Source organism: Anastrepha ludens, chromosome 2 (genome assembly GCF_028408465.1).
Source record: "Anastrepha ludens isolate Willacy chromosome 2, idAnaLude1.1, whole genome shotgun sequence".
NCBI classification, from domain to species: Eukaryota; Metazoa; Arthropoda; class Insecta; order Diptera; family Tephritidae; genus Anastrepha; species Anastrepha ludens.
The window spans coordinates 149,622,249-149,694,337 of NC_071498.1; the positions used below are offsets into that span (position 1 = coordinate 149,622,249).

The window sequence follows — 72,089 nt, forward strand, 5'->3', positions numbered from 1 at the left end:
GCCTCTGCGGCTCACAACGGACCCATTTTGTGGTTAAGTGGCATCGCTGGTCCTATGTACGCCGCGACTGCCTAACCTACCTACCTACATAAGTTTTCGTATTTCTGCAACTATCAGTAAGTCATTATGTGCACGAATTTTTGCGTGATCTGTAGCTTTCATTTTGCACCAAGCTTTCTGCTGGCTTTCAAGTTCAATTCTCAATAAGTTTTACATCGCTATCAAGAATTACGGATTCATACCTCATATTGTACCTTTCTTACCAACAAGTAATATAGCATTATTTACTGTTACATCTTCAACTTCAGAATAGAACTGCTCATCCTAATTTCCATATGCCTTCTCGTTGAAGTGAACCTCACTGTCAGATAGCAACTCGCCAACCTCACCAAAAGCTTTCATCCATATTGTCTTCCACATCGTCATCACTAAATATGAGTGCTTCAGAAATTTCTTAGATTGGCATTCTACTTCATTTATATCTACATTTAGCTGCAATTTCCAAATACTTCTATGCGCATACTTAATAGACTATCAAGTACACAAATTACTAGTCAATGGTCATATAAAGGGTCCGCCATATAACTTTACGGAATTAGAAATGCTATAAAAAAGAAACTACTCAATATTTTTCCGAACTGCTTTTCTTATTTTGAAGTACAATCCTTCCAGTTAATGATGGAACACAATGGCTGCCTCGGCTAGCCATACACCATCCCATACGATCGGTCCAATTTTTCAACACATTTTCGATTGTATGCGGCTGTATTTCAGCTTTGACATCGCGTATGTTGGTCTTCAGTGCATCAATTGTTGCTGGTTTGTTAGCATAACACTGGTCTTTGACGGCACCCCAAATACAATACTCTAACGGCGTCAAATCGCAGTTCCGAGGCGGACAAACGATATCAGAATTTCGGCTGATAATGCGATCTTCGAAGACAGTGCGCAAAAGATTGACCGTAGCATTCGCTGTGTGGCAAGTAGCGCCATCTTGTTGGAACCAAATGCCACCAATATCTTCCTCTTCAATTTCTCGGAACAAAAATTCGTTCAACATGGCCCGGTAACGCTCTCCATTGACGGTTACGGCCACTCCTCGCCCATTTTCGAAGAAAAATGGACCAATGATGCCTCTCGACCAAAATCCGCTCCAAACAGTGACTCGTTGTGAATGCATCGGCTTTTCCTCGAGTGCGTGCGGGTTTTCTGAGCCCCAAATTGATGATTTTTGGGTAAAAGTCTTCATCTTCTTCAAGTCGATCCCAAGCCCATGAAGCGAAGCGAAAACGCATTGGGTGGTCGGTCCTTTGAGCGTATACACAACCATTTTCGTTCAGCGGAAGAATAAAACTAATTTTCTGTCAAATCAGATGACAGCTAAATGTTACCATTTTTCAAATAATACCTAGTTCAAATCCGTAACGATAGATGGCGGGCCCTGTATTTATGAAAATTTTCTAGTTCAACGCTTTAATTTCTTATTCAAAACCTCGAAGTTTTCATTTATTCACGCAATTTCAAAGTGCATACCTTTTCTTAAAATCACGAAAGAATATTCATATTTTTCGGAGGGTAAAGACAATCTTTGTGGAATCGACGACACCCACTTCTAAACAAACCCAGACCCAGACCCAGACCAAAACGCCACATAATCAAAGTGCCATTTTTTGTTCGGAATATCTACTTAATAGTTTCAATGTTTTTTATTTATTTTAAGGTTATATTAAGCTTAAGAATTACAGGCACTCCCAGAAGAAAATAACCGGTTTTTTCTTGTAACTTCAAGATATATTTCGTTCTGCTGTTTGCTGCGTAATAATCTAACTCAAGGGCTATGATGCCAGTGCTAACTCAGGTTAGTGTCGTTCGAAACTTTCCCGTAAACGCAACCGAACAAATCTGAGTGAGAAGTATGCAAAGCGTTTCGAGGCGGAAAGGGCCGAAATTATCTTACGCCGCGGCTGCAAAAGTGATTAAAAAATCTAAAAGTTTATTGTGATGTGAAATCTGCGGTATAAGGTGTATAAAAATGCTGATGACTTTTCCGAGCGCGGCTTGAAGCGAGTGATGACAAAAAAGGAGGATAAAGTGAGCGTCCCACTTTTTAAGCGGAACCCTTCTTTGTGACTACGCCAAGCACGACTAGTTCTTGCTAAAAAGAGAGTAGATGTGAGTATCAACACCATCGAACGACGACTGAAGGAGGCGAACATTTCCTACCGTCCCACATCGTCAAAACCACTGCTCTCAGAAAAACACATTGAGAAACAACGAAATAAGAAAATGGCGTCACAGTAATGCACCTTTCCAATCCCCAGACGCCAACCCCATTGAAAATGTGAGTGGAACTATGAAAAGACATCTTGCCGCAAGGCCAGTCCATGATTTAAAGCAACTCGTGCGTCGAATTCGCAAAATCTGGTCATCTTTGTGGATGAGCTACGCAGAAAGGCTGGTTCAAGGCATGACCAGAAAATGCCAGGCTATACTCGACAACGATGGAGACTACACAGCTTATTGAGTAATTGCGACTCGTATTTTTAAATATATCTTTCTTCCTCATGAATAATCGCGGTCTCTTTTTTTCTGACACAGACTGTAAATTACTCATTTTCATTTTTATTTATTATTTTTTGGTTCATAGCCGCTGACAAAATTAAATAAAAAAGTAACACTAATCAAATTGAACTTCACAAATTAGTTCTGAATGTATATTTTATACCTGCGACTAAAATAAAAACTTCGATTTATGAGTTTTAAACTTTATTTTGCACATGAGGCGCAGTGATCAATTGTTTGCTCTCCAGACCAGCTTTTTTGCACATTTGGCTCATGCAGATTTATTCATTTACCGATTGGGTGCCGAAACTCCACATATAGTCTTATAGGGTAGGGAGCGGAAAGCACTGGAGAATGCGAAGAAAACCTCGAAGATTGTTCAAGAATGTAAAGAGAAGAACAGGCTTGTACATACTTATATGGGTTCTACGACACTCCGGTGTTCAAGGAAATGAAATTTCCGACGAATTGGCGAACTGTGGATCAGCGGTTCCCCCACAAGGGCCAGAGCCAATTATCGGAATCAGTTCTACAGGAATCATGAATTGGATCAACGATTATGTAGGCAATCTACACAAAGAGCGATGGTCCGGTCTAGAACGCTGCAGAACTGCAAAGTGTTTTGTGACAAGACCGAACAGAAAATTGTCAAATTTTCTACTAAAACTTGGAAGGAAAAACGTTCGGTTGATGGTCGGTATTACAGGACGCAAACCATGGTTGTCAGTACATGACCACCATTATCACCAAGAGAAGCCGGACAGCACTCTGTGAGTGTCCTGCCTTTGCTAGAGTAAGGCCACGACATGAGTAATATTCGTTTTCAAAAACTGGAGAATATTTACAGATTTGCTAAAGAATATGGAAAATTCTCACAAGACTAACTATCTTTGTCTCTGTCTCTATTCTTTCCTATCTCTTTCTCTAATACTTTTCCCCTTTCCTCCTTGACTATCTGCCCTCTTTCCAGAGCTCTATATAGAATGGGGTTTTAGCCTGAGTGTTTTAAGAGCCACCAAATCTCTTGGTGCTCTTTGGCTCGACCAAATCAAATTTCATATACGGTCTAGGTATGTAGTTACAACGACATTTCTGAATAAAAATTTCTCATATCTTCCATATTATAAGCTGTATGCAAGTTAACAGCAGTCGGCAGTAACGGCAACCTAAACAAAATCACAATTAACATAAGCAAACATGAATAATTAACCATTGCCGAACAGCAAACAAATCGTTGTAAAATAAAATAAAAAGGGCAGCTCAAGTAACGCAGACGTAACAACGGAAGAGCGTACAAGCAATGCCAAATACAAGCAGTCCAAAATCGTGAGAACTGCTGATCGTGTGAGTCACACGGCATCCAACGGAGGTGTTGGCAGTTAATGAATCAGGTATTCAGGTGCAGGCAGCGATCCAATAGGTTGTGTTTTATCGCTCAGCATTATAGGCTGGTCTTGCTTAGCAAGGGAAATAAAAATAATATGAATATAAAACCGTGTTTGATTTACTTACATATTTTTGTATCAACAAATCGCAAACAGAATAGAAATTGGAATAAGATTTGGGTCATTGTAGAAACATATTTAGGTCAAGAGTGGGACGGATCAAGTAACTTTGAACATATGAGGTGATGATCCCTCAGAACAGCTGTTGAGACTAACATACAAATCAAAGTTTCCTTGTTCTCAGTATTTGTTTCTTTTATTTGATCTTCATCAGAGGAATTAATACGCGAGTGTTGGTTGATTTCGACCTTGCGGCCACTGAAAAACTTTTCCAATTATACCCTTCGTTGTGAAAAGTTTGAAAACTTGCAGCAGGTCCTAAAGTCCAAAGCAGCTCTACTCGATTTCGCTAATAATCATATGTTCTGGTATGATGAATGCAATCCATCATTTGTACCAATGAACGTAATCTCGATGGCCCTGACGACTGTCAGAAGTATTTAAAAGATATTTTCTATCCACGATAAAGGCGTCACTCCAGGTGGCTCTCTTCCACGGTAACTCTTTTATCACCTGGAGTGCTTTTAGCTACTCTGGCAAGACCCCAATTAGTTCTATTTCACGTAGGATAAATGTAGAAATTTACGTAGAGGTCTTGGAAAAAGTTCGCGGTGAGTCTTGGACGTATCAACAAGGCTATGCTCCAATGCACAGCGTACAAAGGAGTAATATACATATATATACAGGGCCGTCGAGGTAAATCCGGAATGTTGAAGTTAAAAACAAAACTATTGGATATTTACTAAAAAATAATTTTATTTGCACATAACTTTGTATAATGTGAGTACACATATCATATTTGAAAATTATTCAATGTAACCTCCATCTCGTGCAATTACCTGCTCCAGCCGGGACCTGAAGCACCCACATGCGCAAGCTACCTCCTCTTTTTCCATTGTGGTCATCACTTCCTCGATGGTTGTCTTCAGAACGTCTTTAGTGTTATGAGGCTTCGCGTTAACTTTTGATTAAACTGTGCCCCACACATAATAGTCAAGAGGATTGCAGTCTGGGCTTAAAGGTGGCCAAAAATCGGGTGACCAGTGGTAGGGTAGGTTGTTCTGGAGCCAAGCCTGAGTCTTCTTTGCCTTGTGAGCAGGTTCGGAGTCTTGCTGAAACACATATTCTCTTCCAGGAGCCACGCGATCATCCAGGGTTGCGTTTTTTGGTAGCCAAACCACTCAATTGTCTCTTTAGGGCTTTTTCCCGCGCGAAGAGACTCTAGTATCGCAGCTCTTCTGTCCTGCTCTCGACTCATGTTTCACTAGCACTTACTCCGGGACTCCAATGTCAATCAGGAAACAATACACTAAAAATATGTCCCTTTATCAGCGGTTTTAGACTTAACGCTACTACTCCAGAGCTTTTCCGGATTTACCTCGACGGTCCTGTATATATCCAATGGCACACCTCTGAAGCAATCTTAGCTGGTAAGTTTATAACGGCGGCAACCAGTTTATCAAACTATTGCACCATAAAAAAGCTAACCAAGAGAAATGGGCAAAAATTGATTTTGGCTTTTATTCATCCGCAAATTTGATGCTACGACGACTAGTATCAGTTACGCAAAATAACGCAGGTCATACAAACTGCTAATTCTTATTTTTATATTGTCTTCTTAATAAAATTATTAAATACACCCTCTCCCATAAAATAACTGAATAATTTTAACTGAAATAAATCCTTTATCACATTTTATTCTTACGTTTGTTTTCTTCCCTTATGCCGAAAGGTAAAAATATTTAACCTCTGCTTATTTTACAAAAAAAAAATTAAAACATGAACTTTTATTTTGAACTTTTATGAAAACTTGAATGAAACTTAAGCAATTTTTTCCTTTCTCCACTAAATAATTATACGAGTATATAACTCGAAGATCATTCAATAAAATTCTTATTTGCTGCAATAACCGATTCGTGTCCAGAAACGATTGCATGCCCGAATCAAATGTTCCTCATTCATATTAACCATAACGGTATTAATTGCGCCTTGCGAGAAGAAATGGTGTTAAGCGGATGTTTATTAGTTTCACGCTCAGCTACGCTCCATACGAAGAAATACAGAAGATTAAGGTCTGGGAAATAAGCGTCAATAAGTTCGGTGTGATGTTACAGCCACTCAATCTTGTGTCGCCATCGCTTAGTGTGAAGGAGTAGTGTGGAGCGAGTGTTGCTGAAAGATGTATGGGCTGTCACCGCGTACAATATCAACTCAAGGCTTTGTTACTCTATAACCACGTTATAGGCAGCAATATTAACTCGAAATCCTTGAGTAAAGAAGTGTGGAGGTATAGCAATTTCTTTGTTGCACCTAAAACCATAACAGTACCTTGCAATTTCGTGTGCATTACTACTAGGAGTGGAACATAGTCATTTGTCATGCTGGTAATTTCTGCAGTTGGTCTTGTGGTCTTACTAAAAAAAAGTGTGATCAGAAAAAAAAAACCGTAAAATTTGAGGCGCTGCAGGGTGTTTGATTTTGTTTAAAAGGCAGATTGATCGGATAACTCGCTGTTCTCTTTGAAATAAAATGTTTTCTCCGTCATAAACTAACTCCATGGACAACTCGAGCGATAAGATCCTCAGAAACACAAGGCATCTACGCAAGAGCCATCATTGGGTTCTCCCTTCCCTTCCCTTCCCTTCCCTTCCCTTCCCTTCCCTTCCCTTCCCTTCCCTTCCCTTCCCTTCCCTTCCCTTCCCTTCCCTTCCCTTCCCTTCCCTTCCCTTCCCTTCCCTTCCCTTAACTTCCCTTCCCTTCCCTTCCCTTCCCTTCCCTTCCCTTCCCTTCCCTTCCCTTCCCTTCCCTTCCCTTCCCTTCCCTTCCCTTCCCTTCCCTTCCCTTCCCTTAACTTCCCTTCCCTTCCCTTCCCTTCCCTACCCCTCCCTTCCCTTCCCTTCCCTTCCCTTTCCTTCGCTTCTCATTCATTGTTTCATTTATTTTGTCTTATGTCTCTTTCTTTTCGATTATTTTAATTTCCTTTTTCAAATATCGACTTTTTTCGTACCACCCTAGCAGAAGCCCTGAGTTGCAGTTAAAGCTTTCAAATATATCATAACAACCAACAAACTGTAACGGAAGCAACAACGGAAACCTTAATGAAACTATTAATTGCGAATGGAAATAAATAAATCAGATTCAAGAGTCTATCATAAAATTTCACAGTTCATTTACTTGAATCGGCAACAGCAGACTACGGGCGACACGCCTTTTCATAAACTATAAAAAACAATAACAACTAAATAAGTAAATAAATTCCAACGATTACTTTTTTTAAGCAATAAATTTATACACCTTTTTTTTTGTTTGCATAAGAAATTAATTTGTAAGCCATAAAAAAGGGCAAGCACGCCAATGAAAATCAAATTACAAAAAAATAGACACCGATTGAAATACGAAGCGAAAAGCGGCAACCATAAAAAAAGGTATCCAAACAAATGGGTGGCACTGCGGCGAGGCAGATAAACAGGAAAAACTGTAACGGCGAAAGATAAACACTTAGCACACGAGTATGAATGTATGTATGTAGATGCAAATGAGTGTGTGTGTGTGTGCGTTAACTTTGCAGTAATTCTGTGTCATAGCCGACTTGCTGGGCACAGTTCTGCCGGTAAAAATTACATGCCACATACTAAATTATTTTTATATTATATAATACAGCTCAGCGTTAGTGTGTATGTATGTATATGTGAATGTATCTGTGTGTGTATGTATGTATGAATGTATATCTGTATGCACGTATGTATGTTGTATACTGAATTATGTATCTATGGCATGTTTGTGTGCATCTAATTGTTGCTGTACTGGCTTTGGAAAGGTAATTGCTTGTCTGGCTGCTTGCCTGGCCGGCTAGATGACTGAATGAGTGGCTGGCATGTTGTGCGACATTCATCAGCAACATTAAACTACACTTTTTTCTACGTGCATGAATGCATGTATGTATAGGTATAACAGTTTGCGTAACGGTACTATGTACATGTATTTGCTACTGCTGATTACTGATTCGGGCCGCTTCGAACGCTTGCCAACTAGGCACTCGAACAGACATTTGCTCAGTTCCTTTTGCTCGATTGTCGCGTGTAGCTTTGACATGTGGACATATGAAAAGTGTAGCGGAAAAAATAATAATTGTTTGCGGAGAAATAAAAAATAGAAATAAAAAAAAAAGAAAGCAAAAAAAAACGTTAAAAAAGTAAATTAATCAAGAAATACAAATTACGGTAGTAAGTGCGCAATTAAATTGTAGAAAAACCGGCTAATTTGTTGTCTGCACTAATTGCCACCATCCAAACATATTGCAAGTCATAGAAAAAGTAAGAAAAAATAAGAAAAAAATGGAAAAAGTGAGTAGTAAATTTGTATTATATTTTTTTCTGTGATTTATTTCATTGTTTCAGTATAACATAAAATTTCTCTTTTATCTGCCACCAAAGAAGTAATTTTTTCACCGCTAATTGCCGGAAAACGTGGGAATATTCACAGCTTTTATATTTATTTATTAGGCAAAAAATATTTTGCGCATCAATTGTGCTAAAAAAATGGCTGACCTTGCACACTAATTTTTTTGCCGCACACCCAACAAGCCTAAGCAAACAGCCGCACGTGCAAAAAAAAAAAACAAAAACAAGAAAAAATTGGTAATAAAAACAACGTCAAAAACACACTAGCTCAGTGATGACAGCATCAATAAAAATCCGCCAGGGCGTGTTGCCGTAGTAGCGCGTGAATACTAGCGAACCCTTACCAAATACTGGCTTGTGCCTTTGAAAGTAACCCAAAAAACGAGAGCGAAAAAACTACAAACAAGCCCAAAAAAAAGCAACAAAAAAAAAACGTTGTGCAACTTGAAGAGGCAAAAAAGCACAACCGATATTTCTACCGAGCATATCTAACTACGAATATTTGTTTTTGTTTTTTTTTCATCAATATAACTACGCGTATCACCATGTGAGTGTGTGCGTGACTACGCGCACGCATGTTAACTGTGGCATTGTCTAATATTTGCTACACTAATTCTTACTGTATCTCTGTGTTTGTCATAATCTCTCTCCCCGCCCCTCACACACGCACACGCACGCTTTGGCGTTGTCAACACAAATCATACCTTAATTTCTTATGTTACTCATACGTAATGTTGTATCAGCATCGGCGTATATTCTTTCTCAGCATGTATGTATGTATGTATGTATGTGCGTGTGTGATTTTTGTTTCCTTTCCACTGACTTTGTTGACTTCGCAATTGTTGTCCTTTGCATTCATGCGCATATCCCTGCATATCCCGTTTTATTGTTTGCTTGTTTGCCATATGCCACCTCTCCAGCCCACTGCTGCTCTTACTCGCTGCTGATTTGTGCCTAACTTGCAATTTATGGTAAATCGATGTTGTCGCCAAAAACGTGACCTATTTGCTTTATTTGATGGCGCATATTTCAGTGTCCCATGCATGTGTATGTGTGTGTTTGTATGTAGCCATGTCTGCATTATGCCATATAGAGTTTATCCCGTGAGGTGATCTCCGTACTCTGCTATCGTCAGCAGAATCATTATTGTCAGTGCCTCGCTGTCGATGACGTGTGAAATTGTTGGCTGTTGCCTGTTTCGCTTCGCTGGACAGTTTGCATTCATTCAACTTCATCATAATTCACTTTGTTGCATAGCAGTTTATTTATTGTACTTAATTTCGTGTGTGTGTTTCTTTCTTTTCTTTTCTTTGTTTAGCTTTGTGCCCTTCAATTCCTTTTATCTCTTACTTTGTTTACCACCATTCCCCAGTTCGTTAGCTTTGTCGCATCGAATTGGTGTCTGATTGTTTACCAATGGTTTATCATTTATTGCTTGCCAAACATAAACTCACCAGCCTTTGCTATCTGTGCATATTTTTCAGAGTGGCGCCTTTCCCTATTGTCGACGACTTATACACGAATCAATTTTGTTGTTTTTTTTTTTTTGTTTTTTTTTTCTGCCATACCACGTTAGTGAATCAGAATACTCTACCCCGACCTTGGGCGAATGTCTATTACTTCTATTTATTTATTTATTTGAGTCAAGTGAACATAAATTCTTGACTGACTATGAAAAAATATTGCTGAAAGCCTGCTTTTGGAGGTCTCAAAGAGGTGTTTAATCTCGTTCTTTTTATTTGGAGGAAAAAAAATTAGTTGAGATTTGCCAAATTATTGCTGTATTTGCAAATATGTTTGAAAGGTACAGATTCCGAGTTCTATTTTGCTTGATTTTTCTGGAAACAAGAAACTGTTTTCTAAATTATTAAATTCAATTTTATTTTAGTACTTTCCGTACTTATTTCTAAGTTATTGTTTTAGTCAGTAAGAACCTTTGTAGTTTATTGATTTTTTTAAAATAAATAATGAAGTAAACCAGGCACAGTCTACCTGCAGTCAAATTAAGACTAGAGCCTTAACAGAAATTAAGTATATGAGTAAATCCGTTCACTAGTCTTATGCGGTATGCTGAATTCCAGCTGCAATGCAACTAGTTTGTGTATAATTCCAGCCTCAGGAGACTTTAAGGGGTACCGGTGGTCTACAATCGAAACATTTTTTTTTATATAAACAAAAATGAGAAGAAAAAAATTTGTATTTAAAAAATAAAATTTTTATTATAAAAAAAAATGTTTATTATAAACACAAGCAAATTTTTTTTATTAAACAAAGAAAATTAAAAAGCATTAAAACAATTTTTTTTTACTTAATTTTAATAATTTAAAGAACAGCGCTGAAGTTGACCGTCCCGAAATATTGGACCTGGACTATGTTATCCATTTTGGCTCTTCTAAAAGGTGGTAAAGTTTTAAGGGCAGGCGTTGATTTTGAATTAAATACAATTTTTTTAAGAAATTATTGTCATTTCTCTTTATAGTGATAATACTGACTAAGCTCAATTTCGTATGGAACAAAACATCGGCCAACTTGCAGCGGCCTCGGCGGCACACCTCCATTCGATGGTTCAAATTTTCGATGACGCTGAGGCATAATTGAGGCTCTATGCTGTTAATGTGCCGAATTATCTCATCCTTTAGCTCTTAAATTGTTGCTGGCTTATCGACGTGCACCTTTTCTTTCAAATAACCCCACATAAAAAAGTCCAACGGTGTCAAATCACATGGCCGCCGAGGCCCAATTGACATCGCCGCGACGTGAGATTATTCGGCCATCAAATTTTTCGCACGAAAGAGCCATTGTTTCGTTAGCTGTGTGACAAGAGGCACCGTCCTGTTGAAACCACATATCGTTCACAGCCATATCTTCCAATTCGGGCCATAAAAAGTTCGTTATCATCTCACGATAGTGAACACTATTCACAGTAACTGCCTGACCGGCCTCATTTTGGAAAAAATACGGTCCAATGATGCCGCCGGCACATAAACCGCACCAAACAATCACACAAGAACAAAGAATTCTGTGATCAAAATTTGTAAGCCTTGACCCACCAAAAACAATAAGTTGAGACGTGCTGGACTATAATTTTGTTCTACAAGGGAGATTTGGTTGGAAGAGAGATGGTAGGTGAACTAGAACATAAAGCTGAACAGGTCCGATGTTCCATTCAGGACAGAAGGAATTGGTGATCTTGATGATGATGAAAATGTGGCGCAAAAATAAAGGCACCATTGGAAGAGTTATAATTTTATTTTATTTTCTTCAATTTTTCCCAATGGCGTCATACGTCAATCATCATTTCTGAGCAAGACAGCTGCAGTACACAAACAGACTTGTAACGGAGATAGTAATGGTCAAAGCCAGATTTCCAGTACTCAAAATCATTGCGATAATTTTGTAAGAAATTTATCCAAAAATCAAATTAGGTGACTATTTTTTCGTCACAAAAAATGTCAACTCTAGACACGCCTTAGGAAATATCCGGTCTTATTGCTGTTCCAATCAAAAGAAAAATTAAAATTTGTTTTGTGTTTAAAATTATAAAATTTGTGGATTGTAAAAAAAATGTTTACGCTAAAATTTTTCAAACGGCATTACTGTCTGTATGAATTAATCCTGCAGGGATATATACACTGAAGAGCAAAACTGTAACAAAATGTAATACTTTCTATTTCAACACATTTTTTTTTAGACATGTTTTAACAAATCAAATATTTTTTTTGCATAACTTTATTGGCATGTATGTACTCTCTCTCTCAAACCGGTTTGGTGTCAATACAACAACAACAACACTAGTAGCAAGCAATAATGCAAATAAAGACAAATGTTACAGTTTTGCACTCAACCCATTTTTTATTTTTTACAATAAATAAAATAAATATTAATAAGTTGTCCAATATCCTTTGGATTTTTCAGCTCGTGGATACGATTGGGCATACTTCGTGTATACCTCAAGACAAAGTCAGTCGGAATAGCATCCCATACATCGCGTGTTCGCTCCCACAGCTCATTAACTCCACTGGGCGGACTTGAATATTCGGCAAGCTTCGATTTTACATGACTCCATAAATTTTCGATTGGGTTCATGTCCGGTGGTTGTGGAGGCCACTTCAAGTTACGAAATTTTTGGCGTTGCAACCAATTTCGTACAACATGTGCGGTGTGCTTAGGGTCATTGTCTTGCTGAAAAATTACTTTTTCAGCAGCAAGACCCATACTTTCTACTACACCCGGCAGATTTTGTTGCAATATGGCCAGGTATTCCTCTTTCCGAATTATACCGTCTATTCGTACTAAAGGACCCACACCATTTTTGGAAATGCAGCCCCACACCATAATGGAGCCACCACCATGTTTTACTGTCTGCTTGATGTGATGTGGCTGGACTGCATTTGGGTCTTTAACCCAATACCAGGCCCGACCATCTGACTGAAATCGATTGATTTTGGTTTCATCAGACCAAATAACCTGCAATCGTTTTAAAATTTTATGAAAAAAGGTCTTTTATAATCCATTTATAAAGACGTACCTGATCCCAATCTTCAACTGTCCAGCTTTGGTGAGCCGCAACAAAATCGCGCCTCAACCGCACATGTCTTTTTGTCAGCATTGGCTTGGTTTTCTTCTCCGCTGCCTTTAGCCCCAGTTTTGACAGGCTGCGCCTGGCTGTCCACTGACTGGCATCAATATCCAGCATCTTTAGTGCTTCTTTGGGAGTGACCGCCTTGCTGCTTGTTACCAAATTTGCCAGATGGCTTATCTTCCTTGGCCGGCTTATCTTCCTTGGCCGGCCTCCTTTGTTACTGGGAACAGCGTCTGGTACATTTTTCCGCAGCCTTTGCACAGCCATGTGGCTCACTTCGAATTTTTTAGCTATTTTTCTTATAGACTCGCCCTTCTTCAATCAATCAATCAATCAATTATTTGGCGTTGTACTTCCCGATTTAACATTTTGTCTTATTCACGGTCACGTTTATAATAATTAAAAATCCACCAAATATATAATTACGAGAGAAATAACGGAAAATTTGAAAATTAAGAGTGAGTGCAAAACTGTAACATTTGTCTTTATTTGCATTATTGCTTGCTACTAGTGTTGTTGTTGTTGCATTGACACCAAACCGGTTTGAGAGAGAGAGTACATACATGCCAATAAAGTTATGCAAAAAAAATATTTGATTTGTTAAAACATGTCTAAAAAAAAATGTGTTGAAATAGAAAGTATTACATTTTGTTACAGTTTTGCTCTTCAGTGTATCTGTAAATACATATATGTATGCAAGTGTATGTATGTCTATACCTGTACGTAGCTGTATTTAATTAAAAATATATATAAAAGTTTAATTACATTAAAACAGTCGGCTTTTAATTCCAGGAGAGGCGAGTGCTGAGAAGGCCACCCCCTCTCATCACTCGCCACTTTTCGAATTGAATGCATTCGAAGGTCCTTGACCTGTATTCACTGCGTGTCTTTTATGAAATTGATTAGGTAGTTCCTCGCCATCAGCACGTGGGCTATGTAATGTCACATCGATTAAGTTGCTTCGGTGCTTATATGCATACATAGTTGTGTATACTAACGTGCATATATACATCACTTACTCATTCTATGGGCTGCTACTATTAAATATTTCATGCATTAAATGGAATACCTGCAAGAAATATTTAAAGTAAAATGAGAAACTGATTAGTAGTTAGTTATTTTCTAAAAAAATGAATAACTAATTAAATGAATTAATATTAACTAAAATTAAATGTTTTCATAAAAGTCTATTTTTATATCCTTATGCCCGAGGGTACCAAAATTTTGTTTATTTAAATTACAAAATGAAAAATATTGTAAGTCCCAAAAAAAACAAATATTTTTAATTCCAAAAACACAAAATATATTTTAATTAGAAAAATTATGTTTAATAAAAGAAATATTAATTATAAATGGCATAAATAATTTCAAATTCCTAACAATACTTTAATTCCAAAAAAAAAAATTTTTTAGATTAAAAAAATTTTAATTCCAAAGCAAAAAATTAAAGAAAATTTAAAGTACAAAAATAGGACGAAAGTCCAAAACAAAAAGTATTTTAAAAATATTAATAAATATAAATAATAAATAATATTTATTTAAAATTCCTAAAAATATTTTAGTCCAAAAAAAAACTCCTAAAAATTAAAAAGAAATTAATTCCAAAACAAAAAATATTCTAAATTAAAAAAAAATTAAAATTGCAAAACAAATGTTTTTTAAATTCCAAATAAAACGCATATTTTGAATCGGAAAACAAATATTTAAAAATTAAAAGAAAAATTAAATAGAAATGATCTAAATAACTTAAAACTCCCAAAAATATTTTAAATCCAAAAAAAAGCAGTAGTTTAATTAGAAGTGACCTAAATTATTTTAGATTTCTCAAAATTTATTTTAAATTCCAAACTAAAAATTTAAATAAAAAAATTTAATTCCAAAACAAAAAATATTTTAAATAAAAAAAAATAATAAAATAAAAAAGCGCAAAAATTAACATATTTTAAATTCCAAAACAAAAGATTAAAGTACAGCGCACGCTCGATAACGTGAACTAATTCAAACCAAGGCAGTGCACGTTAAGGGGGTAGTATGATTAATTCGGTGTAAAACAAGCATATTTTTGGAAATTTTTTTTGTCGACACAGTTGATTTATTCAAAATTTTAAAATTACTTCATTATAAAGTCATATTTAAAGAATATGGTGTGAAATTTTCATTGATTTTTATGAAGAAATGAGTTGGTGGCAGCGAATCTTCGCGGACGTCTCATAAAAAAGTTTTATTGCGGTGTCCCTCAGAACTCATTACTGGATCAACTAAAATCAAAAAACCAAATTGATTTCATCAGCTAATAAAGTTTCGCAGGTAACAACGTCGAATTTTTTTTTTTTTTTTTTTTTTTTAATTTTTTAAAGCGCTTTGAAGTCAAAACACCGATTTTTCATAAAAAAAACTTGAAAACTTTGTTGTTTTAAAATATGACAAAATTTAAAAAAAAAAAAACTCTACGTCATTACCTCGTGAATAAAGTAAAGAAACAAAAAAACCAAATTTGAAAAGAATCGGTGCAGTAGATATGAATCTACAGTGGACACCGACCGTAAAAAAGGCAAGTGTGAGAAAAACGCGTTTAAAGATTTTCGGCAGCGTGAAATCCGGTTGGAGAGGTAGATACTTAATCCTTTGTGTCTTTGTCAATTTAACTCTAATGCACTTCAAACTTTCACACAATAATCTTAAGATGTTATAGAATAATTAAAAAAAAAAAAAAAAAAAAAATGAAAAAAAAAAAAAATACCATACTACCCCCTTAACAAAAGTGTTCACGTTTTGGAATGCCCAAAAACACTAAGTCAATATATTTTTTCACATTTAAATTCACATTTTATTTTTGTTTTCGTTACATATTAATTAAAAATTAAGTCATACGCTGGTTTTATTTAAAAAAATTAGTCATCCTTTTTTTTATCTTCTGTTTTTCTTAAACTTCAAGCACAGTTTCTCCCTTAACCGTCTTAGCACACTCTTATCATTTTGATCGACATCTTCATGACCAGCCCATATTAACGCCTTGTTGAAAATTTCAACTGCTTCAGTCGGCTTAATTTTCTCCAGTTGCTCTGATACGATGTTATCATCGGTTTCGTCCTGTTATTGATGGTCGACATCTGCATTGCCCTCCTCGATATCTTCGTTCCATTCATAAATGGCTGGTAACGTGAATTCAATCTGAAATTTCTAATAAAAAAAAGTTTTTTCAATAACCTACACAAATATCTTTGAGCATATCTGCGATCACGAACGAACCTCAGGATTTAAACTACTAATGAGATCGACGCTGTTGCTCCTCAAGGTGCGAAGTTCAGCTTCCCATTTTTTTTTAAAACCGCCAACGGAACATTATCTTCGGGATCATCATTGTTTACCGCAAAATTAAATACTGTTCCAGCACTTAGCTAATGTTGCTTCACCAACACGAAACCAAGCCGCATCCAAAAGATTTATAGCTGTTTTTAAGTTAATTTTTTTCAACAACTCGAGCAAATCAGATTTTGTCGCTGCTAGAAGGCTGTTTCTGTAATGCAACTTAGTGATTTTTATTGCCTTCTGATCCATCGGTTGAATGAGGAGAGTAACGTTTGGTGCCATAAACATTGCCGAAATTTGCCCATTCTCCGTTGTCAGTTCAGCTTCATTTGGGTGAGAAGGAGCGTTGTCGATTAGGAGGAGAGCTTCAATTGGTAAGGCTTTCTCCTTTTAAAACGATGTAAACTTAAAAAACAACCAGTTCACCTTCAAAATTAAAAGGAATATTCACCTGTGGAACAAATGAATCGTTTGCTTCGACCATTGCTTGAAAATAGCCGACGTCATCGATGCGGATTTCGTTCTCTTATAGTTTTATAGGTGGGACACTGAAAGTTTTTAAAGCAGCGTGGATTCTTTGCCTTTCCAATTACCAAAAGCTTAAGTTCGTGGCATCCAGTGGCGTTTGAACAGCATAAAAACGTGATTCGCTGCTTCTCGGACTTTACTCCTGGGGCTCTCTCTTCTCCAAACTTGACGCTTACGTTTTCTCTGGCCAAATTCTCCGGAATAACCCCCACTCATCAGCATTATATAACTAATCGTTGCACAACTCCAATTTGGTAATTTTAGCTTTAAGTTTTTCTTTAAACGGATACACTAGCTACGGTGGCGAAGACAGTTTTTCACGTGATATTTTAAGAAGACGAATACCGTACCTCCTTTCGAATCCTTGGAGCCATCCATCACTAGCGAAGAAGTTTGTTTCATTTTCCTTAAATTTTGCATGCAATGTTTTTGCCTTTTCTTTCGACATTAGAGCTCTTACTGGCCAGTTTTTATCTCGTATTCAGATAAACCAACGATAAAGAGCTCTCTTCATTTTGGGCACCTCTGAAGAACGCAGTGTTTTTCTATTTCCAGGTCCACAACACGTGTTGTTTACGCACTTTAAAATCACTTCCTTTTTCGTTTTAATGTTACAAATTGTTGATTTAGCAACATTATATTTCTTTGCTAAAATCGTGACAGATGAGCCTTTTTTTTAAAAAGCCGAGAATTTTAGCCTTTTGTTTTAATGTCAAGCACACGGGTTTTTCAGAACTCATTTTCACCAGAAAACATAAGACGAATCACTCTTTGCAAAACCAAAACCGCGACTGAAATATTTTACTCCTTACATGCAATTGCGAATAAAATTCTTATTTTATAATAAGGGGATTCCCCAATTCAGAATTACTTGAGATCAATGTAAACTACATTCAAATTGTAACGTTTATTGTTCATGTTATAGAGTTTTTTGGGTTTGTTCACGTTTTAGAGTAGTCAATGCACAAAAATGTCTGTTCACGTTTTGGGGTGTTCACGCTTTAGAGCGTTCACGTTATGGAGCGTGCACTGTATCTACCATTATTTTGGACAAATATTTTGAATTACAAAAAAAATATTTAAAATTAAAAAAAAAAGATTAATTAGAAATGATCTAAATAACTTAAAATTCCTAAAAATATTTTAATTAAAACAAAAAAAATTTTAAATAAAAAAAAATTAAAAAAATATAAATTGGAAAACAAACATATTTTAAATTCCAAATAAAACTAATATTTTGAATTACCAAAAAGTTAAAAAAAAATAAAAAATTAAATAGAAAGGACCTAAATAATTTTAGATTCCTAAAAATAAAAATTAATTCCAAAATAAATATTAAAATAAAAACAATTTAAATTAGGAAACCAAAAATATTTTGAATTAAAAAAAAATAACTTTAATTGCAAAAGAAACATATTTTAAATACAAAAAAAATAATTAGAAATGCTCTAAATAACTTAAATTTCCTAAAAATATTTTAATAAAAAAAAATAATATAGTTTAAATAAAAAAATATTTTATATTACCTCGTTTCGTAGACCATATATAGCGCAACAGTTTTTGTGAATGCATTAAGTCGTTGTGAAGAGCTCAAAGTGTGAAGTGCTAATTTCAGATAAATAAATAGTAATAAGTGAAGTGACCATTCCAAATCAAAAAGTTTACAATGAATCCACCATCCTCTACACCGCAAGATGAAGCAACTATGTACATCAACAACTATCGAAAACCCAATGGGTCGTATACCCAAGCATGATGTTACTGTTTTTGGTGTGTCTACTGATTTAACTGATCTTAATTTACCAACCCATCTGGATATCTTGAGATATTATTTTTACTTAAGCGAACGTGCTAAAACAGAACAAAAAAAGTTTTCCCATAAATCATTTACTATTCAAGTACAAGATAAGTTGATTGGAATTTAGGAAAAACTTGGTGTGGAAATAATGCTGAAAAAAAGTGTATTTAATAAATTGAATGAATTGCTTGAAAAGTATCAAGGGCAAATCAAGAGAAGAAACAACACCCAACAATCTACAGAGTATGTAAAATCTCTGGAAACAATTTTTTACATTGGAATATGTAAATGCAATTTTAAAGCAGCTCCATGTGCATGCGGCTGGGTCCTCAAAGAGTTCATGCACGATCAACATAGTCAGAGATGACTAACAATGGATGCATTTGTGATGGAAACTGAAAAGCAAGGAGCAACGGCTATGTCATCAATGCCAATATACCAAGATCCCAATGATGCAACATACGCACCGCCACCGGTTTAAGAAGATATGGATAGAAGCACAAGTTCACAATACACAGAGAGATACGATTGATTTAACTTTGCCTTTGTATGTGACAGATTTGGTGTGCCTGACAGAGTAGCATCAGCATTGGGAACCGCTCTTTTGCAAGATTTTAAAATTAAAGATAAGCATGGGAAACCTCTCATTATGGATAAATCGAAAGTTCGCAGAGAAAAAGAGAAATGCAGACAAGAAGTGCTTCGCAAACGGTTAGATGATACCAATTTGTTAGCGTTTTCATTCGATGGCAGAAAAGATGATACTTTAACGATAGATAAAATTGATGAAAAGTATCATACTAAGATGGTAAAAGAACCTCATCTTGTTATTTTGAGAGAACCCAATTCTGAATTGATTGGTTACGTAAGACTAGAACATGAAACCCCTGAATACAAAACAACCAAATTAAATGGGTTTTTCAACGATAAAAATATATCACTGGATGCATTAATTGGAATATGCACTGACGGTGAGCCAACAAACACTGGCCTACACGTTGGAATTATACGACGATTCGAATTGCAGTTAAAAAGACCATTGCAATAGTTCGTTTGCCTTCTACACTTCAACGAACTTCCGTCTCGGCACTTGTTTTAAGCTTTGGATAAATCAACCAGCACTGGACCAAGATCGGCAACCGGAAAACTGAGCCGTCAAATCGAAACTTGTGAAACTCTTCGGGTAAGTTATTGCTATCACTCATTTATTATAATTGTCAACCATTTTTAATTATTTTATTATTATATATTTTCAGGTGGTGGACGGCATTATTTTTCAAGTTCATTGGTTGGTCACGATTTCTAGAACCCCGTTTACGCAAAATTGTCAATCAAGTAATTCATATTATGCGCGTTCGGAAAATACTCGTATCTTGTTATCAGTGTTGTTTGATGATAGCAAAGAAAAGCACGACTGTGCCATCAAGAAAATTCTACGCTATCGAACCGATGTTGACGAGCCAATGGAACTTAGAGTTTATATTTAAAAAACCAGATATAAAATTTAATTGCACAAGTTATACGGAAATGATCAATTTGAATGATATAAATATCGTATTTGAACCACCATTCACGCGAAGCATTCCGTACGATACATTGAAAGAATATTTAAATCAAGATGATCCACCGTTTAATGATCCAAAAATTCCATCACACATACAAGGAACGGAACGACATGTTCAATTGCTAGCTAGCGTTTCCAAACGGGTTATACCGGAAAATGTAGAGGCTGTTATGGCGACGACATTAGAGAGCCGTGCGAAATTGCTCAGACTTGAAAGTAAAAAAGACTTCAAACAATACTTTTTTTTAGTTTCTTTTCTATAACTCACTTCAATTAATTTTTTCATTTACATATGTTCTGACTAAATAAATTTCTTAAGAGAAAAAATAGATATTTTTATAAATAAATAATAAATATTATTATAAATAAATAAAAATAATGAAAAAAACATAGCCATTTAGCTGATTTTTTCATGTAAAGGCCAAAAATGGTGATATTTTGAAATTGGGGGACATCAGAATTCGTTTTAGAGGTATGGTTCCTTCGGCAAAGTTTCTTATTTTGATCCCGAGAATACGATTTTCACAAAGCAATGAGCGATTTTTAAATCGACCCGCCCTCTTAAATAAAAAAAAAAATAAATATTTTAATAAAACAATAAATAAAAATTTTAGTAAAAAAAAACCTAAACTCCAAAACAAGAATGTTGGTTAGAAATGACCTAATTCAGGCTCGTTTTTTAATAGCCAGTCCGCATATCCGCATGCAAACTCAAAGTGTCATTCCGGTCAAAGAAATTTTTTTTCTAGCCCCACAGGATTTGTTTATATGTACGTACATATGTGCATCCGCGTGTGTGATGGTGATGACGAAGGCCATCCCAGCACATATAATTTTGTCCCTGGACACATTTTGTACATTAAAGATAATTTGCATGCCAATTCCGACAGACTATTGAGTCGCAACTAGACCACTATTTGCTAAATGAGCGCGAGCATGCCACAGTTATTGTTAGTGTTTATTTGTCAATCGATAAATTCACAGAAAATGCGAATGTGCACACATTTATATGTATTTCTAAAACATTATACAATTATTTATGATTGCAACAGAACACAAAATGAGACATGTCATTGGAGAATAGTCTGCTTCCAGGCGCATGGACACATAATAACACTTATAGGCACATCACACTGACATATTTATATGTTAGTATACATGACTGTCTACAAAGTTGTCTGTGCATACAAATAGTGCTGATTCTATTGATTTGGTTGAAATGTGTGTGAGTGTGCGTTTGTGGGTCTTGTCCTAAATTCATGGTCGAATACGTGGCATGTCAACTTGTACGCTTGAGTGTGGCTGCATGTGGCAGTCAATCGATTTTTATTTAATTATTATCTACGTTTGTTAGTGCCGAGAGTGCACTAGATGCATACATACATACATACATACATACATACATACATACATACATACATACATACATACATACATACATACATACGTACATACATACACACATACACGTTCACTTTACTTATTCATTCCAGTTCGTCTGCGACTACTGTAGCTGGGTGGGCTTGTACAAAGCACGTCGGGCTTAAGTCTTAATGCATTGAGATCGATCACAAGCTTTTGGATATGAAATATTTATATATTTCCATGAAATATTTATATATTTCCAATAACAAACGCTCTTCAACTGGCAAATATTTGCTATATGTATGAGAACGGTCAACGTAGCCGAATAAGTGGATGCGTGAATATCATTCGGGAGTGCGTAGATTCGAATCTCCGTGCATGCAACAGGAAAAATGATAGAAAAGTTCCTTCTAATCGCTGCCTTAGAGTGTATTTATGCCATGAAAAACCTCCGCATAAAAAACCATCTGCCGTTCGAAGTCGTAGGTCCCTGTAGGTCCCTCCATTTGTGTAGCTCGGCCAAACACCTAGCAGAAGTGTTCGCGCCAATTATTTATTTAATTTCTTTTTTTTTTTGTACTAAGAAAAGGGTTCACCTAAATAAAGTTCGTCTATTACACTGCGTCAAACAGCTTTAGCATTAGAAAGTATTTGTTGGCAAGTTATGTGAATTTATTTCTTTCTCATTCCACTTTGGTTGGTTTAAGTGTGGCCCCGCATCGGAGTGCCACATAGACCGCAAGTTGGGTCCGTTGTGTTGCCCTAGAGCTCATTATTTTATATGATTTCCCCACCTCACCCAGATTTGTATTACAGATTTTGGTCCAAAATATTAATTCGTTTCGAGAATTTAATGAGAGATTCGATTTTCAGGTCCGAGAGTATTGAAAGATTGTCAATTGTTGGAGAGCCTAGAGAGCGAGTCGACTTCTGGCTAGACCGGGACAACTGCACAGCAAATACCTGCTCGATACTTCCTCATTTTCGTCCTCGCAGTATCTGTACAGGTCGTTTTGAGGAACCCCGTGCCGACGTGCGTGAGTGCCCAAAGGCAGTGGCCGGTGAAAAGAGATATTATATGCCTTAGTTCGTGTTTCCTTATAAGGGTTTTTGTCTGTTTCAGATTGTAGGATGACCAGATTTATCTGGTCGTAACGCAAGTAGTTTCCACTCGCCACCTCCGATCAGCAATGCTGTGAAATTCTCGTTCAATGATCATTTTACATGTTGAGAGCGGAATGTGGATTGTGGGTAAGTTAATTACTAACATTTGATTGCGCTTGGATAAGAATTGGACAGAATTCTGAACACTAATCTCGTTAAGAGATACGAGACAGGATCGAACGACTTCTGAGTGGGTATAAGAGGAGCTGAGTGCTCGAACGGCCGCTTGACTGTCAGTGAAAAAGCGGATAACGAAGATAGTTTTCGCAGCATACCAGATAGCGCATACTTCCGCTTGGAATACGCTACAGTAGTCGGGTAATCTAAATGATAGATTGATGTGAGGGGATTTGGAATCTTTTCCAAATCCCACTTTGCCGTCTTGTTTTGAACCATCTGTATATATAATCAGCGGGCCATCGATTTCGGTTAGATTTGTTTTCCATTCTTCCCTAGTTGGGAGTGAACAGGAGAATAGCAAGGGTGAAGATGAAAGACTTACATGATAGTCTATGTCGGAAGAGATAACAGTGTTCCTGTTCAGTATGGCCGAGTGGCCAAGATACTTATTCCATTTCGATATAGCATTCATGCGTGTCGCTGCTTTCGCTGCAATCGCTTTGCCAGCCAGATCGATAGGGAACAAGTGAAGCAACGTATTTAGAGCCTTAGTAGGTGTTGTACTTAAGCATCCTGTTATCAGGAGGCAGGCTGTTCTTTGAACTCGATCAATTGTGGCTACTCTGCACCGTTTTTCGAGTGCTGTCCACCGTACAACCACACCGTAGAAGAGTATCGGTTTGATGATCGAGGTATATATCCAATAAGTGATCCGAGGTGAAAACCCCCAGGTTTTGCCTATAGCTTTCTTACAAGTATAAAGAGCTATGAAAGCTTTTTTACATCTGTTTTCGATGTTCAATTTCCAACTCAACTTCCTATCTAGAATAACTCCTAGATATTTAGCTGAATCAGATAGGAGTAATGACTCCCCTTTTAAGGTTATTATTTGCAGTGGAGGAGATTGTTGTTTCCTATTGAAGAGAACAAGATCTGTCTTTGCTGGATTCGCATTTAGTCCGCATTCGGTGCACCATTTTGACAGAATATTGATTGAGCGTTACATGAGCTCAGTGAGGGTATTCAGGTGTTTGCCTGACACGCAGAGAGCAATATCATCTTCATAGGCTACAACCTTGCAGCCTGCTTTTTCGAGATTTCGAAGCAAACTGTTTACAGCGAGATTCCAGAGAAGGGATGAGGAGTGCCTTGAGGAGTGCCTTTGACGGCGTACATTCTCCATTCTCATGCGGCTTAACCCAAGCTCTGAAGTGATTATTCTATTTTGGAGCATTTGTTCGATGATCTTCCCGATGGAGTAATTAATATCCAATTTTGCAATTTCCGACAAAATAGCTTGGGGTTCAATATTATTAAAAGCACCTTTTATGTCCATAAATGCGACAAGAGAGTACTTCTTATTGTTAGGGGAAGTTTCCACTGCTTGCACCTGTGAGTGAAGTGCCGTTTCAGTCGATTTCCCTTTAGTGTAGGCGTGTTGTGCCTTAGAGATCAACTTAGTATCAAGTTGGGTTTTGATTTGCTCATCTAAGACTTTTAAGCAAAAATAGGTTAGGCTAATGGACCTGAAATCGTTTGGCTTGCAGTGTGAAGGTTTCCCCGTTTTCGGAATGAATACTACCTTCGATTTCCTCCAAACTGTCGGAAGATAAGAGAGATTTAAACACTTGTTAAAGATCCTTGTTAACCAATAATTTTTTTATGTAGTTACTTTGTCCTACATAAACCGTAAAAATACCAGTCTCAGTGCAAATTAAAATGAAAATCCAGAAATTTTCATACAAATTTCAAACTTTTTAATTCTTATTTAAAAGAAAAATTCGAGTATGTGGAGTTAAGGGCCGTTAAATTCTAGTTCTATAAAATGCAAGTCTTGAATGGCTTAAAAATCGCATTGATTTTTAACAATTTTTTTTCTTGGCGGTCTTGTGGAATTTCCCAATTTATTTTATATTTAAATTCTTTTTTCTTGCTCACTACACTCGGGAATAGAGCGCCACAACAAGACTCTTCCATCGTAAACTATTCTAGGCTGTTTTTGCTTGGCAGCTCGCGCAACATCGACCTTCTCTACGTATTCTTTGGCCGAACCCGACCTCTGCTCCCTTGCGAGTTTCAGTCCAGTGCCATTCTTGTGATGCTGTCTGGTGGTTTTCTAAGCACGCAACCTATCCATCGCCGCTTTCTGGGCTTGATTTGTCATAAGATGGGTTCCTCATTCGTTGATCTTCACAGCCCAATATTATACCAAAATTCAAATTCGGTTCTATGTTACCGAAACGACCCGGATTTATATTCGGTCAAGGACTGTCATTCCAGCAACATTGGGCATGTTTATGCTGCTACAACAACAACAACAAAAACCAAAATTCAGTCGGCTATAAAACTGCATGCCCATAATTTTCCCAGAATTTCTAATTAAGGAGTATAAAATTTTTATGAAATTTTGAGGATTTTTTTTTAATTTTTACAAAAAAATTAAAATTTGCTTTTATATGGTTTTTGAAAGAAATTTAATTTTAGGTATTTGCATAAAAAAGTTTATAATTTTAAATAGGAAAAAAAAATTGTCAGAAAAAGTTAAAATGGTAAGTCTCTGTACTGCAGGTATTTACGCATTGTATTTATGGCACTTGGTTTTTCGGGAAATATCAAAATGCTTCGCAAACAGATATTATAACAGAAGCTCGGCCTGAATTGATTCACGCACTATGATTACATTAATTATTAGTAATTCGTCTACACGGTCATGCCTCTCAGTTATTATTATTTCAATAATTATGCAATGTTCTCAGAATCCCCTGAAGTGAGAGGTTTTCATTTTCAATGACTGGACTTTGGTTGGACAAGCGTAGTGATTACATAAATGTGACTAATTACATACTTAACTGGACGAAATAGTATTGGTAGTGGTGGTGATGGTTCTAGCTGAAAATGAGGCAATACTATTGATTTTATTTTAATTAGTAATCGAAATTCAATAACCAAACTGCAGAAGCCTGTGGCACTAAGTGGCTGCTAATTACTTAAGTATAATATTAACTTACATATATCAGCCAGATATTTTCAGAGAAGGAGGTAAATGAAAAGAAGCAAAGAACTGAAAAAAAAAATGGAAGCAGAAGAAGAAAAGGGAAACAAAGGTAGTAAGCCAACTACTTCGATATTAGAAGTCAACCGGAATAATTCGCATAACAAATAGTGGAGTGCTTAGAAATCCAAATAAAGATTTCGATCACTTAAAACTTTTTTATTTATTTAGTAAACAAAAATTTTTTTTTGGTTTTTGTTTCTGGTGGGTGAGGTAGGGTTCAAAATGTCAACGCACTTACAGCGACCATCATCAACTACAACTAAAACCCTCCCTCCTCTTCTTCTGGAGAGACTCCCTTCCCGGAACTACATTGCATTGCTTCAGGAAGGCCCACAACGATGCCCATTTAATGGACCAATACTATTCACCCACGTCTGGGTCCACCAAATTTGTAGCCAGCTTCATGCTATAGGCTCGTCTTCTAATGTCTCAGTGCCGTTATACCAGTGGTAAGTGGGGCATGCTCTCAGGTTTCTCCCATATGGGCGTATGGATGTTATACGCGATCGAGGTTTTTTTTGCATCTGCATCGTCGTGAGCACATGACACGAGCGTCTGTGATTTGTCGTCAGTTCGTAGACAGTCCACCTCTTATCGAGGGCTGATTTGTTTTTCTCTCTGCCACTGAGAGCGTTACAGGTGCAGCATTGCCCTCTTTGCAAAACTTTTAACCGCGTTCCAACAGGTTATTGATTTAGCTGTCTGGGCTAAGCTGTTTACCCAAGCCAATTTAAGTGTTCGGCGTTCTTCGTTAAAACGATCACAGAAGAAGGACGCGTGCTCCGCGCTTTCTATTGCATTGTTGCACCTTGGACAGAACGAAGTGTCCTCAATGTGAAAACGATGGAGGTACTCCAAGAAACATCCGTGGCCGCTCAATATTTGGGTTAAATAGTGGTCGTCATCTTCATGTCTTCCGTTCACCCATTGGCTAATTTTGGGGATAAGTCTATAGGTCCAACGTCCGTAAAGAAATTGTTTGACTACCCTTTTATAACAGAAGGTTACAATATATATAAATGGGTGATTCTCCGCGTAGCGCAGAATTCGGTTGATATTATTATTGGTTTTATTTTTACAATTAAATAAAAATCAGAACGTAACCCTCAAGGTTACGGGTCAAGAATTAAATATGCATAAATGTTCATAATTTTTGTGTGTTTTTTAAACAATTTAATTGTAAACGCTGGCGTGTACTATATAGCTATTGACCAACCATTCTTTATCAAAGAAAGCTGTTGAATTTGTAGGAGAATTAAATAAGATTTACCCTTATATTGAATTTTTAATTGTTTAACAGTATTTGTTTAAACCAATTATAAAAAAATTACACTTTTTACAAAACTAAGAATGTCAATCGATTCTGCAAGAAAAGTTAGAAGGATTTTGTTATGGGAATATTTTTCTTTAAGTCATACTTTGTTTATAAATCATAATAGACAAATAGCGCTTCAAATGGCCTCAATTCAGGCTTCATTTTAAGCACATTAATTATATCTTAAGAAAACGCACGTTTAATTCGTTGCTTTTGGTAATCCTTCCTTCACAGACCGCAACGATTCGACATTTTGCAAAACCTCTCGGTCCACCATGTTAAACAAGACAACAAGTGCCCTTTTTAATGCATGTTCGATTTACTTCTTTTAACGGCTCAATATATCTTTCTTCGTCACTGCAATACACATTTTCATAATGAACTATTTTTAGTGATCTGCGGTTTGAGGCAGAAGAAGAATTCTGATCACTGTTTTCATTTACGGATTTAAGTCAATAGTTCCTAATTCGTAGTGAGAACACCTAAAACTGCATTGAAAGCAACTATGCTTCCGAAAGCTAAAAATAGGCAGACTTGTTTCTCCAACTAATTGATGAACCTTTTGTGCTCCAGTAAATCTTGCAGCTTTACAATTTTGAACGTGATTCGAAACAATATCAAACTACCAAACGATCGGCTGTTCTCTTACAAACTACATCAATTCCATCTGGAGCTCCTTTTTCATGACCAGATTCATGATAATTCCAGGAATTAAATTTCATTATCAGTATAATTTTACTGATTACTGCTATTTGTGTTCTGATATGCAGTTTAGTCAATCAATAAAAAAAATGGCTCACAAAAATGTTGTTGCACAGTGTAGTCAAATTAAATAATTACAAAATTTGTTTCAATGTTTGAAATCCATGCAACAAGTGTACACATTTCATAACACTAATGAATAATTCAGGCTGCTACAGCCATATGGCGACTGCTTTTCTGGTTCACGCAAAAAAAAAACACAAAAAACAAGTTTGACGATGATTCACTGCCCCACTTTATACACTTACATAGCTGAGCGTCTACGCTTCGCTGGGGGCTCAGAGGCTACCCGCTGGCTGAACAGAACAACGTCACGCTTTGTTGTTATTACAATATATTTTATTTAATTGCGTGGATACGTACATACATGCAATATATATCGAATGCATATTAGGACGGCTAAATTTTTTTTCGATATCGTTCCCAGCATATGCGGATTCTACATAAAATAATAAGAAAAAAGTAAAGCTCTTAAGTGAGTTAATAGCTCCCGAAATTATAAAAGAAGCTATCTTTAACCAATTGAAGTCTTATCTGCGATTCAAAGAAGTAGAGAGGGAGTTAAGGCTATGGCAATAGATAGTAGAAAAATTATACCTTGTGTGAAAAGTAAAAAGTAAGTGGTAAATAAATTGTTAGTTAAAAAACAAAAAAGTATGATTCGAAAAAAGTTGTAAATAAAATTTTAGTTTTATTTACATATAAACTATTATATTAGCTCAGACATATGGTAAACAAACTGTTTCGATACATTAGTGATTTTGTTTTGGTATCAAATATTTTTGGTTTTTTGAAAATGTCTGATTTTGTGCCGAATAATCGTCATTTGCGGGAAGTGTTGATTTTCCTCTTTCATTCGAAAGAAAACGGCGGCTTAAGCGCATCGAGAGCTACAAAACGTTTATGGAGATGCTGCTTTAAGTGGAACAACGTGCCGACATTGGTTCCGTTGCTTCCAAGATGGTGATTTTAATGTTGACGATCGTCCGCGCGATGGAAGGCCAAAAACCTTCGAAGACGCTGAATTGGAGACATTGCTCAATGAGGATCTGTGCCAAACGCAAGAAGTGCTTACTTTAGTATCAGGAGTTACCCGGCAATCCATTTCCAAGCGATTGCATGCTTTGGGAATGATTCAGAAACAGGAGACTTGGGTTCCTTACGAGTTAAAACCAAGGGATGTTGAACGTCGTTTTTTCGCTGTGTCGCCTGAGAACAACTGCTCCAGCGGCAAAAAAGGAAGGGTTTTCTTTATCGCATTGTGACGGGTGATGAAAAATGGATTCACTACAGCAATCCAAAGAAAAGAAAGTCACGGGACTGTCCGGTCATGCTTCTACGTCATCGCCTCGGCCAAATATTCACGCTGCGAAGGTTATTTATTTATGTTATTTATTATGAACTGTTAAAACCAAGTAAAATCATCACTGGGGATCGGTATCCGGTATCGATTTCAATTGACGCGATTGAGCCGAGCACTGTGCGAGAAGCGGCCGCAATACGCGGAGAGGCATGAAAAAGTGATTATACAGCATGACAAAGCTCGGCCTCACGTTGCCAAACCCGTTAAAACCTACCTAGAAACACTGAAATGGAAAATCCTACCCCACTCGCCATATTCTCCAGCGATTGCGCCGTCCGAAAATCACCTGTTCCGATGGATGGCACATGGTCTAGCTGGCCAGCAGTTCCATTCATATGAAGACATCAAAAAATGGCTTCATCCGTGGATGGCCTCAAAAGATGAACAGTTTTACCGCGACGGTATATGACAACTACCAGAGATGGGAAAAAGTAGTAGCCAACTTAAGTACTTTCAATGATTCACTTGTAACCATTTTTTCACAAAAAAGTTGTATTTTCATCAAAAAACAGCGAGAACTTAGCTGCGCACCTAAAATATGTGGTGGTTTAGCAAGAAAATATACTTAAAAACCAGATGGCAGCACCAGACCGCAGATTTGGCAATACTTATATTTTCCCCATATCACGACAATGACACTGGGCTGGAACCCGCATGGGAGCAGAGGTCACGGTCGACCAAAAAACACTTGGAGAAGGTCGCTGTTGCGCGAACTAGCAGATGCCGACATCTCATGGGACGGTGCGAAAATAACAGCCAGAACCGTGTACGATGGAAGAGTCTTGTCGAGGCCCTATTCCCTCTGAGAGGAGTGAACAAGAAAAAAAAATATTTTCCCCATAGATTAAAGAATTTGACTGCACCGATCTGTCATTGTAAAATTCTCTTCCACTCTCTTTTTTCTCTGACGCTATCGAACCAAGCTTTTCGTTCTACGGGAAGTAAATCTGAAATAATGAAGATAATCGTTAGGCATCGCCTAACCTGAACTAAATATAGGCCACAGTCACTTTTCCTATTACAGTATAAAAAATTATGCAAAATTGGGTTTGCAGCGCCATCTTGAGGGTACTTGAATAAAAACTAAGTTCTTCGTATGAAAAAATCCCCAAGAGCAAATTTGTGTTAAAACAAAATAAGACTCATAACACTTAAGTATACGAGTACCACATTGATCAAAAAATTCGTGGAATATATTCAGAAAATTCTAAACACAAGTTTATTCCTCAAAAGTGATATTATCGCCGTAGCCGAATGGCTTGGTGCGTAACTACCATTCGGAATTCAGAAGAACGTAGGTTCGAGTCTCCATGAAACACAGAAATCAAGAAAAAATTGTTTCTAATAGCGGTCACTCCTCGGCAGGTAAGGGCAAATCTGCGAGTGTATTTATGCCATGAAAAAGATCACCATATCTGGTGTTCGGAGTCGGCTTGAAACTGTAGGTGCCTCCATTTGTCAAACAACAACAAGACGCACGCCACAAATAGGAGGAGAAGCTCGGCCAAACAACCAAACAGGGTGTAAGCAACAATTATATACATATACATCATCAACAAAGCACTTATGCTATCTTTTGATCCAGCCCTTGAAACATTTTTGGAACTGTAATTTCGGTGATTTTGGCTCTTTGATTTTTTTATTACTTCCTTTCGGCTGATTCGTCTACGATCCGCGTAGGGATTTGTTGACTCGATCAAACCGAAAAAAATAGCAGAGAGCCATAGCAGGTGAATTCGATGACTACTGAATGGTATTCAGTTCATTCTTGGTCAAAAAATCTCAGACAATAATAGCCCTGTGCCACGCTGCGTTATCATAATGCTAAATCTACGAGTTATTTTCTCACAAATCCTTTCCTTTTTAGTTCTCACAAATCCTTTCCTTTTTGGCGTATTGCGGATTGCTTCACGAAAACGCTTCATAATGCCCAAATAATAATACCCAAGTAGCACCGACTGCACATTTAATAATTTTATTCTGCAACTTTTGTATAATTTGATGCAAATAGGGCAAATGGTACGCTTCCATGGGGAACCTCTGCTTTAATTTTTTTGAGGCATGAATAAGATCCCTCTTATTTGACTCTGAAGTAGCGGTCGGATAAATCGGATAAATCGGATAATGAGGTATTACTTGGGTAGTAGCGCATTTATTTTCTTCAATAGCCTATAGTGGCACACTTTGTCGAACGCTTGGAGACATCAAGGAATACCGCAGAGCAAATTTTTTTTTTCTTCAAAAGCGTTTTCAATTATTTGAACTATCCTATGTACTTGATTAATAGTCGAATGTTTAGTGGGGAATCCAAATTGGTGGGTCTGTATAATTTTTTCATTTTCTATTATTAAATTCATTCTTTTGTTTAACAATATTTTCACCATTTTTGATAGTATTGGAAGAAGTGAGATAGGCCTGTAGGATGTTAGGTCGTGAGAGGCTTTGCCTGGTTTATTAAATATAATGATTTCCGCTGTTTCCAATATATTCATAAATACCTTAGCTTAAATGTGGTATTGATGATATTCGTCAATACGGCAATTATTTTGTTCGGGAGCTGCTTCAGTACTTCAGCAGTAATAAGGACGTAAGCTGGAATTTTTTTTTCTTTACTTTTGTAATTTCTTCTATTATTTTGCTCTGTGTTACCGGAGGGATCTTAGTAATAGCATTACAACATTACAATCGACGTCATGTTCCATATCAGCAGCCATTAGCGATTCATATTGACCCACCCTAATGTATCTTCATACGTTCGTACTTATTTATTTACCTATGACGCATTCATAACACTAAGCGCAGTGTCTAGAATGTTTGATGTATGTAAATATATACTCGCATATGTACCTACATGAGTACATATACACATTTGAGTGCATATACATACATACATAAATGTAAGTAAGAAATTATTGAGTGCTTTCACCTCACATCTTAACATTTCGTAAACAAAGCAAGCATTGGGAAATGTTATTACATTTCTCTGCTGTGCATTTAATTTAGTATTTATAATTGGCATTTAAATATCAACTTTATCCAGTGATATAGCAGAATTACGTAGAAATATTCAAATAGTTTCAATGCACTGGAAGCTACTTAGTTTTTCACGCCTACCAACACTGAATGGCTCAAACAGGAATTATTTGTAAAGGAATGAACCTGTAAAGCAGTCCGTGTTTGGCTTTTACTGTGTACACATCAGCTGTTATTCCCATCTGTTAAGTTAAAATATACACTAAGATTCGGTTTTTAAGACTTTAACGAACTCACAATTGGATATATTTGGAAAAACACTTAAAATGGCAGATGAAACAGAAGTAAGTGATATCGATTATTTGGGCAACATCGATTTCGTGTTTTAAAACATCAATCGTCTCTGGATGGTTCGCATAGCATTTGACTTTAACGGCTCCCCACAAAAAATAGTCCAACGGGCTTAAATCACAGCTCCGAGGCGGCCAATTGATAACCGAATTTCGGTTGATTATTCGGTTTTCAAAAACGGTAGCCAAAAGTTTGAGTGTAACTGTGGCAGTGTGACAAGTTGCACCATCCTGTTGAAACCAAATGTCGTCCATGTCATCCACTTCAATTTTTGGAAACAACTCGTTGAGCATGTCACGGTAACGCTCGCCATTTACTGTAACCGCGGCTCTTCGCTCATTTTCGAACAAAAATGGCCCGATGATGCCGCCAGACCAAAAACCGCTCCAAACAGTGACTCGTTGTGGATGCATTTGCTTCTCTACAGTAACGTGTGCGTTAGTGGAATTACCTGACTTAACGTTGCGCATTTGTCACCACTTAGTTGTTTAGTCATTGCCTCTAAAGGCCTCAATATGATAAAAAAATGTAACTTAATTACAGAATTTGTTATACTCTTTTTCGCTCTGGACCGGCCGGTCTATGCATAACAAGTCGTTGAACAGGTTGACTAATCCCATAATTAGAAAACAATATTTTGTGTCTCACTAACCAATTTTCGGTACTTTTTTGTCAGAGTGTACTACCGATCTTCTCAATAAATCAAGCCAAGTTATAATTTTTTTAGGGTAAAGTAATTTTTATTAAAATCAACAACACAAAAATGCTCACTTTTACTTTTAGAGCAAATGAAAAAAAATATAAATACATTTTTGAGAACAAAAACAAAATTTATTTTTGAGTTGCCAAAATCAAAAGCGATTAAAAATTTCTTTCATAAAAACGACAAACCGTTTTGCTATACACAAAACAAACGCACGAAAAGCACTTCTTAGCACAAATAATTCAATTCAAAGACAACAAAAGAAGAAAGAAATGTAAGTGGACTAAAAATCGAAACAAAGTGTAGGAAAAAATGCAAAAGAATATTGCGACAATATTGAAATGCCTTCACCACAACTCCAACCGCACAACTGCAGCATATCTGTGTGCGGCCAACAACAATGGCAATACACTAATTTTAATAATAATAATATAAAATAGCTTAAAAGTAGATGCAGTTGGTAAACGAATTCTAACTAAGCTCTTTTATCGCATTATTTCCAGATGAGTGGCCGTGACGACTTCTTCTCCAAAGAGGCTTCACTCATCAACCGTTCGAAGCGAGAGCTAGCAGATGGACGCGACAAAGATCCAATCTACAAATTACGATTGCTGTGCTTCAGTCGCGGCGCAACCGGCATACTCGGATTAGCAAGGTAATTGGGCGGGCGGGGCGGTGAGAGCAATAATAATACAAAATCAAAAAAATAGTAATAAAATAAAAAAATACAAAAAAAAACATGCAAAAAAAAAAAAAAAAACCAACTGCCACAATATGTGTGGGCATTCCTGCTGAAAGAGCGCAATAAGCGCGCCGGCAACGGACACCAGAATTATTGAGGGACGAGCTGACAGACAGTTAGTTACAAAGCAAGAAGGAAACGATATTCATTCCAAAAAAGACTTCAAACTAGACACTTCAAGCATAGATTCGAATGCTTTGTAGCAGGACAAGTTGGAATTTCGAATGCAGTTGTCCTTAAATTTTTACGCTAATGTAGACACGGGTGACGAGACGATGGGCGCTTGCTCAGTTATGCAGATGATGGCAGCAATGGAATTGCAATTCAATGCAAATACAATGCAATAAAATGAAATATTCAACATTTCGTTGAACGTTACCGCGAGATTTTAATCCAACAGATGGCTCAGTCACCCAGCCCCAGTTGACTAACAGCCAAACATTTTGACCGCCCAATTCGACCGACCGACCAGCCATGATCCCAGCACTCATCATCGGTGACTGTCTGACCGACGCTTTATCCTCTCTACTCCAACTCTACAACTCTACAACTTGGCAACTATCCGATTGTCCGACTGTTCAACCAGCTGTCCAAGCATTCATCAGTCGTCATCATGCCGCATAAACTATTCAAGAGTGCTGCTATTCGTGCAACATGTAACTTAATGCATTTTACCATGCCACAGAGTTCTGTTGACTAGCTGACAGCTGGTTAGTTGGTTATTGGGTTGTTCTTGTTTTAGCTGCTGCCGTTGTTGCTGTTGTTGTTGTTGTTGTTGTTGTTGTATTGGGCGGTGAAGTTGGTTGAGCTTTTGTTGGTTGTAATTTGAAAGGTTGCTATTTTTTCGATGTATGCATTTATGTTTGTATGTGTGTATGTATGAATGTGTGTCTGCGTCGTTCGATTGTGAGCAGGTTGGTTGCTTCCATGTCGAAGCATTAAAATAATGAAATTACACAAAAAATGTACAAAAATCACTGTAAGTGGTATGCTGATGGTGGCTCTTAAAAGGGAATAATCCAAATGAATACTGCACGTAAGCTTTGTGTATTGAAAAGTTACAGACTAACTCGTTTTCTTTTTTTGTTTTTTTGTATTTGTTTGATTTTTTGTTCAGCAGTGCAAAAGGTCGTCAAAAAATGTCCTGCAGTAAGCTTTGCAAAGGAGTTACAATTTGATGGCATAGGTATTACAGTCTCTACAAATCTATGCTTAATTCGCAAAGTCGAATCAAGTAAAATAAATGGGACCATATTGATAAAATGTGGGTGCTTTGAAAGAGAAAATAACCAATTTATTGGTTTACAATTCTTGTATATTAGAGCATACGAATTGGGGGGGAAAAAAATTATTTTAAAGCGCAGAAAATACTCTCAGCCACTATCAGTTAGTAATCAAATGAAAAACTAATTACTTTGAGAGTACAGGACTAATTGCTGTTTAGTAAGAGAAGCAGGAGAAAGAGTAAGGAAGTCTAATTACGCGGATAACTCAACTTTTTACATATTTAATGAATGGACTCATGGCCCTTAAGATTCAATAATAAAAAGTTTGCTCAGTAAGCAGCTTTCTCGTTCCCTCTTGACAAATCAGCTCCCTTAGCAAGCCACTGCGTTGGTAACTCTAGAAATTTAGCATAAAAGTAGGAAGAGGAAAAATGTAGGAAAAGTAAAATTTGTGGAAATAATATTTCGTTTCCAAATTGGTTCGCTTATGAGTAACAAGTCACTCAAGGGTTTGAATCGGTAAGTGCAGGACTAGTACGACATAGAATACCTGTGGGCAAAAAGTAAGGTGAATTTATATGTCAAACTTCGCGGGATTAAAATTTCGCTCTAGTTATTTTTTTCATGAGTTGGCAGCACTGTTAATAACATGTAGGCCAACTTTCATGTGAATGTCATTATCAGTAATATATTTACGCTTGTGTTTACCAAACGACCAAGAGTGCTTTTTTCAATTTTTACAATGTCTGATTTGATTGAGCAGAGAAGTGCCATCAAATTTTGTTTGCGGAATGAAATTTCGGCTGCGGAAACATTCAGCATGTTGCAGAAGGCATTTGGTGATTCGACCATGTCACAGAAAAATGTTTATAAGTGGTACAAAGACTTCAAAGAGGGTCGAGAACGTGTTGATGACTTGGAGCGCTCCGAGCGACCATCGACGTCAACAGATGACCAACGACGAACACGTCAATAAAGTGAAGGAGTTAGTGCTCAAAAATCGTCGGTTGACTGTTAAAGACCTTACTGATATGATCGGAATATCAGAAGGACCTGTGAAAACCATTTTGAAAGACCATTTGGGCCTACGAAAAGTCAAATCTCGACTATCAGTCAGACTATCAGAACAAGCTCAAATGCATCATTACGGGAGATGAGACTTGGATTTATTCTTACGACCCTGAAACAACCGACCAATCAAGCGAATATCGTACTAAAGGCGAGGCCAGACCGAAACGAGCACGTGAAAGTCGTACAAAAATAAAGGTCATGATGACAGTTTTTTTCGATTTCCGTGGTGTGGTGCACTATGAATTCCTTCCACCTGGCCAAACTGTTAATAGGGAATATTATTTGAGCGTTATGCGTCGTTTACGTGAAGCAATTCGTCTAAAAAGACCAGAATTATTGGCCAACAACTCTTGGTTTTTGCATCACGATAATGCACCGTCTCACACTGCACTCGTTCTTCGTGACCATTTCGCCAAAAGCTCCACGTATATCGTTCCGCAACCACCGTATTCGCCTGATTTGGCTCCGTGTGACTTCTGGCTATTCCCAAAACTCAAGAGACCGCTCCGGGGAACGCGTTTCGAGTCGATTGAGGAGATAAGAGCTGAATCGAAGAGGGTGCTGATGGCTATACCGGAAATGGACTATTTGGCATGTTTCGGGGATTGGGAAAATCGTTGACATAAGTGTATTTCATCGAGAGGGGATTACTTTCAAGGGGATGAAATTGATTTACAAGAATAAATAAAGATTTTTCATTTTACAACCAAATTCACCTTACTTCTTGCCCACAGAGTGAAATGGTTAAAGTACCACTCTGGTACTGCCCAAGTAGTTTTGAAACCATTTTGAGACCTCCAACAGGAAGATATCTACAGCCAGCCAGAGCTGTTGAAGATTGATAGAATGACGAAGAAAGAAATAAACTATCGAAGAAATGAGTGCCCAGTGATCTTATTCGTCTAGCTGCCAAGCACGGACAATTACGGAGAAGTGCTCAACAGTCACCTTCTCTGCAATGACCAGTAAAAACAACTACGAGTCCAGAAATTAAATGGTGAGGAGTTCCCAGAACTCTGAATCCTCCTTCTGTTGTACTGTACAAGAAGAAATGGAGCTCCATCTTTTCTGCGCTTTCCTGAGAAATAAGTTGTGCAATTTCCCTTCAACAACTGTCAGGGGAATGCCGATGACCAGATAGGAGGCATCTAAGGCCAATTGCTGATGAGCTTGCCAGGAGGGCGACTGAATTGACCAACTTTCTGGGCATTACTAAAAAATTGTAGCTACCATTCAAAAGTTTTGACGGTAGAACTATTCAGCATGCGGCAGCTACTGGGAAAAGTTTACTACGTGTGCTAGTGCACGTGAGTGCCAGCGCTGACCGCAAGAAGCTATTTTCAAAAGGAATGTAGTTAGTAACATAAGAATATTCGTGACTACGAGGTCAAAAGTTCAAACTTACAACTTGCATATCGTTGTAAAGTAAATGTATGATGAACTCATTTATTTTAAAAAAGAATACAATAGCCCTATTTTTCTCAGGTAACCTATATTTATAGTAGCTTATATTGGCGAAAATTCGCAACTTCGAGATCAGTTTTGTGTTTCAAAAATTAATTTACAAAATATAATTCCTTTATTCAGTTAAACCATTTTCTTTTTTTAATATCATACTTGGCAATTTCCCTTTGGTAATTTCCACTTACGCAAAAAAAAAAATTGTTTTTAAAAGTGTCTTTCACTTTCCATTTTCTTCACTTTTTAAATGCGACCTTTCGTAAGAGGGTGTCAGAATTCTAATGGCAGAAGTGAGCAGACCTTTAATAATTGAATCATGTATTACTATGTTTGGTGAAAAATATATCAATTTGACCAATTTGGTAAATGAATAAAAGAAAAAATTTAGTAACGATTCAAAATAGTTTATATATACAATAATATTAAATTAAAAAACATAAGACTAAATACAAATACAAATTAAATATTCATCAAATTCAAATACATAATATTACAACTTTGTACTTATTCGCTGCATATTTTGCAAATTATTACACACACATATTCGCGCGCATTTGAAACTGAATTTCATAGTTTTGGTTTCTGTACAAAAACATATTTGACCAAGTTAGTAACAAATAAGTATATTAGTTGTATATAAGTTGTTAGTAAGTAACACGTCATACTTAAACTTATAAATGAGGCAGGTAGGGCAGATAGTTTTAAATCTTTATCAATAATTATTATTATTTAAAATTATAAATACTTTGAATTCAATTTAATTAAGCACTAATCGGTGTACAATATTTTTGGTTAACCTGTCTTTAGCTAACACAAATAGAATAGCACATGCCGGGTGATTCATTCTTAAATTTCATTGCCTGACAATATTGACATACTTTATCCATTGCATTGATAGCAATTTTTGAATGCGCAGAGTATTTAATATCTGGTGCATATTCGAAAGCAAGACGAGCAAATGATGCACGTGTTAATGAGCGGCTGGTCCGCTGTCTCTGTCTTTCTTGTACTCGTGCTGTAGCTATGTTTCGTTCTCGTTCCGCTCTTGTTCTTGTTATAGTCTGTCGCAGACGTTCGTCATGCTGTTCTTGAGATTCTTGTGCACGACCCTCTGCTGTCCTGATACTGCATTTCTTGTTGCGATTTGTTCTGCTGATTGATTAGCTCTTTCAGCACGTTTGCATCGTGCTTCTCTGCTCAGCGCGTCGTTGAGGTTAGATTTTTTCGGTGGCATTAGACAGCAAATAATAATTAAGATATTCAAATATCAAAAAAGAAAAAACTAAAAAGCGTGCTATTATAGCACATTGAAATGAGAAGTGTAAAATAATTTTCAATAGAGGTTGAATAAAAATAATAAAAAAAAAAATTATTGAAAAAGTTTGAGGAGTTTTGTACGAATTTTTCATATATATATCAATTAACTTTTCGAGATGGCACTGTTATTATAAATCCCCGTTAAATTATCTGCGGAATGGTGAATAAATTTTTTTCAATCAATTTAATATGAGAAGCAAGCCGATAATAGATAGATAGATAACCAGATTCTTTCAGATCGTGGAGCCTTAGTACCTCAGGACATATATACAGTGTGATTTGATCCATAGCAAATATAATAATATAACTATGTGATAATACTTACATGTATATAATTTAAGTAAAGATTTTTGAACATTGAAGCACTAACCATAGAAAAGCAATAATAATTCCACTGTATTATTTTTACTATTATATGAATTTAATTTATACTTCAGTCTAAACAACACGTGGCCGGCTATGCTAGCACCAGAAATTGAATAAGTAAGAACAACGGAATTTCACTGATTGCGTTCACTACGAAATAGATTTGATTTATACATACTTTAGCCTCAGTCCAGTCAACAGATACCATCTGTTAGAATCGTTTAGAGCTAACAGATAATTGTGACTATTAGGACAGAGGATTATCTAATAAGAGGTGTTATTTTGATAATCAAAGAAAAATGCAATTTTTCAATATAAACGATCGGATGTTTATTTCATTATAAAGCGGAAGGTATGCCGTTAATAGTGGAAAATAACATCAGACAAATGACCACCACAGCCACCCACGCTTACAGGACAATATCCTCTTCATGAAATTTTCCATAACCGAGTTGCAAAGTGGCTGCCCTATGTCCTCGATAGCGTCACGAATTCCATATTTGAGGTCTTGAAATGACCCTGGGCTATTGGCGTAGACCTTCTCTTTCACGTGGCTCCAAAGAAAAAAGTCACAAGGTGTTGAATGACAATATATCGGTGGCCAATTGCGATCACCTCTTCGAGAGATAACACGGTCTGGAAACTTTTCCCGCAAAAGATCAATGATGTCGTTGCTTGTGCGGCACGTAGCGCCGTCTTGTTGAAAATAAGCATTGTCCAGATCAATACCATCGAATTTCGGTCATAAAAATCGTTAATCGTCTCTAATCTAATCTAAATAACTCCTGCTATTGGAAAACCCTTTACATATAGTTTATGCAAGTTCATATTAAAATATTTATTTTGCCTTTTTTTAGGACATTCCGCAATATGGACGATGATGGCAGCAAAGCATTGAATTACGAAGAATTCAGTAAGGGAATAAAAGAGACTGGCTTGGAATGCACAGAGAATGAAATAAAGGATATGTTTGATAAGTGAGTATAAGAAGTTTTTGTGAAATTGTATATGATATTATAAAGGGTGGTTAAGTTTAAAGGGCCGGTGTTGATTTAAAAAAAAAACATTTTTTTAAGAAATTATTGTGATTTCTCTATAATGATAATGTTTGTACAATTCAATCATGCAGGGAACAAAATATCGGCCAAATAGCCACCGCGGCCTCGGCGGAACACCTCCATTCGATGGTCCAAATTTTCGATGACGCTGAGGCATAATTGAGGCTCTATGCCCTTAATGTGCGGAATTATCTCATCCTTTAGCTCTTGAATTGTTACTGGCTTATCGACGTACACCTTTTCGTTCAAACATCCCAAAGAAAGAAGTCCAATGGTGTCGTTGACGTTTAGGTGTGGTTCACATTCAACATCGGCCCTTGAAATTTAACCACCTTTTTATATGAGCTCGAAAATTTAGGGTATTTTCAGAAATTTTTTTTTAATCAAAAAATGAAAAACGATATTTAAATATTTTAGGCTTGATTTTAATTTTTTTACATACAGAAATAAAAACAAAAAAATTCCAAAAATTAAAATGATTCCAAAAATTTTTAAAAACGATTTTCAAAAATTCCAAAAAAAGAAAAATTATTCCAAAAATTAAAAGAAAAACATGTTCCGAAATTAAAAAAAAGATGTTTCTCCAAATTTTAAAATAATACGACAAATAGGACCGGGACGGTGTTGTCCATTTTGGCTCTTCTATTTATCTGAAAATCATCACAAATCACAAAACCCAAACAAATTATTAATCTGTATGACTGTATCTATGTCCGGCTACTAGAATAAAAAAACAACTAAATTGACAAAATGGCGCAGTTTTGAATTTGACCCTTAAAAACTGGGATTTTTTCAGTGTTTTAATCAATTGAATACAAATAATTGAAACATTAATACGATTATAGTACGGGCGATAGCAGTTGATGTTGTGAACAATATTAAAATTTCAGACGATTCGATTGAATTTTTTTTTTTTGACAACACCAGGCCGAAAAAAATCGTTACGAGATAAATGAGTTTTCAATTTGAGGTACAGGAGCGCGCGGATCGCTCTCTGTCTAGTTAAGGGGCTGTAGAAGCTATAATATTGGGAATTTCCTCATGAAAATTTCGCAGTATATTCTTTAGATACTATCCTTTCGAAATTTCGAAAAAAACAATAAATCGATTTATTGAATTTTCAAGACCACCGGGTCCCCTTAAAACGAAATGCATCTTTGGACACATAAGTACCTTCACCTAAATTGTTTTTAACACTAAAATTTTCACTATCTGTTTTTTTAATGAAACTCGTATATCGGTATACATGAGCAACGAATAATATAACTCTATATTCCAATGGTTGATCAATTTTTGGGTATAGGATTTTAAATTGAAATAAAAAAACGCAAATTCAAAGTGATTGGGGAGTCTTTATTATTTTTGTGTAGAACCATTCATGAAGTTTATTTTTTATTTCAAATGTTGGCCGCAACTGCGTCGTAATTCGGCCAACCGTAAACACCAATTTTGAATGACTCGCTGGGGGACTTCGGTCGGTGTCCCGTGAGTAACTTTAGTAATGTTGGATTCCAATGTCTCAATTGAAGCTGGTTTATCCACATAGCATTTGGACCTTACACATTCCCACAAATAAAAGTCCAAGAGTGTCATATCACCCTATCTTGGTGGCCAATCCACTGGCCCAAGACTAGAGATAAATTTTTCGCAGAAAATCCATCTTTTCGTGGGTTGTATGGCAAGTAGGGCACTGGCCGTCTAGTTGGAGCCAAATGTTGTAGAGATCACGGACCTAAATTTAAGCATACATCATCAAAAATTCGGTTATCGTCGCCTTTGACAAAATATGGGCCGATGATTCTTCCATCCTACAGGCAGCACTAAACGGTTGTTTTTAATGGATGTAACGGCTGTTCTTGGCCGCCGTAGCCGAATGGGTTGGTGCGTGACTACCATTCGGAGTTCAGAGAGAATGTAGGTTCAAATCTCGGTGAAACATCAAAATGAAGAAAAAGTGTTTTCGAAAGCGGTCGTTCCTCGGCAGGCAATGGCAAACCTCCGAGTGAATTTCTGCCATGAAAAAGCTTCTCATAAAATATATCTGCCGTTCGGAGTCGGCTTGAAACTGTAGGCCCCTCCATTTGAGGAACAACATCAAGACGCACCCCACATATAGGAAGAGGAGCTCGAACAAACACCCAAAAAGGGTGTATGCACCACTTATATAGGGTGGGTCATGTAAAATTTGCTTTTTGAATCGGCTATAAAAAAAACTAATCAATATTTTTTCAAACTTGTTTTTTTATTTTGAAGATTGAACATTGTCATTTATGAATGAAAAATAATATCATTCAAATGACTGCCACGACTGGCTTTACAGTAGGCCATTCGATCAACCCAATTTTTAAGCACATTTTCGATTGTTTGGGCTCCAATTTCATGAATGGCAACTTCGATTTCGTGTTTTAAAGCATCAATCGCATCTGGATGGTTCACATAGCATTTGTCTTTAACGGCTCCCCACAAAAAATAGTCCAGCGGGCTTAAATTACAGCTCCGAGGCGGCCAATTGATATCGGAATTCAAAAACGGTATCCAAAAGTTCGAGTGTAACTTCGGCAGTGTGACAAGTTGCACCGTCCTGTTAAAACCAAATGTCGTCCATGTCATCCTCTTCAATTGTTGGAAACAAAAACTCGTTGAGCATGTCACGGTAACGCTCGCCATTTACTGTAACCGCGGCTACTCGACAGAGCGTAGATTTTCGTGAATTGCATGATTTGTAAACGTTGTTGAAGCGCAAGTCTTTCCATGACGAAATATCAATGAATAGTGGAAAAAGTTGTGTATTCCCTATAGCTTGACACCACTCACGCGTGATCTGTCAAAACAACTCTCTTGGAAAAAGTGCCTCTAATCTTATGACCTTTTATATTAGCTGATATCTTTAAATAAATTAGGTTAGACAATTTCTTTATAACTTTACTTTATATATTGTATATACTTAGAAAAAAAAGTGTTAATAAAAACTCTAACTCTGTTTCCACACAAAAGTTAATGCATTGTGGTGAAACTAACCTCAGTGTGTCGTTTAAAGAAATAAATGTGCTTACAGAAGGTTAAGAAAGCAAATTCATAAAAATATTTGTTCACATAAAGCATTTTAATTGATATTTAAAGACTTTTGCAATTCGAAAATATATTCGAAATTAGGTACTGCGCTAAAGTTGTCATATTTTTTGACATTTTGTTATATTTTTGCCTCCCAATTAATTGCACTTATCGTGCTCGAAAGCCTTCAGGTTTTTGCCTTTGCCTCGCTCTTCAGTCAAGCTTTTCTTCCGACTTTCCATTCTGCTTGCACAAACGAACCCGATTTTATTGCTTGCAATACGTCAAGTGAAACTCGATTGATGGGAACATTGTTTTGTCTTGTCGATGCGGCAGCCTCTTAACCATAAATGCGTAGGTATATTCATATGTGCAAACATACAAACACATGGCACATGCATGTGTATGTATGTGTTTCAGAAAATATTTTTTCTGTACAAAGAACATATTTGAGCACACTTAAACACACACATGCATATGTGTGTGTGCATGTAGATCAATAAATTGAACCGGTTATATAGCATAATTATTGTAGCAGAAATTTTTGATGGGTTCGTTAAACCGCTCTCAAAAATTCATTCACCTACACACACACATGCATGCGCTGATGGCATGTACGTATGTATTCACATATATTGATTGAAAATCTATGCTAGTTGAGGCAAAACTGACAGGAAGGATACTCTAAAAATGCAACTACAATACTTATGAACGTGAGTGTGTGTATGTGTATAAGTGTATGAGAGCATACACTCGGTGCCAAAAGAACGCATTCCACTCTTCGAAGTGAAGTAGTCATTGATATGAACTAAATGTTAGTTAATTGCACTACTGATGTCCCTTCATCCTTTACATTTTCGCTCACACATTTTATAGGTATTTTTAATTTTAAAATATTTCTTAATTTTTTCACGAATCATAATATATAGTTACCCTTTTCCTCAAAAGTATCAATAAATAAATGTTATTTTTTCACGGTTTTCAGCAAAAAGAGGCTAAAATTTGACTATATCTTGGGGTTGTGTTTTACCCTACGCGCCTTGCCGCCTAAATATGATTTTTTCTTGCAATCATAGCGGTATCTTGTTTTGTTTATTTTTTGTGCAGCGTAAATGCTTGAAGAGCGTCGATCCTTAACGCAAAGAAAATCACAAACTTAGCCTGCACAGGTGCGTGTGGCAATAATTTACATCAGGGTATGAATTACGTATCCCTTTTTTGTCATTGTGTTATATGACTTTTGGTTGTTCTCATAAAGAATTTTTCAAGAGTGACGCCCAGTACCTTTTTATGTCATCTTTGATATTTCATAAGTAGGCAGGTGTACAATTTTACGCGATTTTGAAAATGGTTAATACTTAAGAAGTCTTAGCTTATAGTGCCTTTTTTAATGTAACATTTTTATATTTCTGATAAATAAAAATAAAAAAAAACTAAGATCAACGGATCTCAAAAATCGTGAGATTTGAAATGATGCAACTTTTACATATAACTCTCAAGAGTCGTATTTATTGTATTTTGAATAAATATAGTGAAACCCGAAAGAACGTAAATTTTTGCGTGTTGTATTTTAAAGCAAAAATTATGCGGGTCTGTTGAAAGGCCCTTTACAATACTAGAGTCAAACGAAAAATTTATTATATGCAGAAAGTATTTAAGTAATGGAAAAAGTAAAATATATCTGGGTATCTTCAGAACAAAAATTAATATCCGCAATTAAGACAAGCGTTAGTTTTTTTAGACCGTGCAAAGTCAGAGAGTTGGCACTACTGGGCCGTATCGAGGCTATATTTAGTTATTAGCATATCTTGGAAAGACACACACCAAGATTCAGCTAGGTTGGTTTATTTCTTTTTGTTGGCATTCGTTTGAATGGAGAAAGTCGAGTGATTTTCCTTTTCCATCACGAAAACGCACCAGCTCACGCCTCAGGTTACATCTCAGCTTACTCATCAGCAAATATGGTCGCAAAATTAATGGAAATAGGTTGCCAACTCCTTTCGTAACCTCACTATTATCCAGACTAGACTCGCTCGAACTATTATTTGTGAAAAAAGTGCGTGTAGCACATGACACATGACAGAAAGGAAACTTTTAAGGCAGGCAAAGAAAGAGCTAGAGACCCGAGAGAGAATGAGAGAGAGAGAGAGAGAGAGAGAGAGAGAGAGAGAGATAGAGAAAGAATATATATCTAAATAAATTCACAACATTTGCAGAGAATACAAATAGACAAAATTTACAAAAAACGGAGAAGGGTCGACCGGTGTAGGTATACGCCGGACACAAACCGTGGCAACAACGCGCACTACTACAAGCGTTTATCACCCGCACAAACGCAGCGATTTCAGGACCGGAGCAACGGCACAAATTACCGCAAGGCAATACCAATAAATCCGACGTCGGAAGGGATAGAACTTTATACCATAGTACGCACAAGCACAGGAAACGGAAATAAGGTCCAAAAAGTAGGCACCAAAAAAAAGCGCCAAATATATTGGGGCAAAAAAGCGCCCCACACAGTAGGCATCAAGGAAATATAACGCCAAAAAGTAGGCAACAAAATATATTTTCTACAAGTTTACAAACGCCAAAAAGTAGGCAACAAAATATATTTCGTACAAGTTTACAAACGCCAAAAGTTAGGCAGTGTTAATTCTCACTAGAAATTAGCAACCACAAAGAAAAACTTGGGAAAAATAGCCTAAAGTGTATCTAAGATATATGTAAGGTATAGCTCTCTCTCTCTCCTTTTCCTCTACGTTATATCTTTTTTCTCTCTCGCGGAACGAAAATGCCCAAAACGTTGCACGACCTTGAAATTTTACTCCCCATTCTCGCTCGTCCATCGACGTCTAAGAAGTTTCACTTCAAAAATGTGATTACAGAAACGAATGGCTTTTTTAGACTTGGACAAATCCTATTATTCGGTAGGGATCAACAAACAAGAACAGCTTCGGGCGAAGTATATAAGCCTTAAAGTGACAAGTGACTTGTGACTAAAGACAAGTGGCAGGTAACTCCTTACTGATTACTGGTGATTAGTGACCAGAGTTGGGCGAATAGAGACTATTGACTGGTTACTGGTGATTAGTAACTAATGACTAGTGACTGGTTACTGCTGGCTGAGTTACTTGTGATTAGCGATTAGAATCTGGTGGCTAAAGGCTAGTGCCTAATAACTAGAAATTACAGATTACTGAAAAGATGAGCTTTTCTGAATAGCGGCATTCCCACCTTACGCCAACTGAATATAATTGTTTCCTTTGCTTAAAATATTAAAATAATCCTTTATTCATTGTTTTTTGGCACATAGTGTACAAAGAAACATGCGATGTGAAAAATAAGCATACATGTGCATAAATGCTTCCATGGTGAAATTCATTAAACGCTTGCCTGGCTTTAATTACTAAAATATTATTTTTTCATTTTCTAAACGAACATTCTTTTTGTTTTTTTATTATTCTTTTGCAGTTTCGACGAGGATAACAGCGGTTCAATAAATATGACCGAATTTTTGCTGAAATTGCGAGTGAGTATAACAAAATTTGATTTTCCTTATGCCACAAATTGTATTAGTGAGCGCTGTATAGAATATATTTGCATTTTTATATAAATTTTTTATGTGATGGGTGTTTTTGTTGGAGAGATATATATATTTTTTTGTTCAAGCAAAGTTCACGATTGCAAGGTTCGTTGCAGTTGCTTCTCAGTTCTGCACTCTTGACCAATTAACAAGAAAATTAAAAAATAATCAAGATTTTTATTAAGAGGAAAGCTTTCTGCCATATCATATATGTGCATTTGTTTTCTATTGATGATGATTTATGAGTTAGTAAACTTGAAAGCTGGAGTGCGTTTATTAGCGACGAAAGCTCAAAGATGACAAAGCATTTGGCGGTAGGGCACATCATTGATGGCTCCATTTTCTGGTAGTTTAGAAGAATAATGACCCCATCATTGCAACCAAATTTCTGTAGTCTAAATCCGCCTCCGCACAGCAGCTACTAAGTGCAGCAGGGGTGGATATAACAAGAGAAAAATCAGAAAAAAATTTTATGGAAAAGAATGGGAATTTGTATCAGGAAAAAAGGGGTATGAGCAGAAAGATTTAAAATGAATAAAAATATTGAAATTCAAATTTTGTTAAATTTTTTCTTTCTTATAAACTGAACCCTCCAATAGTTGATCTCGCAATGAGTTACTTCTTTCATTTTAATATAAAGATAAAAAAACATTTACTAATCTAAATTACATTTGATGCTTTCTAATATAGAAGTAAGACTCTCTAAAGCACAGTTAATACCTCTAGAGTACAGTGGAATTTAATCTAAAGTGATGCCTCCTAAAAACTGTTTGACTTTCTAAGTCCCATATGACACTTTCTAAACTCGAATTGACGCTTTCTAAAATCAAGTTGACATATTCGAAATTACTGTTCGAAAAGCTGTGTAATCTTTTTTTTTTATATTCTAGCACCTGAAACAAGTGAAGGCTGTAAATTTCCCCAGAAATCCCTCTGGAAAGTTTTAGACATCTATAAAATAACACCCGTTACCTTAATATATAAATTAGCCGAAGGCCTTAATAACCAATGTTTGATATTTTTTTCCTCTTATAAGTGGAATAATTATTTATAATAACTACTCTTTTCAATAAATAAATAAATATGTATTTTCTCTCATTTCGTCCACTTAGCCCCCCATGCCACAGTCTCGTCTGGATATCATCGATAAAGCATTCAAGAAAATCGATCGCACCGGTGATGGCGAAATCACCATTGAAGACCTTAAGACAGTCTACTCTGTGAAGGATCATCCCAAATATCTTAGCGGGGAGATGTCCGAAAATGAGATACTAACACAATTCCTGAACAACTTCGAGGGTGGACGCGGCAATTGTGATGGAAAGGTAACAAAGGAGGAATTCGTTAATTATTATGCCACAATCAGCGCTTCAATCGACAATGATGCCTACTTTGATTTGGTGATGCGACGCGCTTATAAACTTTAAACTTAAAATACAATAAAAGCCACGATGTTCACAAGCAGGAGCTGCCATGAAATTACAAAACAAGAAAGCACAACAAAAGGCGCAAGAACGAAAGGAAGAAATTTAATGAAAGCAGCCGGCATTTTTTTTGTTACTCGCAAGCAACTAATATAAAAAAATTATTAAATGAACAAACTAAATAAAGAAATGAACGAAGAATTGAGTTCTGATAAAAAAAAACTAAATATTTGTTAGCTGAAATATTTAAAAAATTTATTGGCAATTCTTTAAGACAAATAACAAAATTTTAGCTAGGCAAAAGCGATATTAACAGAGACAAAAACCAAATCAAAAAAAAAAAAAAATACATTAATTTACTTACCTACATTTAATAACTAAACACTTATAAGTATTTTCTATTGTACTTATCTTTTGTTGCAAAATATTTACGAGATCTTAACGTACAATTTTTCAATGTGCAATACTGCTTTCGAAAACTAATAATGAAATAAAAAAAATCGAATGTTGAAATTACTCAACTTTAAATATTTTGACTGCTGAAACGAGATTTATTGCAATAAATTAATAATTGAATTTAAAGTCGAGAAAAAACTGGAATGGTTTTTGAACGGCTGGAGATCGGAAATTATGCACAGACTCTAAGTTTTTAGTTGTGTTTGTACCGAAAGCAGGTAAGAACAACCCGATACTCTTAAAGGAATATAAGCCCATGCTTCATGGAGTATTTCTAGACATTAGTGGAGCATTCAACTATGAGACAAGAGAAACCATTTTAAGAGGCTTAAATACAACAAATACAGAACCCGTTCTTTATTCATGGATAAAAAACCTGTTGGGTTGTAGAATAATAAGGGCGGAATGAAACGAAGCTAAACTCACTAAATTAACATGCGAGGGTATGCCACAAGCTGGTGTTCTATGGCCACTTCTCTGGCTACTTGCAGTTAATGAATTACTAAAGAAATTTGGAGGTAAAGTATCGAAACTAGTAGCATATGATAGATACCGTGAGCGACACAATGAATAAGACACTCCCAGCCGTGCACGAATGGGCAATACAGGCAGGCCTAGGGATAAATGCTGATAAAACGGATGTGATACTTTTTGCTAGAAGGTACAAGATCTCCTATTGGCAGCCCCGAAGTTAAAGGCGTGGACATAATTCTTAAAAACCACAAAAAATACCTTTGAGTAATTTTGAATAGTAAACTATCATGGAAATATAATATAATATTAATAGAGAGGAAGAAAGAGGCCAGTAACGCACTATACTACTGTGGGCAAAAAGTAAGGTGATTTTGGTTGTAAAATGAAAAATCTTTATTTATTCTTATAAATCAATTTCATCCCCTTCAAAATAATCCCTTCTCGATGAAATACACTTATGCCAACGATTTTTTCAATCTCCGAAACATGCCAAATAGTCCATTTCCGGTATAGCCATCAGCACCTTCTTCGATTCAGCTTTTATCTCCTCAATTGACTCGAAACGCGTTCCCCGGAGTGGTCTCTTGAGTTTTGGGAATAGCCAGAAGTCACACAGAGCCAAATCAGGCGAATACTGTGGTTGCGGAACGATATGCGTGGAAGTTTTGGCGAAATGGTCACGAAGAACGAGTGCAGTGTGAGACGGTGCATTATCGTGATGCAAAAACCAAGAGTTGTTGGCCCATAATTCTGGTCTTTTTAGGAGAATTGCTTCACGTAAACGACGCATAACGCTCATATAATATTCTTTATTAACAGTTTGGCCAGGTGGAAGGAATTCATAGTGCACCACACCACGGAAATCGAAAAAAACTGTCATCATGACCTTTATTTTTGTACGACTTTGACGTGCTCGTTTCGGCCTGGCCTCGCCTTTAGCACGATATTCGTTTGATTGGTCGGTTGTTTCAGGGTCGTAAGCATAAATCCAAGTCTCATCTCCCGTAATGATGCATTTGAGCTTGTTCTCATAGTCTGACTGATAGTCGAGATTTGACTTTTCGTAGGCCCAAATGATCTTTCAAAATGGTTTTCACAGATCCTTCCGATATTCCGATCATATCAGTAAGGTCTTTAACAGTCAACCGACGATTTTTGAGCACTAACTCCTTCACTTTATTGACGTGTTGGTCATCTGTTGACGTCGATGGTCGTCCGGAGCGCTCCAAGTCATCAACACGTTCTCGACCCTCTTTGGAGTCTTTGTACCACTTATAAACATTTTTCTGCGACATGGTCGAATCACCAAATGCCTTCTGCAACATGCTAAACGTTTCCGCAGCCGAAATTTCCTTCCGCAAACAAAATTTGATGGCACTTCTCTGCTAATCAAATCAGACATTGTAAAAATCGAAAAATGCACTCTTGGTCGTTGGTAAACACAAGCGTAAATATATTACTGATAATGACATTCACATGAAAGTTGGCCCAGATGTTATTAACGGTGCTGCCAACTCATGAAAAAAATAACTAGAGCGAAATTTTAATCCCGCGAAGTTTCACAAATAAATTCACCTTACTTTTTGCCCACAGTAGTACAATTAAGTCCTCTGCCGGGGGAAAAAACGAAATTACTTTCCGAACTGCCCAGTATTTGGAGGATATCAACGGTAGGCATGGACATGGTGGACATTTACATGATAATAGGTCTATTTATAAGTTCGTGCGGTTTTACAACAGATGGCGTAACTTGATTATTATTCCATCGATCCACATTTCCAAACATTCATTGGAGAGCTACTGTCGTAAGGCACAAACGTCAGTATAAGTTTTTTATTTGAAGCGTAAACAACAATATTTTTACCACACTTGAAAATGTCGAATTTCGTGCCAAATAATGTGTTTTTGCGGGGAATTCTTCTTCATTATTTTAATATGAAGAAAAAAGCAGCCGAAAGTCATCGTATCTTGGTGGAAGTTTATGGTGAGCATGCTCTATCTGAGCGAACGTGCCAGAAGTGGTTTGCACGCTTTAAAAGTGGTGATTTTGGCTTGGAAGACGAAGAACGCGAGGGTGCGCCGCCAAAGTTCATGGATACCGAATTGGAGGAATTGCTCGATCAAGATCCGGCTCAAAGGCAAGAAGAGGTTGCAAAAACTTTGGGAGTTGATCAATCAACCATTTCCAAACGTTTAAAAGCCATGGGAATGATCCGAAAGGTAGGCCATTGGGTGCCGTATGAATTGAAGCCAAGAGACGTTGAACGCCGTTTTATGGCATGCGAACAACTGCTTCAACGGCACAAAAGAAAGGGTTTTTTGCATCGAATTGTGACTGGCGATGAAAAGTGGGTCCATTACGACAATCCAAAACGTCGGGCAACGTATGGATACCCTGGCCATGCTTCAACATCGACGTCGGCGCAGAATATTCATGGCCTGAAGGTTATGCTGTGTATCTGGTGGGACCAGCTGGGTGTTGTGTATTATGAGCTACTGAAACCGAATGAAACGATTACGGGGGATGTCTACCGACGACAATTGATGCGTTTGAGCCGAGCACTGCGAGAAAAACGGCCGCAATACGCCGATAGACACGACAAAGTTATTTTGCAACATGACAATGCTCGGCCACATGTTGCACAAGTGGTCAAAACATACTTAGAAACGCTCAAATGGGATGTCCTACCCCACCCGCCGTATAGTCCAGACCTTGCGCCATCCGATTACTATCTCTTCCGATCGATGCAACATGGCCTGGCTGACCAGCACTTCCGTAATTACGATGAAGTCAAAAAATGGATCGATTCGTGGATTGCGGCAAAACCGACCGAATTTTTCACAAAGGGAATCCGTGAATTGCCAGAAAGATGGGAAAAAGTAGTAGTAAGCGATGGACAATATTTTGAATATTAAATTTGTAACCATTTTACGTCAATAAAGTTTCAAATTTCGAAAAAAAACCGCACGAACTTATTCATAGTCCTATTATCATGTTTCCAATACAATTGTTAAGAGCACTTTTTCTTTGAATAAAAATAGTGAAACCTGAAGGAACCTAAATTTTCAAATGTTTTTTGTTTTGTTTTAAACAACATCTAGGCGCCTTGTATGGACGCCTTTAAAACATATGCATGTGAAGAATGCATCGAATTTTTCCTTGTTCACCTTTATTTTGAAAGATTCTGGATTCGCACAGATCTGTTGGACGACTTTATTTTAAGCCTAATATCGCTTTTGAACCAATATATAGTGTAACCGAATTCTCTGTGAGATATGACTCACTAAACACAACGAGTGAAAAATGGTTTAAACTTTTTACAATATTTGTAAATAGAATAATTTCAGTCAAGTGATCCAAGTATGTATTTTAACAATAATGCAATTTTTTTCTGAACATTTTTGAAATGGTAACTAAAACGCATTTTTAGAATATGGGAGATGACTGGCCGTATAGGAGAGAATAAGAAAGCAAGTCATGAGTTTTCGGTACCTGGCACAATGCTAAGTTGATTAAACATCGAAATAAGAGAAACAAATTTCTCCGTAAATTCAAAAAATATAACACTTGAAATTTCTTTGTATAAAGAGTATGATAAGAAATTCGTTTGTTTGGATAAATTGTTACACAGAAACTACGTTCTTAGATTCGAAGAAAGTTTAAAATCTAATCCAAGAGCCTTTTTGAATTTTATAAATTTGAAGAAATCCGTTTCCAATATTCCGTCCGCTCTTTTTTTCGGTAAAAAAGTTGCTAATACTCCAGCTGATGCCGCTAATCTTTTCACTGAGTTCCTTAACTCCAATTTTGCTTCAGCCTCCGACAATGAGGAAAATGTTTTCTTCGATATACAACCATCTATTGACTTCGGGAAGCTAGTATTGTCCACTGAAGATATCTTTAGAGGCATTACTCGTCTTAAATATTCTTCAAACACTGACGTTTTTGGGTTCTCTGCGGTGTTATTCAAGCAGTGTGCTTTGTTACTATACCCTCTATACCCCTAATCTTTAACAAATCACTAACTTTGGGCACTTTTATTGATGCCTGGAAATTGACTTTCATTACACCCATTTTCAAGAGAGGTAATAAAATCGATGCTCAAGATGTCTAATTTAGCTGTATTTTCGGATGATTGTATCGCTACCTTCCAATCAGGGCACCAGGTTGACACCGTTTATGAGCCCGAAACATGCATTCTGAATGCCGCAACCGCTTCTTCAGGTGTCGAAAAACGTTGACCTCTCAGTTTGTTTTTTACGTACGGGAATAAAAAGAAGTCATTCGGTGCCAAGTCAGGACTATACGGCGGATGTCCCATTAATTCGATGTCTTGCGTGCTCAAAAATGCAGTTGTTGGAGCCGATGTGTGAGAGCTCGCATTGTCCTGGTGAAGTGTGATTCGTCTTTGGCGATTGGTTTTCCTAATTTTGGTTATGTACCACTCAGAATTTACTGTTCTGCGTTGTTCTAGTGGTACGGTTGCGACATGTTCAGTTTTCCCGAAAAAACAGGCGACCATTTGCTTGGAAGTGCTTCGTGCGCGAACAACTTTTGTTGGATTTGGCTCATCTTGAAACACCCATACAGTCGACTGCTGTTTACTTTCGGGCTCATACGCGTAAATCCATGATTCATCACCTGTCACGATGTCATAGACGTGTTTCGAAGCCCCGCGATCGTATTTTTTGAGCATTTCCTTCGACCAATCGACACGGGCCTTTTTTTGAGCGATTGACAAATTGTGTGGGATCCAACGCGAACAAATTTTTTTGACAGTCAAATTTTTATGCAATATTGAATGTTTGCTGGTCCCACTAATGCCTAAGATTGTCTCAATCTCACGATAGGTCACATGACGATCTTACATTTTGGACCGAGATGAATCTTTTAAGTTACTGAAAACAACACAAATAGCGCTGGTATTTCAAAACGTTCTGAGTACGTAAAAGCCAAAAAATGTCAAACTTTGTGATACAGCTGTCAGTTGCCAGATTGCAACACCAGGGCTGCCAAATCCCGTCATATAAAAGGCACCCCTCGTAGACCACCTGGAAGAACACAGAAACTATGGTATGAGTGTTGCACGTCTGAGTCGCAAAATGATTGCATATGAACTCTTAGTTTGAAGAGAAATTTTGTTGTAAATAAGAAGATTCAATAAATAAAATAAGAGAAGAAGGGATGATAGCAAAGAAGTAAGGCGAACGAAAAGTGACAATGGAACTACCTTCCTTATTGTATTATACTGCACTATTCTAGAGTCAAGAAAAAATTGTTTCATGCAAATGTTGAGCTCAGTGAAAATCATCTCCACATAAAGAAATATTTGTATTCGAACTAATGCAAATTTGCGTACAAAATGTTAATGAGTCAGGTTCAATGAAAGTAAAGTTGATCAACAGTGACGTGTAATGCGTGATTAGCAGTTTATTTCCGCACTCATTTGTTATGCATACATGGAAGTACAGTGTAGTTGTATGTTTGCATTTGCTTCGTAGTAAAAAATTCCATCAGTCTCCTAAAACGCTAGTCCCCAGTTATACCTTTCGTAACTGTTTCCGAACTAGTGGAAAACGGATGTGGGGTGGGATAGTTGAAGCGCTAGTAACAGCTGATAGCCTCTTGAGGTGACTACAGGTTTTAGGTTGTAAGATGGTAGTGATATAGTGCTTCGATTTCTATAAATATAAGATGTGTGCGACTTTGAATTTTAATAAATTAAATTGCCTATTGAATGCCACAAATGTTCCAAAAAATGACTGTTAAACAATGAAATAAAAATTCCGGCTAATGAAGGTTTTGAAGATGGGAATTGCAAGCAATAATAGCGGCAGATTTTGCAATGAACTAGAAGAGAGGGAAACTCTTGAACACTTTGTATGTTATTGCCTTGCATTGGCTAAAACCCGAATGAAATGTTTAGGTGCTCTATAATATAATATGAGTGGTTAGAATGTATCTAGTCTAGATTCGCAAAAGACGCAGACTTATTACAAGAAGCCTACTACGAGGAAACGTAAGGGTCAAGCTCCATCTGGTACAACTAAGGGCCAATAGGTCAATGTAATGCGTTTCAGCTAGACAAGTCAACCTAACCGAACCTAAGGTTTTTCCTACGTCTTTAACCTTCTAATCTATTCTTGCCTTCTCTGGGCGTCGAGCCATACTTAAAACAAATTTCCATTTTTTTTCTTCTTATTTTTACTGACGCAAAAATGAGTCAACAAAAGCCAATTGTCATACAGACCAATAGAGATGCTTTAACAAATAACATAATAATAATACTAATCCGTAAGAAAAGCATAGGTATAACAAAACATACTAAATCAAAATAATTATAAGCGTAATTATGAAGTTTAATGAAAAAGTGTTTAGAAGATCAATCCCAAAAGATTTGTAACTAGCATTGAATTAGATCAGAGCTCTAATGACGGCTGCATTCGCTGCATACAGTGTTCTTAGAAATTATTAAGAGAATAATAAATAATAACAAAAACAATAAGGGAAACACGAAACGTCCGAGATGGGGTATTCAAAGAGATTTGTTCCAAAAGGGAGGGGCGATCCAGAACACTTCCAATATCAACGACCAAAGATAAAGGCGAAATGAAGCACCGAGAATGCAGAGATTTCAAATTGATAAGCAGGCTGTCCTTAAGCCAATCTAGCGAAATAGGTCACGACTCCTTGCTGTCAACAGCAGACTCATTTACTTGGCGCTATCGAATTTCTAGAGCCAAAAAACAAGTTAGATGGACTATGCTACGAGTTGGAAATTTCTACTTTTAATGAGGGAGAAATTGAATATTTGGAAAAATATACAAAAGTAATGTTCAGGGTCCCGCAATCTAAGTGTAACCAATTAAAAAGTTCATAAATTTAGATTGGAAAATTATTTTTATTCAATTCAAAGTAAAAAATGCGTGAAAGTAATACGAAATTAAGAATTAGTTTACTTTTGCTTGATATGACCATCTTTTGCCGTGAATACGGCCTTGAGACCTGCAGGTATTTTGACCCACTCACGGACAATGGCTTCTTTCAGCACCTCGAGACCGGTGAATCTTTTAATGGGTGGTTAAATTTCAAGGGCCGATGTTGAATGTAAACCACACCTAAACGTCAACGACACCATTGGACTTCTTTCTTTGGGGTTATTTGAAAGAAAAGGTGTACGTCGATAAGCCAGCAAAAATTCAAGAGCTAAATGATGAGATAACTCGGCACATTAACGGCATAGAAGCTCAATTATGCCTCAGCGCCATCGAAAATTTGGACCATCGGATGGAGGTGTGCCGCCGAGGCCACGGCGGCCATTTGGCCACTGGTTTGTTTTATACGTAATTGAGCTATATCAGTATTATCATAATATAGAAAAATAATAATAATTTCCTAAAAAAATTGTATTTTATTCAAAATCAACACCGGCCCTTAAAACTTAACCACCCTTTAATTCGGACCCTCATCTCAAAAATGACCCAAAGAAAATAAGCCATCGGTCTCGCGTGTGGTGAATTTGAGTGCCATTGTGGGGACGTTATGAAGTTCGGAACGTTGTTTGTTTAGCCATTCTTGGTTCACTCGAGCTTTGTGAGACGGTGCCGAGTCCTGTGAAACGTCCATGGGCTGCCAACGCAACGTTTGTCTGACCACGGCTTCAAAGTAACCTCCAGAATACTTTCCCTATAATATTTCGCATTTACCTTGACGCCAAGCTCGACAAAAGCGGTTGGAGAGCGCCCATCAGCGGTTACAGCCATCCAAACCATTATCTGTGGCGGGTGCTGCCTCCTGGTGGCCAATCTATGACTCAAATTCTCGTATGAATGGCCGGTCAAATAAACCCTATCGTTTTGGGAGTTTATGAATTGTTCAATTTGAAAAATGTTCTCATCAGAAATCACAATGTTCGGAAATTGCCCGCTTTCGGCTAAGCGAAACCACTCCTTCGCTCTCTCAAGCCTGACTTGTTGCTGCTTTTGTGTGAGAGCATGCGCCTATTGAATCTTGCGCGGCTTGACTTTGCGATCATTTTTCAGTGTGCCGCGGATGCTATAGCCAGATATTTCCAGTTCTTTCGCCATTTGATTGGCACTTCGTCGTGGATTTCGCTCAAGTCACTTCTTCACTTTTTGAACCATTTCACGTGGCGTTGCAGTTTTTTGATGACCACCTCCATGAATCACTGTAATGAGTAATGGTGCGATAAACAAGAACTTCATTCTGAAGTTGGTTACACGAGTGATGGACCCTGTAGATAAGAGCTGTAAAATATTTATCAAAATCGTTGAAACCGTTTACAGGGTTGCCCATATTCGACGGACCCGACGGATTTTGATGACTCTTTGGGCCCATTTCAATCGATGAGGCAACAATCTTTGCGTCAGTTGAATCTTATACGTGAATAAATGCAAATCAATGTGGATAATTCGTTGTAAAGTGGTCCGAGTAATGCCCAACTGCTGAGAACGGCGATTTTGGGATGTCCTTGGCGATGCCTTGGTCGGTTTTGATTTGGCCTCTTTGGATTAGAAAGAGCATCACCAGTCGAAAACCTTTCATACAAACGTTTAATGGTGTTCTTAGAAGGCACACTTTTCACATTATTTAATTTTTTATACGCACGTTGAATTTTCACAATTGACATCTTTTGTTGAATGTAAATATCAACAATTTGGGAGCGCTCGCGAGGCGTGTACTGTTCAATGGTAAAAATCTGCTTGGACTGACGCTTCCAACGCGTTATTTCATTAAGCGATCTGACGTCTCTGTCAAAAGATACAGGGTTGCCAGATGGGCTGTCGAATATGGACAACCCTGTACTAAAACAAACACAAGGAACGTATAATATGTAAGGCAAATGTGTAATACAAAAATTTAACAAAAATAAGAAATTGCAAATTGCCCGCCTTTCGAGAAATTGAGTGTAGGGCATTATGTTGTTTGTTTTTCACCTACAGAAGTTGCATAGGGGGTGAAAATTTTCATTTCACAGGGCATCACCATGCAGATAAAAATAAGCATTTTAACCTCCAAATAGTTAGTAAACATTACCATATTTTAAGGGGCTAGTTGTATGCTAGTTCTAGACCAGTTCTACACTAGTTCGTTTTACTGCAGGGTATACATGGCATTAGTTTGCAAAAGCACATTTTATCAACTCAATCAAAATAAGCAGACAAAAGTAATTAAGGGCAACATTACAAATGGGCAAAACCAGTAAGCGTGCGTACATGAGGATATGGTGTTTAATTCATAGAATTAGCTGATTGTAGACATATCCTTTGCAAACATGCAGCAGAGTCGAGGACGTGTCGTTAGCGCTCAGCTTCTTTATACCCGCGCGCAATTGTGCACGAGGGTATTCTACTTTTTTCGGTTGTATGTAAAAGCATAAAGGCATCGAGACAGACATGGACATGTTAAAGGTATATAATATAGAAAAATGCTCAGAATGATGAGTGAAGTCGATTCACCCATATCTGACCGTCCATGTACGCGATAACTCGAGGAAAAATTATTATGTTTTAATGAAACTTGATACACTAAACCCAGCAACACTAACTCTATCGAACGATGCCAAGTATCTTGGCAAAATTCTGAACTCAAAGCGTTTTTGGAAAAGGAACAACCAATACGATCGCCAGACCCATTTTGACTTATAAAGCTTTCGTGTGGTGGGCGACTATGCAGACGCAATCCTAGCTAAAGAAACTTACTTTGTGTGAGAAAAACAGGTACACTCCAATCGACGCATCAGGTGGCACTAGAAGTGATCCTACATATTCCACCCATTAAAATAATAAAATGTTAAAGGAATAGTCCCAAGATCTGATTCCAGGATTAAAGCAGCAAACAAGCTAAAAGGAAACACACACGTTCACGCCATCAGTTCTACTATCTGTGGAACACTTACAAGACGCATCGAAAACATGCAATTTTGCTCCCCAGATAGACCTGAACAATGACCATAAAATACGAATACCCGATCGAAATATTGGCCGACCAGATTCAAATTAGGTATTAGTGGTCACCATATTAATATTGACAGCCCAAAGATGGAAAATGGCACTGGTTTGGGAATGTACTCGGAACAATTATCCTGCTCCTTTGTACTCCCAGACCAGTATAGCGTCTTCCGAGCTGATATCTGCGCTATAGACAAAGAAGCAAAGGCGATAAGACTGATGAATTTACCTATGGCAAACCGTTTTTGTTGATAGTCAAGCAGCAATCAAGGCACTGGCCTCAGCGCGCATCAATTCAAGATGTGCTAAAGAATGCAGGAGATCGCTCTCGCTTATCCAATAGCACAACACCACACTTTGTTGGATCGCCGGCCAATCCGGAGTGGAGGGAAATGAAAGAGCGGATGAGTGTGCAAGATAGGCGCTGAACGGGACCTCCACCGAGTGGTCGAGGACATAAGCGTGTATCTAAACGAACTTCATACTGTGATTGTCTTGAGCGTAATCGTGGAAGCCAATAGAAGGTGGTTTCTGACTACGGACTGCAGGGTCTCCAAAGTCGCTTCAAGCATAACTGAAAAGAACCAAATGTCCGCCGGGAATGAAACTTAAAAGGATCAAATGTCTGCCTTGATTCAAGAGATTAACTACCAGCGTCCTTACAGGTGCTATAATGGGTCATTTCATGATTGGCAGCCTAGCCAGTAGAATGGGTGTACCTCAAAATGAGTTTTGCAGGAGTTGTTTAGATGCAGAAGAAGAAAAGTCGATAAAACACCTCCTCTGTGAATGTGCTGCAATTCAAAGAAGCTGGGGAAATATTTTGGCGATTATTTCTCTGAAGACCTGGAACATTTGCAAAATGCCCCCCTGGCAGGACTAATTACCATTTTAAGAAGATCAAATTGGTTTAAGCAACTTGGTTAAGGAATGGAAATAAAATGCAGCTGTCGCAATGGACCTTTGGGCCATCGAGTGTATTGCTTTAGACAAACAACTAAGGCTAACCTAACCTAACCCAAATTTTGTACCCATATTACTCTTTATCCAGGGTAGATTGGTATTGAAAATGAGCTAAATTGGTCAAAATTTCAAATTTATATTCCGAAATGCAAATATCTGATATATCTTTTGGAAATGAAGTAAAACTACCCACATTTAGAACAAATCTCACATTTTTAATTGCATAAAATGGCGACTGTTTTTCGGAAAATCTGGTCATGTCATAACTACACCACTTGAGAAACTTCAAGCAGTCATTTCTGAGTAGTACACAACCTCTTTTTTTGGTAGAAGTTTTCGAAGAATTAAGGAAAACCAACCGCCGAAGACGAGTCACCTCTTCACCAGGCCAATGCAAGCCTTCACATATCGGCTCACACAACAAAGTTTTTGAGCACTCAAAAAATTGAATGAATAGATCGTCCACCTTACGCACTAATTTCGCACTTAATGATTTCTTTTTGTTCCGCAACAGCAAAAATAAAATGCGAAGTCTACCATTTTCAAGTCCTGAACAAGCTGTTGAAGCCTCCAAATAGCTCGTTTTTGAAGTATCCATTTCTGAGTGGCAAAAGTGTTTTGAAAATTAGTTGAAGTGAATGCAAAAGTCTTCGAGTATTGACTTCGTAGGAGAATATTTGGAAAAACAATTGAACTATTTTCAATATCATTTACTAGTTTCTATATATTTTTATTATTGAACGCAAAATATAAAGACAACACTGGTAAAATACTCTTTCGCGCGGATAGTAAAAATACGCAACTGCAAAAAAATACCAGAATTTTTAAGTATTCTCAACTCCATGTAATTAGAAATATTTAAGTATACAGTGCACTCGCGGTAACTCGAATAGCCGCTAAGTCGAACGACGTGCTAACTCGAACACATTTTTCCCCCTATTGACTTCTTTGTAACTCGAACAATCAAAAAGCGCTATAACTCGAACAAAAAAAACAAATTTATTTGTACACACATTCTTTTCAAACATGTACATTTTGTACATACATACATATGTAATAGTATATGTATATATTTGTATTGTCCATATGAATATTTCGGCGTTAACATCCCGTTAGTTTTCTGGGAACAACATCTTGCATTGACCAAATTGCTTTAAATTTGTCATTTGTAGTATATCAGTGCACGTGAGTAATGGATCGTAAAAGGTTGAAGTGTTTAACATTAAAAGAGAGGGCTGAAGTCCTTAACAAAATTAAACGTGGACGTAGTGTTACTTCTCTAGCGAAGGAATATGGGGTAGCCAAGTCCACCATAAGTCTTATAAAAAAGAAAGATAAGGCAATTTATGGCTTGCACTAACGCTACCGGCAACCATAAGCTTAAACTTCTCGTTATTGACAAAGCAAGAAATCCTCGTGTTTTCAAAAATTTTAACTGTCCGGTGGAGTACAAAAATTCCAAATCAGCCTGGATGACTTCGGCGATTTTCAAAGACTGGTTTCATAATTCGTTCGTGCCGCAGGTACAATCCAGATTCATTAAAACAATTTTTTTAACCAAGTTAAATGACTTTAATATTTAGGTAAGAAAATATTTGAAAGATGGGGGACTACCTGAGAAGGCTCTTCTTCTAATTGATAATGCCCCATCACATCCCAACGGAATCGAATTAAAGTCCGAGGATGGTTTAATTTTAACTATGTTTATGCCGCCGAATGTGACACCATTGATCCAGCCAATGGACCAAAATGTAATTCGTATAACGAAACTATACTACAGAAATTTTCTACTGGCTTCCATTTTCAACAATCGATCGAAAAATCGATATCAATGACTGTTTTTTTAACATAGCACACTCAATTGATAAGTCGAACAAATTCGATAAATCGAACAGCGCCTGTTTTAATTAGTTCGAGTTATCGCGAGTGCACTGTATTAACTTTTGATTTAATTAAAAAATTTCAGATACCCATTTTTCACAGTGTCAAACTACCATTCTTCCACTGAATGAAAAAAAGGCAAGTTCCATTATGGAATACCTGCAAAGCTCACAGTCGCATTCACAACTCCCTCACATGTCACTGTGCTGCTTATCAGGATGTATGATTTTCAACAAGCGCATCTACAGCCTAATTAACGAAATCGGCACGCCACGCCAAACAGTAGAACATTAATTAATTACAACTTTGGGAAGTGACTACGTTACCTATTATATTATTTGCGAATTCTTATATCAGTTGACGCCAACTCACCCTCGTTAGAGTTGCCTGCCAGCGCAAGATAGCCCAGTAGAAAAACAATGTGGGGGGACAAAAATTAGAATAAACTAGAATTGGAATAAAAAGTAAAAAAAAAATATGATAACCGCAGCAGCAAACGAACTGTTTCAAAGAGAAAGAGCCAGAAGAAGTGCGGAGTGATATAAGTGTACTTAAGCGGGCATGCGGAGAGAGATGGATAGTGTAAAGCGGGCTCTTTCACATGCTGGACATTAGTTGAGCACTTTGAGAACGACTATGCACAAACAAAAAGAGAGGAAGGAAGAATAGTGGAAGAAATTCAGTATTGAACTGGATTAAAAAGTAAGCTGAAGTAAATAAACCTGCTCTCGGAAGCAAAGTCCAAGAATATATATTAACATAGTAGTATACAGATGGCTCGAAAACAACTGAAGGCATATTTACTGAATTAATGGGCCCAAAACAAAGCGGTCTTTGCCGATGGGCAGTTTTTCCAGCATCTTTTAGGCAGAAGTGTAAGCCATCAAAAGCAGATATCAACTTAGATAGAAATATCCGAGATGAGGAAATTGGCATTCCGAGTTTAAGTCCTTGAGCGCATCATGAAATTGTATTTGTTAGGGATGCACAATCGCATCCGGCGCATATGTGTCCTAGGACATACCTAGCAGCGAAGTAGCGAATGCACTAACTAAAGAGGTTACGGTCTCGTTTATAATAGGACACTAGCTCCTTCTTGCTACATAACAAGGCAGCATCAAAGAAGAACTTAGAAGCGTAGAGCTAAGCTCTTCTTCTTTTTAATTGCCACTATAACCGCTTACGCGATTTTTGCCGAGTTTAACAAAGCGCGCCAGTCGTTTCTTTCTCGTGCTAACTGGCGCCAGTTGGACACACCAAGTGAAGCCAAGTCCTTCTCCACCTGATCTTTCCAACGAAGAGGAGGCCTTCCTCTTCCCCTGCTACCACCAGCTGGTACCTCATCGAATACTTTCAGAACCGGAACGTTTGTATCCACTTGGATGACATGACCCAGCCAACGTAGCCGCTGGATCTTTATTCGCTATGCTATGTCTATGTCGTCGTAAAGCTCATACAGCTCATCGTTCCATCGCCTGCGATATTCGCCGCTGCCAACGTGCAAAGGTCCAAAAATCTTCTGTAGAATCTTTGTCTCAAACACTCCAAGCGTCGCTTCATCGGATGTTGTCATCGTCCAAGCTTCTGCGCCTTACGTAATGTCGGGCATGATGAGAGCCTTGTGAAGTGTTAGTTTTGTTCGTCGAGAGAGAACTTTATTACTCAATTGCTTATCTACGTTAGATTTCAAGGCTGGCATTATTATCGGTCTGAATGCTGGTTCCTAAATAAACGAAGTTTTTTACAACCTCGAAATTATAACTGTCAACTGTGACGTGGATGCCGAATACGCGAGTGCGCGGACTTTTTATTTGATAACAGGAGGTAATTCGCTTTGTCCTCGTTCATCCTCAGACTCTTTCGTTTTGCTTCATTATTCAGTTCGGAGAAGGCAGGACTAAAAGCGCGGTTGTTAGGGCCAATGTTAACAGCTTTTGCTAAACGCTAATTTTATTCTATGCCCTGGCTCTTTCATTATGGTCTACAAGGGGTTGGCAATGACAAAGTGTAGCCCAAGGCCCACCACGCCCATGCAAGGGGTATGGCTCTTAAATTTAAGAGGCGCTCCTTACCTATTTTAAGAGTGAACTTGGTCAGATTTTTGGCCTTTTGAGATACTAAAGTCACCTTGCGTAGGTTCATAACCAGTTTCAACTTCTTTAGTTAGTCGTAGATTTATTCAAATAATAACTCGTAATTATTGCGACATATTTTAGTTTGAATATCTGAAGAATCAAAATTTATTTTCTTCGCAATGACGAACCTTCTACTTTCAATATTAATAATGGTCCACAATATTTTAGTTCAAAACGTTTGTCTTATTTAAAATTCAAAAACTGCAGTCACGTTGAAAAATGCCATATGTTTTCCCTAAATTTCATTTTTTTTTTCAAGTTTCATGTGAATTTTGGTATTGACGATGTCAACTATTTCCGTATTTTCTCTTTGCACCAGATCTGTTGACTTTAAAGTTTGCATATTTTACTTAGTTTTTTTTCTATTTGTGTCGCTAGGAAAAATCCTATGTGTGACAAGTCCACCCTGAGCAAAAGAATATTACAAAAACTGGAATGAATATCGTTGGCTGTGTGTGAAAGTGGCAACTGCGTAGATTTGACCAACTGGATAAGCGGAAAGTTCGCTTTATATTTTTTTTCATTTTTGATTAATGAATGTTGAAATATGTACTACTCCTAGTGTGGCTTTATTTGTGTATGTGAGGTAGAGCGCTCACTTTTGCAAGCCCTGTAGTAAAACCTACTCGCTTTAGGCCAACTTCCTACCGTTTTGGCTAGCAGCTATTCTATTCTGCAGCTATTAACCTTTCGTATTTTCATTTTGGCAGGTGATATCTTATGAAACGTAAATTGTCAGCCTATGCATTGGCATCATAGCATTTAACGAACTAGTAAGCCTCTGCATAAGTATTATAACAGTTATTGAACTAGTTACTTATGTGCACATTTGGGATAAGTCGAAAAAGTAAAAGAAAATTTAAAAACATTTTATTATGACTTGAAATTCTACACTAAATGTTTTCTTGTTGCTACATAAGTTGAGCAACATAATAAGATTTTACTTTTGAAAATGAAATATGTAACAAGTGTAACAATATTGTAACAAAAAACGCTTCGATATCCCTTTTTATAGCTTCTTTTGAGGAGTAGTTGTTGTTACTCACATGGGATTGAAGTCCAAGGAAAAGGTAATAATCACAAGGTGCAACATCCGGAGAGTATGGATAATGCGGCATTAGCTCCCATCCGAGCTCGTTCAGCTTGCCTAATGTTTGCCTTGCGGTATGAGGTCTTGCGTTGTCGTGGTGAAACAAAGATGCGTCTATTCACTAAGAACGGCCGATTTTTGTTAAGTGCCTCATTCAGGTTTGATTGCTGATGGGAATAATAATCAGCAGTTATCGTCTGGTTTGGTTCCAGAAGTTCATAATAAATAATACCGGCCATATCCCACCAAATATGGTAGACAGGAGAATCATTTTGGGGTGAAGGCCATATCTAGGGGTCGGTTCTGGTGTTTCATCTTTATCCAACTATTGGCGTTTGTGAACAGGACTATTATAAAGGATTCATTTTTCATCACCAGTAACGACACGGTTCAAGAAACTTTCATTTTCAAGCCGTTGCAGCAGCTGAGAACACACATTCACTCTCTGCTGAGGGTTGGCGACGGAAAGTCTATGCGGAACCCATTTTCATAGCTTTGAAACCTTTCCCAACTGAACCAGGTGCCTATGAACTATTGCATGTGATGAACTTAACCTCTGAGATATCATATCGACTGTCAAATTTGGCTCAGCTTCCACGAGTTCGAGCAAGGCGTCGGAGTTAAAGACTTCTGGACGACCAGCGCACGGGGCATCCTCCACGTCGCAGTTACTACTTCGGAATTTGGAAAACCACTTTTGCGCTGTCCTTGCACTCATGGTATCCCCTCCATGAACAGTGTTTATTTCTACAGCAGCAGTTGTTGCATTTTTACCACTTTTATAAAAAAAATACAAAATATGCCTCTTATACGGGTTCGAAGATTCCATTTAATTTTTAACAACACGTGCTTCTATCCGTGATTAAAATCACTTGTTGAATGCACAATATATCAAAGAAAATATAAATAGTTCCGTTATATTCCGCGAATAATTTTTTGTATGCAAAAATCGTTGAAAAGTGAAATTATGGGTAAAATAGGCACGAACTTATGAACTGACCTGATACATAACCGACCTACCGAACGAACTATTCGGCAAACTATCGGTAAAATTGTGAATAATTCTACATTATCGGATAATACTCGACCGGTTAGACCACGTACAGCGGGAAGTGAAGAGAATATTGAGGCTGTAAATGAGAGTTTGACCGCATACCCGGAAGAGTCCATTGATCGCTGATCTCAACAACTTGAACTATCTTACGGCTCTACTTGGGCGATTCTACGCAAAGATCTTGGTACGAAAGCGCATAAAATACATCTGGTCTAATATTTGAAGCCGGTTGATCTTCCAAAGCGTCATAATTTCAGTCATTGGGCTCTTGAAAAGCTCGCCGAAGATCTGCTACGTCAAAAGCAGAATTACGGTATTTGGGCTGAATTACATCCTTTGAAAACAATCGTTTGGTGCGGCTTATGGGCTGGAGAAATCATCTGCCCATATTTCTTCAAAGACGAGGCTGGCGCCAATGTACCAGTGAATGTTATTGTGTTGATAAACGACTTTCTGATGGCGAATGCTGGAAATTGAAGCCTGTGATCTCCACAACATTGAGTTCCAACAAGCCGTCCATTTCGCATACAGCCCGTGAAATAATGAATTTACTCTTAATTACGGTGAGTAATTTATCTCCCACTTCGAACCAGTGGATTGGCCACCATCACACACTTGTGAAATTCTATTTATGGGGATATGTAAAGTCTAAATACTTTGTGGCTAAACCAATTTCGATTGAGGCATTGGAAGTCAACATTACTAAAGTTGCTGACCAAAGTCCTTCACCGTATCGTGTAAAATTGGTGCTTACGGATGGCCGAATTTCGGCGCAGTTGTGGCCAAAATTTGAAAGAGATTATCTTTAAAATATGGTGCCATGAATGGTTCTATACAAAAATAATAAAGATTGCCCAATCAATTTGAATTTTCATTGTTTTATTTCAGTTTAAAATCCGATACGCCTAATTTGATCACCCTTTATTTGTTTTTTATGAATAACTGTGCTCACGATTAACTCTATGACCAGATTTTTAGAGTAGTGACCATTATCAAATATTATTGATATACGAAACAAATCCACACAGTCTTCACTTATGTTGCTGTTTTGCCATCCGAAAACATCAGAAATATCATCAAGGGAGCCGTCACACCAGTGGTATGTGCGGCATACTCTCACTAACCCTATAACATTCGTCCCCTCTCGGCTGATTCCACTCTGGAACTACTAAAGGCATTTCATCAAAGTGGAGCCGTGTTTATGCCTTTTAGACGCACTTTCTTCATCCAGGTTCCTCTCCTAATTGCGTGTTGAGGTTATACGCCATCGATGGAGGCTCCATTGCTTTGTGGTCAGTGGGGCATCGGAAAGTTGCAAAATCGTTACTCGATATCGACTTGTCGTCTCTTTGGGTTCGTCTTGAGGCTTTACCTCACACGTTCGTGCTTCTCGTCTGTACGTGAATACAGTCACTACCAAAGCAGATTTGTTTCAAAATGGCTTGTTTAGATGGCGCATCTGTTGGGTGTTCTACCTCGACTGCATTCGCTTTGCTTCCGCTTTGTGCTCCCATTCTAAGTTTCGGAGGTTTATTACTATCCTTGCTGGAAACTTTTTCACTGATTTCCATTTCTCTTTCGAGTTCATCATTTGCGTTACAAGGTTGTCTGGTGTAGACGACGCGACGCCGCAGACATTTGCGAGCTCGAAGCGCTCTTCATAAAGTCTGGCGGAGCGAAAAGTCACGCGTTCTGCACTCTCACCTTCGCGGTGGCACTCAGGGCAGGTCGAATTATCTGCTAGATTAAAACGGCGGAGGTATCCAAAAAAGCCTCCATGACCGCTGGGAATTTTTGTTAGACAGTAATCTGTTTCACCGTGCTTTCTACTTACCGATTCATCTAGTTTGGGTATCAACTTATATGTCCATCATCCGTTGGAGGAGTGATCCCATCTATTTTGCCACTTTGCTATCGTACGTTCGCGCTCGGTTATCTTTTTTATCTGGTTTGTATCAATGGGAGTGATACTGACGCCTAAATTATTCTGCTCGTTCCTCGAGTGTGTGAATTCGTTTGACATGAGCGCGCAGAATTCTGCTGCCGCATCACCTTTGACATGGTAGCCGAAGTTACGCTCACAGTTGTTTTTTTACCGAAGCTGAAGGCCAAACCTGGTTTCATCCTTGAATTAACTCCAAAAATTCTACAGCTATTATTTATTTTATTTTATTTATACATTCACCTCTAACAGGTCATTTTGCAACTAGTGCAATTCTAGACATTGTCTAACTAGTGTGGCTTTTCCCATCAAATACCAGTTTTTGAGCTAGAATGTGGGCTGAGTAGTTTCGCTTTTCAATGTAAAGCATGCATAAAACATATCTCACGTAGCTTTTCCTATGTATATATGTATGTGTGTGCGTGCTTCTTCAAATTTTTTTCTTTTTTGCTTTTTTGCATGCATTTGCGTTCCCATTCACATCTTCTCGTGCCCACCCCCATACACATGACAGCTGCCTTGCTATGCTTACAAGCTAAGCTAAACTGACAGTTAGGCTGGCAACACTGCTGGCATTTCAATAGTCTGCATTGTAGTTGTTGTCATTATCGTTTTTTGTCATTTTCATAGCTGCGAACGTGATCACAATATTATCTCTTCATCAGAATGTCAAGTTGAGTAGAATCAGCGGCATCCTCATGCCCACAATGGCTTCTGCTGCCCGCAGAATGATTTCTTGCCTATTTGCAGTAATCTGAAACTATGTTGGCTCCTTTCGGCGAATGTTCGTTAGCCACAACCGGAAGCAGTAAATGTGTGATCGAATATAGATACTTGCACGCGTATACTTAAGTGTATATGGGTGTGTTTGTGTATGTATTATATGTATATGTGTACCTGCGTGCTTCTACTAGTTAAGGGATATTCTTTGCACAACGAGCAAATTTGAGCAAAAACTTGACCGACATATTTTTAATTTGTGGGAAATTTGCACGAATTTCACGAGTGCCGTAAAAAAATACATGCATTTGTTTTTGTTTTTTTTTTATTCTTTTTTCTTGGGAGTAGGTACAGAGTGGAGCAATACGAGGTGAATATTGTGGTTTTTGGCTTCGAGACTCAAATTTAAGCAAAATCTTATTACTCAGGTTTTAGAAACTGGAAGCAAAAAGTGTTTTTGATTTTTTTTCGATATTTCGAAAAATCCGGCTCGACTGACTATAACTACAACTTTATTTAACAATTTTTTTGGTTTTACAGATCCATCAAAATTACAACGAGAAATGCAGACTATGGAGCAACTTTTCTTTCAATGTACTTCGGGTCATGTGATTTTCTATATACTAAATTTTGTAAAGAAAAATTTTATAAAGTCTGAGTACTAGTAAGCAATGTATACCACTTTTAAATGTATTTCTTTTGTTATCCCTTCTAGAAAGAGTTTTTCTTTTAGCGCATTTTTGGCGCAGCTGGACCTATGGAACCCCTTAAGTAAAATATTAAAAAAATAAATATATATTTATTATGAGAAAGGATCGACCAAATAACGTCCTTTTAGTTAATAGTAGTATTTTTCGTCCGATTTATAATTAAAAATGTATTTTAAATGAATACAGAAATTATTAGTACAATTGGAAAAAATAGTAATTTATTTGTTGGATTTTTTTATTAATATATTATTTTTTTATTGTTTGTAATCATAATAGTTTGTTAGTAATTTTTTTATTTTTTATTTTTTTTTTGTTGTTTTTGTAAATTTTTGCTTTTAGCTACAAAATAAATTAAGGGGGGAGCCTGCTCTAGAGGCTTCAAAAAATCGATTTGTTTTTTTTTACATAAATATCTTCCCAAACTATCCAAGAATGTGTCCTCAAAATTTCAGAAGCAAAGTCAAAATATTTTCGGAGTTACAGAAGAAATTGTGAGCAAGCGTCGAGCAGGTATACGAGCGGCCGGATCACTCGAAGTACGATTTCTCGGTTTTTTTCTTTTTACGATTTTTTCTAATTGGCGGGAAAGATATGGAAAAAGTTAAACGCCCTATCGAAACGAGATTACATTGATTATAGTCGGAATTAAATTCTCTTTTAGTTGAACCTAAGAAGCCTTAAGAAAGTTATGATTAACCCACTTTTTAAACAATCTGAAGTGAATTTTCCTCTTCCAAAAAAATGAATTTTTGTTTTAATTAGCGAAAAATTGTTGAATTTCTCACTTTTTGTTTAATTTTCTTGGTTTAACTAGAAGCTATACTATACTAAAATACAATTTTTTTTTGGGGTTTTGGTTTCAGATGAGAATTGCGACCCGCATCTTTCCCGCCGCACGACACATGCACACTCGAGGTGCCTCGGCAAAATGCTTGTACCAGGCATAATATGACATATTTTTAAAGAAAAAATTTGAGAATACTGGTGAAATATATAACAATAAAACCTGAAGGTTTCGCTTCAATCGAATATTTCTTTCCTTCCCAAAAAAAACCACGAAAAATCGATTTTTTGGAGGTTCTAAAGCAAGCTCCCCCCTTAAGGCCCTCTCCTCATTTGAAATGGCGTTTTTTGGGTGGCGTGTAAAACGGAAACGAAAAAAGATTTTTTATTTTAGTTTTCAGTAGTTTGCTTTCTGTTTTTGCAAAAGTTTACATTTGTCATACGAGGTTCATTCAAAATGTTGTCGACTTTCAAAATATGGTTTTCCGAAAAAAGGTATGTCGCTGGCGATACGGATTCCGGGACTCATAGGTATCTGAAATCAAAAAGACAAAAAGGGTCTTGTTCAGTATGAATGTCGATCATTTGGAAAAAAATTGTTTGTATTTTTTTCGGACCTTTAAAGTAAAAAAACGGTACAAAAACGGTTTTTCTTGCTTGAACGTCCGCCATTTTGTCAAATTTTTGGTTTTGGCTTTTTCCTCGGACCTTTAAATTAAAAAAGGCTCAAAAACCAATTTATCATCTCTGAACGCAAGACATTTTGTCAAATTTTATTTTTGTTTTTAACAAATAAGAATTTTTTAGATTCAATAGAGCAGAAGCTACATGTTTTCGAAAGAGCATCCCAGCCAAGGATCACGAAATTCTTAGAATTTTGGGCGCACTCCATTTTCCAAAATTTCGAATAATAAAATCTATGAAAATGTATCACTTCATATTCGGTGCGTAAAAGAATGCCCCATATAAATATTATATATACAAGAGATGAAATATTCGGGATTTTGCTGATCCCGAAATTTTCGGTATCTTATTTTGTAAAATCCCAGATTGTTACGAAATTAAGAGTTTTTGGGCTTTGTTAAAATTAATTGTTAACAAAATTTAACATATACAGCCAGCGTCAAAGGAAAGTGTACATCACATAAATCTTAACTATTTACTTTGTAATTACAAATTTAATTGTAGTAT

The 72,089-nt window shown here is 37.1% G+C and overlaps 1 protein-coding gene and 1 pseudogene across 4 annotated transcripts; both read left to right on the top strand.

Moving 5' to 3' along the window:
- The first annotated feature begins 8,108 nt into the window (after positions 1-8,108).
- On the top strand, positions 8,109-49,243 carry LOC128855579 (calcyphosin-like protein). Of its 4 annotated transcripts, none has more exons than XM_054090590.1 (5): positions 8,109-8,410; positions 33,923-34,074; positions 40,460-40,579; positions 47,183-47,240; positions 48,407-49,243. In XM_054090590.1, exons 1-5 carry the CDS (start codon positions 8,402-8,404, stop codon positions 48,719-48,721), a joined length of 654 nt encoding a protein of 217 aa, XP_053946565.1. In that variant the 5' UTR covers positions 8,109-8,401; the 3' UTR covers positions 48,722-49,243. The 4 variants fall into 4 exon arrangements, with proteins under 4 accessions (XP_053946565.1, XP_053946567.1, XP_053946564.1 ...); XM_054090592.1 differs by having other exon boundaries at positions 8,109-8,380; XM_054090589.1 differs by lacking the exon at positions 8,109-8,410 and adding an exon at positions 32,618-32,709.
- LOC128861007 (uncharacterized) lies at positions 19,025-19,732 on the top strand (annotated as a pseudogene).
- Positions 49,244-72,089: the final 22,846 nt, after the last annotated feature.

Coding starts and splice junctions, on each gene's coding strand:
- LOC128855579 (XM_054090589.1), top strand. Junction 40,580..47,182: donor ATAAAGGATATGTTTGATAA/GTGAGTATAAGA, acceptor ATTCTTTTGCAG/TTTCGACGAGGATAACAGCG. Junction 47,241..48,406: donor AATTTTTGCTGAAATTGCGA/GTGAGTATAACA, acceptor TCGTCCACTTAG/CCCCCCATGCCACAGTCTCG.